The following is a 72,089-nucleotide window of genomic DNA, read 5'->3' as shown; positions in this document are numbered from 1 at the left end:
TCAGCCTGTTGAATATAAGACAGCTTCACTGAACGCAAGCGTTCCCTTACCTAGACTGTAAGCATGCTCATTCACTCAGTGCGTCAGACTCTTTGTGACCCTATGGTCTGTAGCCCACCAGGCTCCTCTGTCCACAGGATTTCTCAGGCAAGAATACTGGAGTGAGTTGCCATTTCCTCCTCCAGGGGATTTTCCGGACCCAGGGATCAAACCCCCATCTCCCGTGTCTCTTTACATTGGCAGGTGGATTCTTCACCACTGAGCCACCTGGGAAGCCCAACCAGATTGCAAGAGTCTTAGAGAAAATGCTCTGGGAAGAAAAAGTAAGACTGTGCAGTGGAGCTTTGGAGCTGAAAAATAAGAATGGAGGGCCAGGCTGGATGGGCAGGTGGGTCCAGGGAAGGAGGGAAGAGTCACAGGTTTACTGTGGCTGCACTTGAGGCTTCACCACGAAAGGGCCTAAAGGAAAATACTTGAAGAGACAATTGCTAAGAATTTTCAAAAGTGATGAAAGACTTCAAGGGAATATAAAAAACATTAAAACTTCAAGGAAGAGAAGGACAAAGAAAAACACAATTAGGGGTATCATATTAAAGCCACTATAACGATACCCCAATAAAAGACTACCAAATTAAATCCAGCAGTATATTAAAAGGATACTATATCATGACCAAGCGGGATTTATCTCAAGAATACAAGGTGTTTCAGCAATGAAAATCAATCCATGTAACACAGTATACTAATAAAATGAAGGAAAAATTCATTATCATCTCAGTTGATAGAGAAAAAGCATTATAAAAACACTCAGCAAACCAAGAATAGACATAAATTTCTTCAACCTGATAAAGGGCATCTATGACAAACTCACAGCTAACATCATACTTAAAAAAAGACTGAAAGCTTTTCCCCTAAAATCAGAAACAAGACAAGGAACTCTGCTCTCACTGCTTCTAGTCAGTATTGTACTAGAAGTTCTAACCAGCAAAAATAGGCAAGAAAAAAAGGCATCCAAATTGGAAAGGAAGACGTAAAACTATCTGTATTTGCAGATAATATTTTCTTATATACAGAAAACCCTAAAGAATACACACATACAATTATTAGAGCTAACAATTTCAGAAAAGATGCAGGATGTAAAATCAACATGAAAAAGTAATTGTACTCTTAAACACTACCAATGAATGAGCTGAAGATGAAATTAAGGAAACAATTCCATTCACAACATCACCAAAGATAAAGAGAAAATCTTAAAAGCCTGAAGAGCAAAAAAGGCACATTCCCACCAGAGAGCAATGGCAGTACGTATGACAGCTGACTTCTCCACTGAAAAGATGGAGTCCAAAAGGTTCTGTAATGGCACCATTAAAAAGCAGCAAGAAAATAATGACCAAACTGGAATTCGATCCTAAGCAAGAATATCCCTTTAGAATGAAAGGGAAAAACAGACATTTCCAGAAAAAATAAACTAAGAAAATCACCCCCACAGAACCACACTAAAATAATCATTCTAAGCAGTGCTTTAGGTGGAAGAAGTATGATCCTAGATGTAAAATCAGAAATGCATGAGGGAATGAAAAGCAGTGGAAAGTGTAAGGATATGGATAATTCTAAAATAATATTAACTGTATAAAATAACAATAATGGTGTGGGTCAATTAACATACATGGAAACCATGATACATCAGATGTGAGGGAATAAACAGCAGAGTACATCATGAGAAACGCTGGGCTGGAAGAAGCACAAGCTGGAATCAAGATTGCTGGGAAAAATGTCAATAATCTCAGATATGCAGATGACACCCCCCTTATGGCAGAAAGTGAAGAGGAACTAAAAAGCCTCTTGATGAAGGTGAAAGAGGAGAGTGAAAAAGTTGGCTTACAACTCAACACTCGGAAAACAAAGATCATGGCATCTGGTCCCATCACTTCATGGGAAATAGATGGGGGAATAGTGGAAACATGTCAGACTTTATTTTTGGGGGCTCCAAAATCACTGCAGATGGTGACTGCAGCCATGAAATTAAAAGACGCTTACTCCTTGGAAGGCAAGTTATGACCAACCTAGATAGCATATTCAAAAGCAGAGACATTATTTTGCCAACAAAGGTCTGTCTAGTCAAGGCTATGGTTTTTCCAGTGGTCATGTATGGATGTGAGAGTTGGACTGTGAAGAAAGCTGAACGCTGAAGAATTGATGCTTTTGAACTGTGGTGTTGGAGAAGACTCTTGAGAGTCCCTTGGAGATCCAACCAGTCCATTCTGAAGGAGTTCAGCCCTGGGATTTCTTTGGAAGGAATGATGCTAAAGCTGAAAGTCCGGTACTTTGGCCACCTCATGCGAAGAGTTGACTCACTGGAAAAGACTCTGATGCAGGGAGGGATTGGGGACAGGAGGAGAAGGGGACGACAGAAGATGAGATGGCTGGATGGCATCACTGACTCGATGGACGTGAGTCTGAGTGAACTCCGGGAGTTGGTGATAGACAGGGAGGCCTAGCGTGCTGCGATTCATGGGGTCACAAAGAGTCGGACACGACTGAGAGACTGAACTCAACTGAACTGAACTTAAAGTGCCCTAACTTAATCATGTTTTCTGAGAATTGGTAAAGGTACTTATTTATATTAGACTCTAATCAGTCAGTGATATTTGGTTTGATCTCTTGTGTGTCCAGTAAAGTAAAAAATTTTTAAAAAGAGTAATATAGTGCGGGAGACCTGGGTTCGAGCCCTGGGTTGGGAAGATCCCCTGGAGAAGGAAATGGCAATCCACTCTAGTACTATTGCCTGGAAAATCCTGTGGACAGAGGAGCCTGGTAGGCTGCAGTCTATGGGGTTGCAAAGAGTCAGACACGACTGAGCGACTTCACTTCACTTCTTCAATATATACCTGAAATCTTCTGGGAATGAACAATTGAGAAGTGCTTGAGGACTTCCCTGGGGTTACAGTGGGTAAGAATCTGCCTGCCAATGCAGGGGACATGGGTTTGATTCCTGGCCTGGGAAAATTCCACATGCTGTGGAGCATCTAAGCCCACACGCCACAACTACCGAGCCCGTGCGCTGCAATGACTGAAGCCTGTGCATTTAGAGTCTGTGCATCCCACTCACTGCAACTAGAGAAAGCCTGCCCAACAGCAGCGAAGACCCAGTACATCCAAGAATAAATAAATAAGAAATGCTTGATTAACCCAAAGTAAGTGAAGAAAGGGGGGAGGTGAAGAGCATAAACAGGTGGGAAGGACAGAACACCACTAGCAGAACAGCAGATTAAAACTCAAATATACATGCAATGAAATTACATGTCAGTGATTACAGTGGACAGCAAGGAGATCAAACCAGTCAATCTCAAAGGAAATCAACCCTGAATACTCGTTGGAAGGACTGATGCTGAAGCTGAACCTCTGGTACTTTGGCCACCTGATGCGAAGAGCTGACTCATTGGAAAAGACCCTGATGCTGGGAAAGATTGAGGGAAGGAGGAGAAGAGGGCGACAGAGCATGAGATGATTGGATGGCATCACTGATACAATGGACTTGAACTTGGGCAAACTCTAGGAGACGGTGAGGGACAGGGAAGCCTGGCGTGCTGCAGTCCATGGGGTCACAAAGAGTCAGACACAACTTGGTGACTGAACAACAACAAATTACATTCAATATAAATGGAGTAGATACTGAAGCATCTAATTTAAAATACAAAGGTTGATGACCTGAAAAATATTTTGTGCTACTTACAAGAGATGTATTTGCAATACGAAAAGTCATTAAACATTGAAAGCAAAAGGATGAAAATGATATTGGTAAGATATTAATTCTCCCCAAACTGATCTATAAATGCAATGTATTTCCAATCAAAATCCCAACAGGTTGTTTGTTGAGATTGACAAGCTGACTCTAAAATAAATATGGAAATGCAAAAGACCAAAAACAGCCAGGCCAATCCTGAGGAAAAACAAACTTGGATATCTACAAGATATCAAGACTTATCCTAAATGTATGATGGTTAAAGCAGTGTAGTTACTGATACAAGATGAAGAGATGAATCAGTGGCACATAGCAGAGAGCACAGCAACAGATCCACGTATATATGGTGAGATACTGTGCAAAACATCTAGGCCAGTACCTGGTTCATCCACGACTTCAAGACAGTTCCTAAAAGGGGATTAATTGGTTCATCCCGTTGCTGTAGAAGGTTTGCCAGGCCCATCAGCTCCAATGAAGGGCTGAGAGCGAGCAAAGGGGCACACTGCCTAGTGACTAAATAATGAACCAATAATGGGCAGGGGGAGAAAGGAACAGCCAGGAGTTGGCTAAGGAAAAAAAAATAGACACAATGACATATATTTACCTTTTCAGATAAGCATTCCCCACTTTCCAGATCAGCCCCGAAGCCTTTTTATTTGTTAATGGATCAACTCCAAAGCATGTGCCCTGGGAAATCACAAGCACCTAATCACTTTAGCAATAATCCCTGAAAAATTGGCCATTACTGGAAGTGACCAACCATTTGGTTGTAACAGCCTGAAGCAAGATTATTAACAGCAAATGTGAAGATGATTATTTTAGCAAATTGCCACTGATTGGTAAATTCAGAACACAAAGGCCTCATGCCTGGCTGAAGTCTCTAGGAAATCATTTTATGGTCATAATAAATGCCTACTGCTTAAGATAGAAAATGCCATTTGAGTCGGTTTTCTCTCTATTTGGAGCAGGGAAGGTGCCCAGTTATGGGCAGGGAAGGATAGGATTTGTGAGTGGGGTGAGATGAAGGAGGCTAAGAAAGTTACCAACTCTACTCACTCATTTTGGGAGCCCATTTTTCCTATTTGCTAAGTTGAAGAGAAGTCTAGTGCTTTAGAAGTGCTTTAGAAGTCTCAGTGAAATCCTTAAATCCATAAATTGAAAAGTGAAAGTATTAGTCGCTCCAGTCAGGTCTGACTGTTTGGGACCCCATGGACTGTAGCCCGCCAGGCTCCACTGTCCTTGGGATTCTCCAGGCAAGAATACTGGAGTGGGTTGCCATTTCCTTCTCCAGGGGATCTTCCATAAATTAGTTAGATAATTCTGGTTTGCAAGAAGATAGAAAGCCCAACCCAAACTTATTTAAACAAAAATGGAATATTTGGGCTCCTTTAAATGAAAATTCCTGGACGATGCCTAGTTTCAGCCCTGGCTTAACTGAGGCGACCACACAGTGACTCCCAGACTCAATTGTTCTTTGCCAGTTTCCTTACATCTCTTCCTCTGCTTCATTGCGCAGAGGGGAAGCTTTGCCCCTCTCCAGGCTCACTGCTCTTTCCCAGGACACCTGGCGAGGGTCCTGCTGTGATCTCGATCTGGTTCTCATCACCAAACCAGTCACAGTGACTGGAGAATGTCATAAGCTAACTGGCCAGAACCACAGGCCAGAAACCCTTCCTGGAACTAAAGATGTGTGCTGAGGGCAGGGGAGAAATCGGATCCCCTGGAAGATACGGAGGTGTGCTAACCAAGAGAAGGGGCCCAGGAGGAGGCCAGGTGCCCCCCACATTCTCCAACCCAGGACAGGGCACCCATCTGTGGCGAATGAGCAGCCAGTGGATTCTTCACTTCAAACACAAATGGATGAGGCTCTCCAGGCCAAAACCGGTGCACGGTGCTTTATTTATTTAATTGGGTTTAATCTTCATTCTGCTTAGTGAATACTAGAAGGAAACAATTAAGCAAAAGGGAGGAAGCGTTTATCAAACTGAAAGAACCAAGCTCAGGGCTGAAATGGATTCTGGAGGAGCAGTGAAGGGCAAAGTTGGGAGCCAGAGGAGGAGAAGAAGCACGTCTGTCCCCCTGGTTGTTGATCGCCGTGCAGCCTCTCCATCATCGGGGAAAGCTCAGACGTCTGCATCTGCACAGATTTCCTGCCTCCTTAACTTCTGCACAGTTCTTCCCTCTCGCCAGGATTCCTTCGTCTACTCTCCTATGCGCCAGACTTTACCTGGTCCTTCAAGACTCCAACTTCTCCTCCTGTAGGGACCTTTCTAGTCTCCTAGGCGTCCAGAGCCACAGTTCCCTCTCATATCACTGGAGAAAAGAAATCGACAGCCAACATGCTCTGTGATCACCCTGCTCCCCTCCTTCATATCTGTCATTAAGAGAAACAGGGGTTCATAGGGGTGGCACTGGTCAGTGAATAAAAGGCACAGGCTGAGGGCCCCCCTGTAAGGATGGGCTCTGGGGACCAGAGAGAGGCTGAGGTGTTGGCGAGTCCATGTTGCAGGGGACATTTCTGAGAGAAGAAATGTTGGGTGGGGAATGTGAGAAGTTCCCAGGGTGTAGAAAGACTGATGATCAAAGAGGGAGCGAGCTGAGAGCCAAGGGTGCGAGTTAAGCGGTGTGTGGGGGAAGCACTTCTAGAGTTGGGGAGCGTGCGGTGGGGAAGACAGAGCACAGCCGGTCAAGGGGTGAATCTGCAAGCTTCGTCCCTATGGGCAATGGGCAGCTGCCACAGCTCTCCAGGGGCCTGAGAAATAGGATTTTAGACTATTCGCCTGGCTAGGGTGTGCCCGGGTGACTGAGTGGAGCCTGAATGAGAGGAGCTCGAGTGCCACTGAGGCGACCCACCTGTGTGCTCTGAGAGTCACCCTCTGTGGTAGAAAGCACCCGGGCATTGAGTCATCAGAGTGGCTAGGGGCACCTAGGGACCTTCCCTCTGCTGGCACCATTCTATGTTCTGCTCCTGTTAGAACTCATTTCATCCTAAAACAGTAAATAGCATGATCATTCCCAGTTTTTCCACTGACGGTGAAAACTGAGGTCTTGAGTGGAGAAGTTCCTTGTTCAAGGTCATCCAGTTACAATGTGGTGGAATCAGATTGCTAAAGCGGGCAGTCTGACTGCTCCCCCCAACCCCCCAAACTCCCCCTCCCCACCTGAGCCCCGCCTTCACCAGCCAGAAGACCCCAGTTCAAACCCAGAGCTCCATCACACCCTGTTTGTGAGTCTGGATCTCAGTTTTCTTATCTGTCCGGTGGTGATAAGGGAACCCTCCTCATGCCTGAAGCATCCAAATGACAGAAATGCTGAGCTCAGAGCTAGGGCTCTGTGAAGGCTCTCATCAGTGCTAATTCTCCTTCTGTTTCAATGGGTCACTTCATCTTGTAATTAAAGTGTATCATTAAGAAAGCAGGAGTCACCTTACACCACCCCCCCTGCCATGGAGAGGGGGGAGTGTCAAGCTGGGGCAGGGCAGCCTTTCCTGTGTTTATTGTTCACCCCGAGGGGTGCCACCGTGCCCCCCTCCCCAAGCCCATCCACTCCCTAGATAGAGCGGATTCCTCCCTGCACTCGGTTCATTTAAGGTCTCCGCCCCACGGAAGAAACACAGGAATCTGTGGCAGTGAACTCAGCAACATTTGTTCCCCAGCCCAAGAATAAACAGAGAAAGCAAGCTCTCCGCGCGTCTTCAGAAGTGCATTTACTGTACTTGAAACAGATGAGTTCTCTCTGTTTGCATTAATCGCATGACTATTTGGTCCAATTATTCTTCCCACTTCAGCAATCATGGTGTGCTTGTTCAAGAAGAAAGAAATAACAACAGCTTATCTTGTTGAGAGCGAAGAACAAACAGTGAAAAATCAGGGTCCGCTCCTAAATGCTACACTTGCTGTCATTGTGCTAAAGAGATGATTCATGTTCTCATAGTAACTCGGGTTAAAAAAAAAAAGAAAGAAAAAGGAGGGTTCTGAAAAGGATTCAGTTGCAATGGTTAAAAACCTTTTCAAAATCAGTCCCAAGGGAGACAAAACTCCCTATTTTTATCACCCAGCTCAACTCTGCTGGCCCCCACTCCAATCACATCTTCTCACATTGACCAATTTTCATAGACTTAAATAATTCTTTCAAAGAACACATTTCATTAGAATAGGGTAATGGACAAGCATTCAGTGACGTTCAATCCTCCTTCTAAGGAGCCCTTAAGGGTGGCTGGTGTTTTCAATGAACAAACAGGTTGCTTCTCAAAGGCTCACAGAAAAGATATCGCAAGGCAGCCTGGACGGGAAAGTGAATAGCGGTGGAAATCCTGCCCTTCTCCTGACACCGGGCGATCAGAGACGCCTGTTTCATGGGCTGGCGTCACCCTAGTCCTCTGCCTTTTCCCCAAACAAACTTTCCCACAGTGAGATCCAGCAACCAAGAAGAACCTAAGGGAAAATATTATTATTTTTTGTTTGAGAGCTTGGTCCTGAACCAGCAGTCACTCCATTTCCTGACCTGTTACCGGAATCCTTGGCTTTTGACTTCCTGTGTCGCCTCTTGGTGAACCCTGGGACAGACAATGGGTATCTGTTTCGGTACCAGCTCTTGATCCTCTCCTCAACTGTGCCTACTACGTCACCTTAAGGAGCATTAGGCCTGATCCAGTCCGGCTGCTGAGAGAGTACCCTGGAACCAGCCAACAGAGTCTGCCCATGGTGCTTCACAGAACGGCCCTCAGTTGGGATTTCTCTGCCTTTTTATTCCTTCGTGATTGTCCCGGGATTATGGGAGTGGGGGAAGACTACCCCAGGGAAAGTGTCATTTTCAGCATGTGACATCAAGAATACCAGCTGTCAACAGGACATCGCTGTCGATATGGCCCTGGATCACCTGGCTCTCCGCCACCCCTCTGCCCATCCTCAACTCTTTGGAAGTCCCTACATACAGCCCATGCCAAAGTTCCTCTTTCATGGCACTCTTTAAGTTTCCTCATCTGTAAAACGGGGATAATAACAATAATTAATCCACAGTATTGGTGTAAGTGTCTTCTGTGTGACAGCGCCGCCAGCTACATCCCTAGTGGCTTGGTGGTGAAGAATCTGCCGTGGGTTTGGTCCTTGGGTCCTTGGGTCAGGGCCTTGGAGAAGGAATGGCAACCCACTCCAGTGTTATTGCCTGGAGAATCCCATGGACAGAGGAGCCCGGCGGGCTACAGCCCATGGGGTTGCAAAGAGTCAGACACGACTCAGCGACTAAAGAACAACCGGACACGACTTAGCGACCAAACACCAGCAATAGTGTTAAATGAGATGCTGTAAATAAGATGCCTAGCTCAGTACTTGACTCACAGAAGGTTCATGAGAAACAGTCATTTTTCCTGCCTTGCTTGGAGATAGATTTGATCCATAGCCCAAATTCAAGCCGTAATCCAGCTCTTCTTTGCGTTTAACTCGAGCCTCTCGAGTGTTACTTGTTCCCATGACTCCCGCACTGGAGAAATCCCCTCAATGGGCCAGACCAGACTGTGAGCCCAAGGCAGGTGGCTACAGTGATGTTCGTCATCATGTTCTGTGTTCAGCAAACGAGTGATGGAAAGATAAATGCGCAACTGGGCTCTAGATCCTGAGGCAGACCACCGCTGTCCCAGATGCTACTAGGGCTCCGTGAGTGACATCCAATGTCCAAACAATGTCTTCCTAAGTGAACCTTAAATATCAGCACTGGCTTCATTCAGTCGAGAAAGACTCCCCAGATACCAGCAGTCTGCTCCCACCTACTCCTCTCCCAGCCTCGGTCTCACTTCTAATCAATCAGTCCATCAAAGCTGCTGGAGATCTTTCTCTATAACTCAAACCTTAGAGTATTTCTCCCCTGATATAAATCAGTTGTAGGACAGAGCCACCGAATAGCTGCTTCTTTCTCAACTCTGTACTATCTTGGGGGGTATCAGTCTCTGAGAGTTAGCTGTTGATTTCTCTAACTCTCCCCCTTGACGTCAAGGACTCTGAGAAAAAAGAAAGGGAAGGAGGGATGGGGAGAAATGAGCTGAGAGACAGAGATGGAGAGAGAGACATCAGAAGGAGACAGAGGGGTGGAGAGGAAGGAGACATGGACAGACAGAGATGAAGATGGAGAGAAAGAAATGCAGAAACAGAGAAGCAGAAGAAAATAATTTTTAAAGAGAGAAAGGAAATGAAGGTGAGAAACAAAGATCGATGGAGGTAGAAGTTACAAAGAACCATCCAAGAAATGAAGAAATTGGAGAAAGAAGGGAAGAAAGAGAGGAAGAAAGTGGGGGGAAAAGCAGGTTGCTGAGGACTGGAGGGGACAGAGAAAGCCGCGGTGGGGGCAGCAGAAAAACCCGCCCCCTCCAGCAGGAAGTCCTTCTGGGCTTCACCCCGGTTCCTGCCACCTCCCATCCAGCCATCACGCCAGGGCCCTGAGGGCCGAATACCACAGTCTCAGGGAGAGGTTTCCCTTCCTAACGGAGCCGTGGCGTGGAGCCTCCATGAACACGCTGTGGATGGAGGCTCACAAACAACTCCCAGGTGGCAAGCTTAGGTCTGCCAAGAGGCTCGGGCTTCCTGGTCTGTGTGGCTTTGGTGTCCGTGGAGTCACTCCTGGGGCTTCACGGAGCATGTGCTGTTCGTGTCCCCTGAGCCCACCCACAGGCTCTGAATCCAGGCACTGCCTTGCTGACAGCAAGACCCCGAGCAGGACATCCCCCAGGGCTGGCGTGCACACTACCATTTGGCAGAGCCGAGAGGAGGCTTGGAGAAGACCAGGGGAACTGCTCACTCCTCCATAAAATACTTAGAGAGTGGGTCCAGTGTGGTGGATATCTAGGGGTGCCTGCATCTATTTATTTACTTATTTAAATTTTTTTATTGAAAGCTAGTTGATCTGCAATGTTGTATAGTTTCCGGCACACAACAAAGTGATTCAGTTATATGCACGCGTGCGTGTGTGTGTGTGTGTATCCATGAGTCTATTTCTGTTTTGTGAATAGGCTCATCTGTCTCACTTTTTTGGGATTCCACATATGAGCGATATCATACGGCGTTTGTCTTTCCCTGTCAAACTGACTTCGCTTAGTATGACAAGCTCAAGTTCCATCCACCTTGCTGCAAATCGAGGGGCCTGCTTTCACATGCTCACGCTGGTGTTTGTTAGCCAAGCACAGCTTTGCACTTGTTATTTAATCTGCCCATGCCTCAGTTTCCCCATCTGACAAATGGGGGATATATATGGTACTAACTGAACTGGGGTTCTTCAGAGGATTAAATGGAACTGGTCTCTCATTTAACAAGAATATATTATCTACTATGCCCTCCAAAAACTGCTCTTGGAGCTTGCATAGGGCAAGATTATAAAAAAGGTAATAAGAAAAACTACACACAAATTGTTGAGTACAGTGCCTGGCACATAATCAATCACCCGAGAGAAACGTTGCTGCTGCTGCTGCTGCGTCGCTTCAGTCGTGTCCGACTCTGTGTGACCCCGTAGACGGCAGCCCCCCAGGCTCCCCCATCCCTGGGATTCTCCAGGCAAGAACACTAGAGTGGGTTGCCATTTCCTTCTCCAATACATAAAAATGAAAAGTGAAAGTGAAGTCGTGTCCGACTCTTAGCGACCCCATGGACTGCAGCCTACCAGGCTCCTCTGTTCATGGGATTTTCCAGGCAGGAGTACCGGGGTGGGGTGCCATTGCCTTCTCCTCGAGAGAAACATTAGCTGTGATTAATTGCACATCTACGATATCGGAGGCACTCCCACAGAACTTGAACTCTATTCACCACTGCCTTGGATCTTCAGAATAATATTGTAAAGTGGTTAAATTCCTGCTCTTTTACAAATGAGGAAACAATTCAGGAGATTGAGGTGGGCTTCATGTGACGTAATTAGCAAATAGGGGACCCAAGTTCAGACACAGATCCATTGAACTAAAAGGCATGCTTTCAATAATAAGTCACTGTACAAAGACAATCCCGGCTTGGGTGGGACCAAGTGGGTACCTAGTCTGCAGCTTTTTTCCACATGCTCCATCGCCTGCCAGAATCGCTGGCTGGAATCTTAGTTCTCCCTTCCCTGCTACTCACAGTGCATCTTTTGCAGAGTAAAAAAACAAAACAAAAAAAAAAACAACGTTCTTTCTCTTTTGTGATCTGGAAGTATCCACAACCAAGATCTACCACAGGAAAGCAAAAGAGCAAAGAAAATCTGGACTCTGAGGACCAGAACTTCCATGTTAGGTATTCAACGTTTCCTTCACAGACGACTGAAGAAACTCGGTCCAGTGAATACTGCGGGGGTCAAGGTGCAGCAACGCACGTCAGGCCCCACCACGGGAGTCACCCTGAGCTAAGCCTGGACGAAGCTGATGAGAAGCAAGCACGCAGCAGGTCAGAGGTGGAGGTGGGGGAGGAGGAGGCAGAGGAGAGGGCAGGCAGGGGACATGGAGTGAACACACCAGTTAGTTGGCTTCTAGGTCAATGGCTAAAATCCCAAATCAGCTAATGTCGGATCTTGGCATAAACAACTCTCTGTAAAGTTGTTATCACTAAATTAGCATTTATTAAAAGCCTGTAATTATTATCCTTACTTGTGGGGTGTATGTGCGTGTGTGTGTGTGTGTGTGTATCCCTCCTTTCAACCCTGTTTATAAGCATCCTCCTAATTTATTTTTGATCAGACTGAACAGGGGCCAAACCTCTTTAGCTAATATTGACATTGGCTGGGTGTCAAATGTCCAGGATTCAGAGAAATTAGAAGGATTTGGTCTTGTTTTCCTTTTTGTTTTTTAACTTAATTATCTTGAATCACCTCGCAATTCAGACCTGACTTTTCCAAGCCCCACCCCACGTCCCAGTTCTCCTTTCTCTGATCTGATTACATTGGCCCACTGCGAGTTGCTTATTTCCTCAAATGATTTCACTGACACCAAATGTGCTCCTAGACTAGCTTGGAAGTTCTCAACAGAAACCAAAGTTCTGCCATCCCTCCCTTGTTTTCCTTGTTTCTGGCGGAGGATTTGAAGTAGTTGCCAAAAAAATGGATGAAACCCAAAATAATAAGATAAATAAAGAAATGGGGTAAAATGAGAAAATAAATGTAGAGAAATACTAAGATTGGTAATAATAACTTATAAACAGCTCACTTTATGATCCTGTCCAGTCACTCAGTCATGTCCTACTCTTTGCAACCCCATGGACTGCAGCACACCAGGCCTCCCCGTCCATCACCAACTCCCAGAGCTTGCTCAAACTCATGTCCATTGTGTCGGTGATGCCATCCAACCACCTCATCCTCTCTCATCCCCTTATCTTTCCAACTTCAATCTTTCCCAGCATCAGGGGCTTTTCCAATGAGTCAGTTATTTGCATCAGATGGCCAAAGTATTAGAGCTTTAGCTTCTGCATCAGTCCTTTCAATGAATATTCAGGACTGATTTCCTTTAGAATTGACCAGTTTGATCTCCTTGCAGTCCAAGGGACTCTCAAGAGTCTTCTCCAACACCGCAGTTCAAAAGCATCAATTCTTCGGCGCTCAGCTTTCTTCACAGTCCAACTCTCACATCCATACATGACCACTGGAAAAACCATAGTCTTGACTAGATGGACCTTTGTTGGCAAAGTAATGTCTCTGCTTTTTAATATGCTGTCTAGGTTGGTCATAACTTTTCTTTCAAGAAGCAAGCAACTTTTAACTTCATGGCTGTAGTCACCATCTGCAGTGAATTTGGAGCCCCCCAAAATAGTATTTCACCATTTCCATTGTTTCCCCATCTATTTCCCATGAAGTGATGGGACCAGATGCCATGATTTTAGTTTTTTGAACATTGAGTTTTAAGCCAACTTTTTCACTCTCCTCTTTCACTTTCATCAAGAGGCTCTTTAGTTCTTCTTTGCTTTCTGCCATAAGGATGGTGTCATTTGCATATCTGAGATTATTAATATTTCTCCCGGAAGTCTTGATTCCAGTTTGTGCTTCATCCAGTCTGGCATTTCACATGATATACTCTGCATATGAGTTAAATAAGCAGGGTGATTTCCAAAAGGGTCCATGGGGTCGCTAAGAGTCGGACATGACTGAGTGACTTCACTTTCACTTTTCACTTTCATGCATTGGAGAAGGAAATGGCAACCCACCAGTGTTCCTGCCTGGAGAATCCCAGGGATCGGGGAGCCTGGTGGCTGCCGTCTGTGGGATCACACAGAGTCGGACATGACTGAAGTGACTTAGCAGCAGCAGCAAGGTGCAAGTGTGACCATAGTTATTCAGCTCTCAAGGAAAACCCACATGTTCAGGGACAATGTTTGTACTGTCTGAAGATACACCAAACTAAGGAAAGTACAGAATTTTCTGATATGTAGGCCAAAGAGAAATCTCTGCTGTGGACCCACCTAAAAATAAACTGTGAAAGACTCAGAATCTTTAACAACATCATTGTGGTCAACACAAAGTTCTCAAGTGATCATCTTACTTGGCCTCCGTGTTGGGCCTCAGGCATCTCCCTGGGGTGATGCTATAAGAATACTGGTTTTCTGATGGTTTGGGCAGGGATTGAGTCACTTCACCCTGGGTCATTTGCTGGTGCTCAACAGCATGACTCTCTGCCCCTTACAAAACCACCTGGGGCACATTTCTTATTGCACATTTTCATCCCCATTTATCACTAGACTAGAAGGTCCGGGAGGGCAGGGACATGGCCTTCTTCCTCATGTGCTATGTCCAGGGTTTCCCATGGCCCCCAGCACCTACTCCAGCAATCACTCAATAAACAGCATGTTGAATGAGTTCATGAAGAAACAAATAGAAGAAAGAAACCAACGCAAGGGAACTGTGTTGGAGGAGAATGAGCCAATCTACGTTAATGACTAGCTTTCATTCAGCACGTATTTGTGGTGAGGATTATGCATCAAGCACAGGACTGGGCACTGTTACTGCTTCTGGTGTATCCTTCCCATCCCACCCCAATATAGCCTGACCAACTCAGCTTCTTTTTCATTCATTTCTCAAGCTCCATGCAGTATCTCCTTTTATCTACATTTTCCCATGGACTAAAAACTTGGGTAAATTTTTGCCACAGTGGCCACATCCTAGTTTATCAAGAAGTGCTGGACATCACAGAGAAAATCTTTTTTTTTTTTTCCTTATACATTGGATGTGAAAATATTACATTTAATTCTTTACATAGGAGATCTCAGGCCAACAATTGTTGGAAATGACTATCAAAGGCAACCTAGCTTCCCTCAAAAGCTTTGAGAGTTCCAGGAGGGACTCAGGGCTGCACAGAACTTGGGAGAATGAACTCAGCCTGCGTTTCTGGCCTGACTTCCAAGCTGCCAGCATTTTTAATGAGAAATGAGGCCAGTGTCAGACTAAGAAGAAGAGAAGGGGACATTTTGAAACTGAGAAGAGACACATATAAACCAGCAGGCTGACCACATTATCTAAACTGCTGTTTTATAGCTGTATTATGCACTCAATTAAAAAAAATGTTGAATGTAAAATATTTATAAAGATAAGGCACTGGCAAGCGGGGCAACTCTGGAGAGGTTTTTCTTTCCTCCTCCTATTAGATACTTTCCTTGATTCTAAGACTAAAAATGCTACAGTCAGCACCAACTTAATTCCACATTGCAATTAGGGTTATGCATTAAACCAGGCCTCTGAACACGACTACCCAAAAGGAGCTCAGAAACTAAATGAAAACCAGACGTGTGGCCGGAGCAGTTGGCACCAGCCAGGATCCCAATATATAGTCATGGTATAGATTTAAAATGAAAATTAAAAGCAGTCATTACAGTTAAATTGATGTCACGTTCGCCAGCTGTTTATTCGAAAGGAAAAGAAAGGGAGTGATCCGGGGATTCTGTAGGCAGCTTGACGTCTGTGCCTATACTTTCAAGAAGATATGTGAGCTCTTTGTCTCGTGGAGAGAAGGTTTGATGACATACCTTTTATTTTTGGTTAATGTCAGTGTTCTTCAAAGTCTAGATTGAGGCTTAGTCAGGGGTTTGCCTCAGAGTCGTCTGAGTTGCTTCTAACATCTACATCTAATATCCACACCTCACCCTGCTTTGATGAACCAGGTTGGAGGTGGACCTAGGAATCCAGATTTTTTAAAATTCTCTGCCAGTGTTTCTAAAACCTGCCCTGGGGTGAAAACATCTGAGGTCCCCACATGGGCCTTCTGGTAGCCAGAAAAAGTGCCCTTTCCTCTGCTTCTCCTGGGGCTGGCCCTGTTCTCCCAACTCCCCTCAGTGACTTCCTTGGCCACACCATGGACCTGTCAATGTGAACTGCTGCTGACAGCAGCACTGTGGTCTCAGAATCAAGGAAGGGCCTCTAATAGGACAGGGTAAAGGAGCCACCCCCTTGCCAAGGAGCCTGGTCGATCTTTACACAAACTTTTACATTCAACGTTTTGCTGAATTGAGCTCACCCCGGAGACCCCTCACCATCATGCTCCATCAGCGTCTCTCTAACAGCCCCCCCATTTTATTTCTCTCATGGCCCTTATCACCACCTGAAATTCTCTGTCTCTCTTCTTGGTCAGCCCTACATCAGCAATTTAACCCAGTCGAATGTAAACCTGGAGAAGGTTGGAACCTTGCCTGCTGCCTCCAGGTTGCACCCATGGCGAGGTCTGTGCTTTGCTGGCTGTTGGTCCACAATAGATGAATTCAAGAATGAAGGATGAGGTGATTTAATACACCTTGGTTTAGGTAATGAAAGGGTAAAGAAAAAGAAAAAAAAAACCCTCTAGGAAGCCAGTGTTCAGATTTGGGGTACTGAGGCAATTCCAAGGTGGGAGAAAATATCTAAGCTACATGCTCCCATGGTTCACAAATGCAGTCTCCTAACACAAGTTCAGTTCAGGACACACGGGGAAAAGCGAAGCTCACCAAACCTGGAGCCCCACTCACAGGAACTGCTTAAATTAATTAATGTAGGGTGCATCTCGGGCATGGGTTTTGCTCCAAAGCCCCCAACGAGGTTTTCATTTACAGCCCAGGTTGACAATCAGTCCTCTGTTCCCTGTGTAAAGCCCCATGGTTGAGGCGGTTTCGGGGAAAAGGAGAAGACAAGCATGGTAGAGCTTGCTACTCAACCTCCAGACCGACAGCCCGGACATCACGTAGGAACTCGGGGGAAAAGCAGGCGTCCAGCCCACTCCTCCAGGCCTCTGGCTGAAATCTGCGCTGTGACAGGGTCCTGAATGATGGGGGTGTGTGAAGGTCCCAGGAGAGCTGACCTCAGAGGAAGCGAGCTAGTACGACCTTGTGTCAGGTGTCCCCTGAGGCCCCAGCACAGGCGGCCTTGAGCTGGGTGTGCCGCGGTTCGCAGATAATGGAACGCACGTGTGTAAACATGGATTTCTTCTCTCTGGCTAAAGCAAAGTGTGTCTTTGGAGCAATCAACCTCCCAGCTGCATGGGTGTCCCCTTTCTTAGCAGGACGCACTCTGCTTTCTCCCATCAGTCACTCCTCTGAGTTTTATTTCATGCTAGAGAGCACATGGCTGCCAAAAGCAGAGGGCGTTTCCCCTGGTCACTGAGGGCTCCGGCCTTGGCCTCGCCGTGTACTGGTTATGAAAACTTGAACAACTTCCTGGAACCCTACCTGATCCTCAGGTTCCTGACCCATAAGAAAAGAACAATGGTCCTGTACAGCCCATCCTGCAGGGCTGCTTCGAGGATCAAATCAGACCATTTACATTAACGAAGGGAGGTGTAATTATCGTCAGTGTGTTGGTATGACTCACAGCATTCTAAGTGCACAAAAGCCTTGGCTAGGGAGGACGGAGAGGTACAGACATATCTGCAGCTTCAGGGCTGCACCGGGAATGGTCCTTGGAGAATTCCCTGCCTGGAGAAAGCCCTTCTTTTCAAAAGAACTTACGTGAATCCTTGACCATTTAAAAGGACCCACATAGCTGACCCACACTGGAAAAGATCCTGATGTTAGGAAAGATTGAAGGTGAAAGGAAAAGGAAAACAGAGGATGAGATGGCTGGATTGCATCACCGACTCCATGAATGTGAATTTGAGCAAACTCCAGGAGACAGTGGAGGACAGAGGAGCCTGGCGTGCTGCGGTCCATGGGGTGGCAAAGAGTTGGACTTGACTTAGCGACTGAACAACGGTTGCTCAGATGTCAATACTCTGCCTGCAGTGCAGGAGATCTGGGTTTGATCCCGGGGTTGGGAAGATCCCCTGGAGAAGGGAATGGCTCCTATATTCTTGCCAGATTCCATGGTGGGCTATTGTCCATGGGGTCACAAAGAGTCGGACACAACTGAGCAACTAACACTTTAACTTCCACGACAACAAAATAGGATCCAAATTTCTGCTCTTTTTTCCTTTTTTTGCCTTCACTACCAGGGAGCTTGGAGTTAAATGAGGTGGCCCACAGCAATCACTAACTCATCTCCATTTTTATCCAGCAAACGATTTAAAATATTTTTCCAAAGTATGCTAAGTATAAATCAATGATAACAGTAATATTAATACCAGGAACCATGAGTTGCAACTCAAAACACATAATAACATTTTGGTTTGAATTCATCTGTTTAGGCCAGTGCCACTCAATAAAATTATAATGTGAGCCTTTTGTAAAGTTTTAAATGTTCTAGTCACAATAAAAAAAGTGAAAAAAAAAAAAGGTGGAACTTATGTTAATATAAGCCAAGGTAGCCAAAATATTATCACTTCAAAATATAATCAAAATAAGCCATTATTGATGTATCCTATATCCTTTCCCATAATTAGTCTTTAAAAATTGGAGTGTAATTTGTACTTACAGCCTTTCTCACTTGGGCCAAGCCTGTTTCAAGAGCTCCATAGTCACACATGGCCAGTGACTGCCATATTGGACAGCCAAGACTCAGGCAATGATCTTTAGGAGAGAATTGTAATAACATCTAACTTTATCACTCCAGTCGGCTATTTGGTGCTTTATAAACATTGTTAATTTCCTTAAGAACACTTTAAGTTAAGGACTCCCATTTTATTTGTAGATGAGGAAGCAATTGTTCAGAGAGGTAAGACAATTTGTCCAAAATTGAAAAGCAGAGCTAGAATCCAAAGCCAGTTCCAAACACCTGGGCCCATAATTATACCATTCTGGAACATATACTGATGTACTGATTTGAGAGTATAATTGAGATCAAGGGACCTCCCTGTGTAGCCCCCACGGGGTCGTGCTCTCTGTCTGAACACCAGCTCCAGCCATACAATTCAGGGGCTCCCGGAGAAGAGGGGAGTAGGCATGACAGTAGGTATCTCTCCACCAAACCACCGACTTCAACCTGTACAGCTCAGCTGAGAAGTTTGGAAGAAGCAATTATGATTTTATTGCACCCACTGTGCTGACGATTAATGCTGAGTGAGGGTGGAAAATGCACCCTCTCATTTGCTAACATGCACTATAATTATGCATGCCTCTCCAGGTACTATAATTTAGGACTTAAAAAAGCCCCATTTCGAACACGTAGTGCTGCACTTGTAAAACATTACAGATGTGTTATCATATAAATGAGATAGCTGTGACATGATAGCACGATAATAAATCCCCAACTTAGATTTGGAGACAAGATATGTCAAAAACAAATCCACACTGCCACTTAATCTTCTCCATAAACTGTTTATTTTTTCTGAGTCCTACAATAATACATGTCAGACGGCTTTGATAGTTTCCAGATTAATGTGTTTTTCCCCTTCAGGTCATCACAAGACTACTCATTTCATTAAATTAACTCTGCTAGTTGCAAGGTGGAAACGGGCTGCAAAACATAACTGTTTGCACCAAATCGGGAGCCGGCAAGATGGAATTAATAAATAAAACTGATCTCCCTTCATTTCCGGGGGAGGTGGGGAACGCCGTGTTGCATCGCATCTTGATTTCCCGAGCTCCCACTGGGAGCAATGAGCCCCACGGTTATGTGTGTGCCAGAGGTGAGAAGCTCTCACCCAAAGCCACTTTGGTCTGCTATCTGATGGAGCCCACCCCCTTCCCATGATGCCTCTGGGGTGGAGCTGGCCTCACCGGCCCACACCCTAATTAAAAAAAAGGCAGCTGTGGAAGCAAAGGCTTCACCATGAAAGATTCATCCTCCCTCTCTGCGGTGAAAGCCACTGCCAACCAGGCAGGCTGTTTCACACCTGTTTGGGTCCCCAGGAGCTTCAGGCAAGACGTCACCTGACTCCACACCCTGCCTGAAGCCTAATTTTCAAACTGGAAAACCCTCTTGACTACCCCATGCCTCCCAATCATCGGAGGCCCTGTCTATCCAGGAAATCCATGTGGCAGCGTGGGAAAAAGTTATTACAAGCCTCCAGCTCCCCACTGTACAGACCGGAATTGGCTAACGTTTTCTGGGAAAGCCCAGACGGCAAACTTTGTGGGTCACGGGGGCCTCCATCTCAGAGCAGTCAGCCCCGTCACGGTGGTGCAAATGCGACCACAGAGGATATGTGAGCAAGTGTGCGGGGCGAGTCCCAGAAAAACTCATGTATGGACAACGAAATTTGAATTTCAGGTAACTTTTCACTATATGTGCCACTCAACATGTTTATGCATCACTGAATTTCCTTCTTTTGATTTTTCTTCTTTCACTTAAAAATATGAAACCCATTCTCAGCTTGTAAGCTGCACAAAAGTAGGTGTCGGGCCAGGCCTGGCCCACGGGCTATAGTTTGCTGACTCCTGGTACAGAGGGCGCTAGGGCGAATGGCCTCGGGTGCACCCAAGCCCCAGGATGCTCCGTGGAACCACAGCTGCTGTCTGTGAAGCCCAGGAGCTGGCGGGTGTCACTTCTCTCTTGTACCTTCTTCCCAAGACCCCCACCCTCTGAGAGACCATGGCAGAATTTCCACAGAAAACAGGGGCTCCTGGCTGGGATCCTGAAGAAGCCACGGAGACCCCTGGGGGCATTTTCACTCTGTAGACAGAGCAGAAAGTGCATGGGGTGTGAGGAGGAGGCTGGCAGAAATGCAGAGCAGGGCCTGAACCAGGGCAGAGCTGGTGACAGGTAGCAATGAGAAGCGATTAGCAGACTGACTCGCGCCGTCTCCCGCTGTTCCAGCAAAGCCTCAGAGTCTTTCGCAACCCAGTGACCTAGGCAGACAGTGTGATGCAAGTGCACACGTGAGACCAGACTGCCATCAAATTCACTTCTCTCCTTTTCTACTCCCCACCCCCATTTTTTCTAGATAGAAGAACACAGGATCCTTGGCTGGCAGCACCTGGCTAGCTCTGATGCCAGTGTTTGGTCTTTGGCACAGTATGGTTAAAGGGGTCTTGGGTGGTGAATGGGAAATGAGAATGTAAAAAGGGAGATTTTTTTTGCCCCATTTTTTATTCTCCAGGCCTTCTTCCCAATGAAGAAAGCTCTATGGTCCCTTCTCAATCTGAAGAAGGTCAGGCTGGAACAAGGAAGGAAGAAATTGGTCTTTAAAAGTGTTTCATCAGTGACCAAGATGATGACTGACCCGTGCCGGGCCTGTACCCCTCCCCCCACACATGTAGGAGGGCTACGACACTGTCCAAGCCCGATACCCCTGTGGCCACCTGGAAGCTGCACACCTGAGCGCTGATTATTAAAACAGACTTCTCCCAAAGCCGGGGTGGCAAATGTCTGCTAGGAGAAGCCCTGAGTAGAAGTCTCGACCCTCATTTAAATGTGCCGTGTATCGGTCATTGAAGACCAGGCTACGTGCTGTAACAAACAGCAATGATCTCACTGGCCTTGCCAGGGAAGTGTTCCGTTTCCCCTTGCATAAGCTCCAGTGCGGGTAATCCTGGTGAGCTGGTTCTCCTGAGTGGTGCTCCTCCGAATAGTGACCAGGAATCCCAATTCCTCACATCTGGAAACTCGGATGGAATCTTGGACATCAGCGCCTCTCAGATTTTAGTGTGTGACATCCTCTCTCGGAGGGTGACCCACCGCCAGAGATTGTGACTCAGCAGGTCTGAGCTGAGACCGGGAATCTGCATTTTGGACGAGGTCCCAGGCGATGCTGATGCTGCCAGTCCCTGGACCATACTTTGAGCAGAACCTTTCTACATGTTCATCTGCACCCAGCTTGGAGGCTACAGAAAAAAAAAAAAAAAAAAAAAAAAAAACCTCTTTGGGGCTGCGAGCCTGTGAATATTACCTCTGAAAGCGGTCCTGAGTCTCCCCATTTATTCTTGTACCACTTTGTGTTCAGCCTTTCTTCTGCAAGATGGCCAGAAGCATCTTGTTGAAATGCAAACTTTACCTTCAACTTTAGACCTTTCCTTAGGCCCTGCTGGATACATGTTCACTGGCAACAGGAGGAGAGGCTGATCCCTTAGTGCGGTCCGGAACCCCACACCTCCAGTCCCCGGATACCGACCAGCCGTGTCCACACCCCCCTGCCTTGGCACCTAATATGTCACCCACAACACAGTCCCCTGTGTTGTGGACCTGGGGACCTCTGATAATGCTTGTCACCTGTGGCCTGACTGCTTTCTCTTCCAGGGTAAACATACTTGTCCGGTAGAGCCTTAATCATCTTCTAAATCCAAACCCAAAGAAACACAAATGGCTGGTGTGCTTTTAAAACAATGCTCAGGGGAAGATCAACTCAAATGTGATACCCATACATCCTGTTGGAAAATGATTAATGTTTTCATCCTTAAGATAACAGCAGGGGAAAAGATTGATAGTATCATACAGATGGCAGAGGTGGAGAAAGCTGGTATTTCTATAGCCAGCTGGTGGGGAGATGCTTGTGGTTGTATAGCCACTTGGGCTGTGGGTGGGTGGGGGGACAATCGCTATATAGTCAATGACTTAACAAATGCATATTTCTATATCTTTCCCATCAAACATTCATAGTTATTAACAAGAAGACTGGAGCAGGACATTTAGTGTAATACTGGTTACAATATGAAAAATCAAAAATTACACAAATACCCGTCAACAGGAGAACAACGCTACCAATTATGAACATGCTGTCAATGTCAGATCAGCTGGTTCTCCGAGCACTCACGGGACAGCCCTCTGGGTGTATTGGTGAGAAATAAAATGCAAGTAGAAAATTGATATGTATAACCTGACATAATGCATGTAAACATCTACTGATACACACAAACATACAGACACACTGCCGCTATCTCCCAGAGCAACAGACTCAGAGATTCACATCTAATTAATAACCGTGGTTACCTGTGGGCTTAGGGACGGACGGGCACTTGTCCTGAAAGTTAGCCCTGAACTTTCAGTGTTTTACAGGTGATATCTTACAGGTGATACATGTATTATCTGAACAACTAAAATTTAATAATTTTCCTAAAAGCCCAAAAGGTTTTGAAGCTTTCCCAGTCTCTCTGGCAGAATCTGTTCTTTTGGTGTCTGTGTGCTGTTGAATTATTTGAATGCTACGTCTGCATGCTTTTGAGTTACTTGAGTGTTCTTGCGATCACCTGTTCACGCACGTCTCCTTCATTTGTCCACGTGCTCCCTGAGGATGGAGGCATTTCCGGTCTGCCTGTGTCACTCGGAGTTAAACAGGTGCTTTGTACACAGAAGGTGCTCAGCACACAGGAGTTGGCCGGGGGTCTCACCAGGCCCCTCTGCATCATGAGCCCCCGGGTTTACAACCCCCTCCGTGGGGTCATTTTGCCCAGCCTGCGCAGGGGGCTGGCAGGAAGCTCCATGAGTACCTGCAGTGCCAAGGTGTTTGGACTAATACAGCTAAGCTCAGTTGTTGGAACACTGGAATACTCCTGCGAGGGCTAAGCGTCCCCCAACATCCTCCAACACGGCTATCCTAACTTTCTCCACACTCCAGCAACTAAAGGGTTAAGGCCTGGCCCAGTGGGGGCATCCAGAACCGGCGCCAGAGCTCCGTGCCAGTGACGACGGGTCTCACACATCATGAGGGTCACCCCTCAGCAGTGACAGGAGGCAACAGTGCGGAGTCCTTCTCACCAAGGTGTTAACAGCATCCTCAGGACTTAGGCTGAGACCCAGAGGCTGGTCTGAACCAAGGGACTTGAGGACAGAGCCAGGACTCAGTCCCAGTTCTGTCTCACCTGGAGCCCCCATCCTTCTCCCCACGACTGCCGCCACTGGGAAAAGCTCTGGGTTCTGGGGACCGGCTGGACTGGAACCATGGATGAATGCGCCACGTGAGCTGGAAACTGCAGCCCCTGCAGGAAAAGCACCTGCCGCTGGGTCATGTCCATGGCCCCTGCCCCCTCGGCCATGTGCTCTCCTCCCCACACCTTTGAGCCCAGCCCGCCCCACTTGGCGCCACGGGGCCCTGCACTTTCTGCCGAGCTGGCTCCTTCTTCTTCCGAGAACTCGCCCGCGGCCCTGAGTGCATAGGAGGCTTTGGCTGAAAGGGTCAAGGTATCAGGTTAAACGAAAACCTCCCTAGGATTGTGAAAGAGCCTTGGAGGACAGACAGATCTGTCTGCCCCGGGCACCTGAAAGTTCAGGTGTTTCTGCTGTTTGGTGACACAACATGGGAATGAAAGGGAAGTAGATAAATGTGTTTTTTTTTTTTTTCTATCCACAAGATGCTTTAATCAAATTCTCCAAAGAGGGGGAAAAATAGTTTATTAACGTGGTTGGCATCCCAGACACGACAAGTGACGTTTGTAACTGCAGCTAAATGTCCCGGGTTCCCGGGCGTGCTGGAGGGGGCGGCTGGGAGTTGATGGCCGTTGATTATGACAATGTGGCATGTGGGGCTGGGAGAAGGGATGTCTGCTTCTGTAGCAGCCCAGACGGGAGGAGCCTCCCGCTCCCCTTAATCACAAATCGAGCTGAATGACATTGGAAATGGTAATAATATTCGTATTGATTAGTGACTTCTGTAACCCGAGTTATAAGCATTCTCGAACCTTCAGAGTAATGGTGGCTACAGATTCAAATGTGCCCCTTTAACAAATGAGGAAATGGAGGCTCAGAGCGGCTAAGTGACCTCAGCAGGGTCACACACGGAGTAAGTAGCAGACTGGGGTCTGAATCAGGTGACCTACTGTCTTTCTACCAGTGCCCTTTCCACCACATCCATCAACCCTCTGTCACTGAGAAAATAAAAATCAGCCTTCAGAATACACAAAAAGACAGTGTTACTTTAGAGGCAAGGAAAGCATGTAAATGTTAATAAGACCTTTATCCTCTTTGTTAATGGATTATTAAACGAGGTTAATATTACTGTGATGGAGGGGAGAAAAGCATCCATCAAAATGCCCCCAGGGGCCGTGTGCACACAGTGCCAAAGCATCGATGAAAAGGGAGAAAGCTGCTTGGCACCCGCCTGCTCTGCTTAACCGGTGCCAAGCACACGGATGGAGCAATGGGTGTGCGGATGCTGGCCGAGTGGGAAGTCGTCCCTGAGGCCCAGAACGTGGAGGGTTTCCTAGCACAATGCGGTACTGCTGAGTCACCGCCGCAGAGCACTGGGGCCCGGTTCATTGGTGGTATACTGGACACCATCACTTGTGATGACATCCAAATTGTCTTCTGTGTAGCCCACTGCCTATCAAAGGCTGTCATGGGAAGCTGAGCAGAAGGAAAACAGAGCAAGGGATTAAAGAGCTCTGTCATGTACCAGCCAGCAGGTAACCAGTCGGGAAGTGAAGCAGCTTCTGTCTTAGGGAAAGAGTCAGGAGACCTCGATTCCCAACCCACCTACCACTCACTTGCTCTGACTTCTCTAAGTTTTAATATATTGCTTTGCATGCCTAGAGTCAAGAGGTTTTGGTTTACATTTTCATTTGCTTTGCTTTGTTTGATGGCAGGGCTGACTGAGTCATTACTTCTCCAGGCCTCAGTTTCTACATCTATAAAATGGAGATAATATTTCCTACCTTTTAACGCTCTTTCTTATGAGCACTAAAGAGAGGAAAAGTGATTGGCACTGAGTGAGGTGCAAAAAACAGGATCCAAACTAGAGAGCCGTCAGTATTATTGCACTATTTTTAAGTAAAAAAACAACGCCAACCATAGTAATGGTACTTAACGCCAAACTTGAAGAATTTATAACTTAAGGGACAGCAATAGCCACGTGCAAGGCACTGATGCTATTTAATGAGAGATGCAGAAATGGAAGGTGATGGTCTTTTCATTGTTATTAGTTGACAGCCCCTCCCTAGTACTTTGTGCGTCTGTGAAGGCACTTCAAACAGAAGCTAAGCTAGTATGATTCCAGTACGAGGCTTTGCTCGAATCTACCCAAATAAGGAAGCAGGGCCCCGCGTGTTGAGGAGGACAGAGTCTGTGACCCACAGAGAGCAGAACAACTGCAGTGCTTGGGGGCAGATTCACACATCCTAATGAGTCACCCTGTTAGGAGCCTGGAAATCTACATTCTAAGAAGCCATCCAGATGGTTTCTCAGCACCCTGAAGTCTGGCAAATACTGATCTACCTTAGGGTCTCTGAAAAGAAAGTGACCCAATAGAGTATACAAAAAACCCACAAAGTTTCTGTCCTTAAAATTATTCTTATTTCTTCTATGTTTAAAATCAGTTTTCACACATTGTATACTGCGTGTGTGCTCAGTCGTGTCCAACTCTTCGGGACCCCATGGACTGTAGACCACCAGGCTCCTCTGTCCACAGAATTCTCCAAGCAAGAATGCTGGAGTGGGTTGCCAATTTCCTAGTCCAGGGGATCTTCCCCACCCAGGGATCGAACCCGTGTCTCCTGTGATGCTTGCCTTGCAGGCAAATTCTTTACCACTTCACCATCTGGGAAGTCCCATACTACAACACTCTAAAACACAAAAAAATACTTAAAAAAATCAGTATGTATGTTCACCATGTCTACACATCTGTGCACACCCACATGTACATTCAGAAGAGCCCGAGGACTCTCATCTGGAATACCGATTCCCTGGGGAGCACACCCCTTCGCCTGCCTCTCTGGAGTTTGGCTGTCTGCACTCTTGGCAGGAGGACAATGCAAACCCCTCCAGCAAGTGCCTGAAGTCCAGGTTTTCTGTGTCGTTGCTCAAAGGGGAGCCACGTGCTAGAGGTGCCAGCAGCAGGGGGCCCCGCGGAAGGCTCCGATGGAGACTTCGTTTCTAAAGGCTGACGTATATTCTTGTTCACACAGAATCACTTCAGCCCTCTGCCTAACGATGAGCTATGTCGAGTGAGGGCTAGCCTTTTCCAGCACCTCCTGTTCTGTGTAGATTCATATGTTTAAGCAAGCTAATAAATTCATCAATTCCTTTATCCAATGAACATTTATTGAGTGTCTAATAGATCTGTTATTGTTCTTGGCACTGAGACTCAGCAGTGAGCGAAACAGATGAAGTCCCACTACTCATGACCTTACTTTCTTACGGGGGATGCCAAAAACTAATGTAAGCCAGTGAGTAAGAATGAAGACTGTCGACTGTCGGTTCACATAAAGACTATGCAGAGCACTAAGATAAGCTGAGGTTCTAGAGAGAAACAGGGGTAGTGCTGGGAGAGAAGATTTCCCTAACAGGCAAGTTCCTGGAGTTTAAATCCCATGCTTTCCATCTTTGAAAGTTACAAGAAGATATGCTCTGCAAAACAGGGCTTCCCTGGGGGGGAGCTCAGCATTAAAGAATCCGCCTGCAGTGCAGGTGATACAGGAGATGCAGGTTCTATTCCTGGGTTGGGAAGATCTCCTGGAGGAGGGCATGGCAACCCATTCCAGTATTCTTGCCAGGAGAATCCCATGGACAGAGGAGTCGCGGACTACAGTTCACAAGGTCACAAAGAGTCAGATAGGACTGAAGTGACTTAGCACTCAGGCACGCATGCTCTACAAAACATGGGGAGCAATCAGGAGGAGGGCACAGGCCTAGGAAACAGAGACACAGAATGAGAGGCAGAAAGGACGCTTAGAACAGTGGAGAAAGGAGATCCCAAGACCACAGCGGGGAGCCGTCACGCGAGCCACCAACCCAGGCTGGACCAGGTCAGAAAGCTTAGAGAGCATTTTCCAAGAAAATGATATCGATAGAGTATCCTAGTTTGAGAGGATTTACACCAGTGGTGAGAAGGATGGGGGAAGACTAATTATGTCATGAACTGTGCAAACTAATAATAGCAGCACCAACAATGATGACGAGCACTGTCAGCTTCCAAAGAAACAAAGCCCTGAGCGAAAAAGGCAGCATACTGAACATCAGGCCCCAGCTCTGAGACGAGTTTGCACAGTCATTACCCCGTAAATGTCAAATATCTGGCTGAGCAGAGGTACACATAAGCCTCTTGGGAGGACGGGTCTGGGAAATAAGAATACATGTAGTAGGCCCTGGAAGTTGGGCAGGGTTGTGTGATTGCTATGAATGAAAACTCGATTCTCATCTTACTTAACTGGAAGAAAACAGAAAATGGACTAGTCTTAAAACCGAACATATGGTGCCCAGAACTGAGCTCCCCAAATGACATGGCTGTGGAACCAAGACCCTTCTGTTCTGAACACAAGTCATTAAAGCAGTTGTAAGTGGATGAAGGTTGAGTCCTGGTTTTATTTCAATAACCCCTATTTGCCACGCTTGCATTGATGGCTTCTTCTTGCTTGAGCTGTGCTAAGAAAAATACGTAAGATCATGATAGCTCCAAGAAGAAGCTTGGAGACACGGTGACACAGCCATATTTTGGCAAAGAAAATGAAATTCCCCATTTCGCTTCCCACAATCCACCCCTAGCACCTAATAAAAGGGGGCAATTCACACAAGAACACATCGTGACTTAAAAAATAAGTAAACACTAGGATCACAAATGTTTTCTTGTAGTGCAAGCAATAACATTAGCTGGGCCCATCTTTTAATTACATGGTTTGGTCATGCAAATATTCACAGACATTTTTAGTAAGGCAATGGACTTTTATTTAAATGTGTAATATAAAGAGCTCTCCTACAACTGCTGATCAGAGCTTCTTTCATATTTATTGCCGTCCCTTCTCTCATGCTCCGGCCTTGCCCCAACAATAAAATCCCACTTAGCACTTGCTTTTTCCAAAAAAACATCATTTTTCACCATCGTAGGAATGAAGAGAAGAGGACATGGAAGGAGACTTCTTTCTTTCTCTTTTTTAAGAGACTAACATTCTCCTCCCAAATATTTAATCATAATTATATTAAGAAACATTTATAAAAAGTTAAGTAATAAAATTAAATAGGTTGGAGAAAAACAGAGAAGCAGACAGCAAGGATTAAGTGTAGTAATATAAAGAATAGATTATATTTAATGAAAATTTCCTCAGTGTTCAACATTTTTATTATACTTAATAGTGCTGGGCTTCATTTTTGTCTCCAGTAATTGTGTGTCCATAATGAATGGCCATTCTTATTCCCCCATTGAGCCCTGACAGAAATTAATAAACCTAATTCTGTAGGTTTAAGTTTAATTTTGTTGAAATATATAAAGTAGTTACATATTCACTTAGCAGCCAACCGGAATGCCGCAGCCCTAAGCTTCTCAGCAACTTTATAATGAGTCAATTGTTTCCTGGGTCTTCCTCCCCACCTTCTTGCTCCTGACTTGTTTGCGATGCTTCCAGCTCCAGAGGACATGCATGGCCACGGAGGTGGAACAGCGATCAGGGTGCATGTTGTAAAAGGTACAATTATGTGATCTAGTCCTTTTCCAAGAACAGCTGTTAATGATTGCTAAGCATTCTCTGCTGGTTTACAGTTTGATCCAGAAAGTATGTCATAAAAGAGTGGGGGGGTGAGCGCTGAACAAGCCCTCAGTCCTAAGCAATAAATAATGTACATGGTCTGGTGGCCAGAGCTCGGAAAGTAAGGAATCTTCTTTTGGGATTCAAGTACCAGAATGGGGCTTCCATGAGGATTCGGCCTTGGGGAACTGGAAGGGCTTCAGAGGAGCCACACTGCCTTGGGCTCACACCTGACCCGCCCACCGACTAGTAACTGACTACAGAGGCCTTTTCAGAGAAAAGTCGGCTGCGTCCAGGATCGCCACGCCCCCCTTCAATCCCTCTCTCTCTCAATCCCTCCCTTCATCGGTCCCGTCCTTCATCCAAGTGTTTGCCTTTATCACACACTCTCAGTTTAGGAATAAAATGACCACCACAACCCAACATGATCCTAGACCTCATGGAGTTCATCATTCATCTTTTCTTAAAGGCTAATTCACAAACAAACACAAAAGTGTGATTATAAGAGTGGTGTGGCGAAGAAGACATGCCCAGAAGGGGACAGGCCCACGAAGGCCACTAGAGCTGTCCCCAGGAAAGGACCGCAGGGATGAGATCGGGGGAGAGGAGGGCCTGGCAGGCAAAGTGGGCCTGGGTGTCACCCCAGGGATGGCGGCCCCGTGACAAACGGGGCCCCGAGGACAGCAGCAGCAGCAGAAGGAGGGGGATGAGAGTTCCCAGAAGAGGCCCCACGGGCTAATCTGAAGTCCGGGGCTTTATCACCAGAATGATGAGGCCCACCCAAAGGCCCTGAAGGCACAAGACACTTGCTCAGAGCTGCTGCTGTGAGCCCTGGGTGAAATAAGGCTAGAGAAAAGCTTGTTCATATCATCTCCACCTGTTTCTAAAAATGAAGAGATTGACACCAGGAAGTTTAGTCAACGCTTGAGCACGAGCCAGGAGTTCTGACTCCAGGTGTCTTGTCCCTTCGCCCTATCGGCCTCCACTCCTGGAATCTCTATCAGACCCATTGACCAACCTCAATAAACAGAGTGCAAAGTACCACACCCGTGAACTTGCTTCTGGAGCAACAGGTCACTGCATACCGTTGGTATCTTCAGAATGCTTTCTAGCAATATCTTCAAAGTCTCCACCAATAGACACTAAAAGGACGAGGTAACCAAGACAGTTCTGGACACACCATCCCATAGTAACCCCATTACATAGATAAGCTATGTGAAGCCAGAGATTTATAGCCTCATAGCCTCCATCTCATTTTCCTACATTATTTCTGCTCTCAGTTGTGACTTTACACACAAATAACGGAATATCAACGCACAGGGACTTTGGAGTGGACCCAAAACAACCACGCTGGGACTCAGGAGACTACAGATGTAGTCGCAGCTCCTGCCTCCATGTCCTGTGGGTCCCTAGACGAGACTTTCCCTTCTGTCTGGGCCTCCGTCTCCAGGCAGTGGGTTCTAAGATTGGACAGTTGCAGCTCCTGAGTTGGAGAAGGAGAAGTTGGCCCAGGAAGGAGGCTCTGGTCACCCCTTAACAGTAAGGTCCTGACCCTGCAGACCAGGTGAACCTCACTGGGCCATGCTTGACACACCTAATCATAGCAGGAGGGGAAGACAGAAGGCAGCCTGCGAGAGTTAGATTTCCAGGTTGCAGTTCCAATTGCTGTGTGACCTTATGTACATTAATGAGCTTTGCTGGGCCTCGGTTTCCTCATCTGTTAACTCTAAGTCAGCAAATCTGCCCGGCCAGATATCCCACCTTTGCTGTGGATATTAGTGAAGATATCCGTGTGGCTCAGTCCCTGACTGAACCAGATGCTCCATAAACATTCTGCACCATTCTACTCTTACTTCCCACCCATTCTTTCAGATACCCTTCTTTTCCTTTCTCCTTGGCTCCTCTTCCCTTCCATCCACTTTTATCCTGTTTCTCCCTCCTCCGGGGAGAATGGCAGTAGCTCTTGACAGCTCACCTCCATGCCTTCCTTTCTTGGGGACTCTAGTATTCTTTGATGTGAACTTCATTTCTTCAGTCAAATGCAAATGGGAGCTTCGGACTATACCAACTGGAAATGGTGTAATTCCCACCACTGGTAGAGCTGAGAGCTTTCTCTGTCCTTGATGCCTCCATGGGTCTACGTGGACCTGATTCTACTGTGAGAGGCTGTTTTGGAGGGGTATGGGGGGCATGAAGAGAACCCTCAAATGATGTGTCAGAGGAAGAAGGACGAGTGCCATGGAGGAGTAAAGAGACACGGGAGGGAGATAGCCTGGTCTCTAAGACCCACCCCAGGATGGATCTCCAGTCAGGCCTTCTCCAGAATCAGAACGAGAATCTGCTCCTCTGGGGGCTCAACAGACTGAAGCTGCTCTTCTGCCTTCCGAGGTTATAAGTTCACGTACATTGAGTGTGTGTGTTGGGGGAACGTGCTGTCGATAAGAACAGGAGATTATCCTGAGACTGTTCCCCTGGCCCTGCTCTCCCTCACTTCTCTCTGAACCCTGATCTCTCCGCCGGGAGCCCATCACTGCCAAGCCGCAGACTCCAGCATCATTTTGCCTTTTGAATCACACACACACACACACACACACAGAGCAAGGAAAGGCCATCTTCTGATAAGCGGATCAATTAGCAGCCTGGTTATCGGTGGTTATCAGTCCCCTTCTTCCTATCAACACCATAAAAAGGGGGGTTTAAGATTCCAGAAATCATAAGCAGCCCCTTTTCCTAAGTGGAGGACAGGCCGTGGCAATGAGTGATAGTGTTTGGCACCTACTCTTGCCAAATAGAATTAAAAAAAATTTTTTTTTCCCTGGAGCTTGTGAAGAAGGAGAAGGCTTAGGAAATGCTTTTGTTTGTTTGTGAGTGTTGGGCTGGACACCAGCCCTTATCTACTTGGGCAGGGCCAGCCTTAGGTATTGCTTTTATCTATCTATTGTAAAAGCCAAAAAGTTAATAGTAAACAGGACAATGTTCCTGAAAGTAGCAGTGCACACACGCGAGATAGAATGCTATAAATGAAGATATTTAAGCTATCTATCAAATGGTTCATCCGACTCACCCTTTGGTCCGTCCACCTCACACCTAACATCCATCCACCCACATCTTCCTTCCATCTATACATCCATTCACCCCTCTACCCGTCAGTCCATCTTTTCATCCATCCATCCATCACGCATCCATCAACAGATACCTTCTGACCAGCTAACATTTTAGGTTCTTGGACAGTACCTTGATTTTCCTCAGTGAACCAGGTAGACACATTTCCTGCCACGTTAAGTCCTCAGTTGAGGATGGCATGTGGATAATTAAACAGTCTACAGGACAGTGTGATAAGTACTGAGATAAGGAGGAGTTCAAGGTGCAGGGAGAGGACACCGACCTGACGCGTAACTGGGGTTTGGAGCCGCAGCCTGTCTGCGGAGATGCGTCCCGGGCGGACGACTGGCTCTGAGAGCGCCACGTGCAGCTGGGCAGACAGAGGGAGCGGCACGCACTTAAACAGGTTCCACCACTCACTGAGCACAGTGCTTGCCAGACTCCAGGCTTGGCAGGCCACAGATTTTCCTCTGGTTTGTTTTCCCAGCAACCAGAGAAAATGGAGGTTCGAGGCAGCGGAGCTGAAGTGCCCTGAATGATGGCTGGCTTCACCGGTCGCCTGGCTTTCTCCTGCTCCCCCGCCCTCATTCTAGGACTTCACGAGTTCCCCTCCTCCGTGCCTCTCTCAGGGACTTGGGGAACCTGGTGCTTCTGACACATTCTCCAAACAAGATGGCTTAAGTGAGGCTCTGGATTCAAACACTGCTGCTGCTGCTAAGCCACATCAGTCATGTCCTACTCTGTGCAACCCCATAGACGGCAGCACACCAGGCTCCCCTGTCCCTGGGATTCTCCAGGCAAGAACACTGGAGTGGGTTGCCATTTCCTTCTCCAATGCATGAAAATGAAAAGTGAAAGTGAAGTCACTCAGTCGTGTCCAACTCTTCAGGACCCCATGGACTCAAACGAGCCTACCCTTAAATTCCTCTGTTATATCTCCTAGCAGTATGACTCTGGGTAATTTCCTAACCCCTCTCAACCTCAATGTCCTAGGCTGTAAAATGGGAATAATAACAGTATCTAGTTAAACAGGCAAAGTGCTAAGTTCAGTGTATGTTGCTATGTTATAATTTTATACAGAAATAACACAGAAGTAGTCTCTACAGAAGTAGCTCTGAGTTGCAGGAGGGGAGACACAATACGCAGAGCAAAGATGTCTCTAAGCTTTTGGTGGAGGCCAAACAAAGGGGCCTTTGTGTGCTCTTGTCCTTCAGCCAGAGGGCCACCTGGGAGGCACCCTGGGAGGCTGGGAGGTGGTCGAGCAGTGTCAGAGGACCCACGCCGGAAGCCACCCTCCCTGTGACCAACAGCTTTCCCCAGCTGTCCAGCCTCGACGCCCCCCAGCTCAGATACCTGGCACTTTAGGGCAGCCTCTGGGCTGAGTCTGGGTTCTAAGCCTCTTCCAGCCCCGTGGGCCCCTCGGACCAGGGAAGTGGTGACCGAGAGTCGTCCCTCACCCTCCAGAAACACCCGGAGACCAGAGTCAAAGTCCTTGCGGAAGAAGAGCCCCCGGCCACCATTTCTGAGCCCCGCTTTGGGAACGTGTTTGGAAGGAGGTTTGTGGTGGAGGCCCCTTCAGCCTGAAGGGCTGGCCCCCGGCTCGGGGTCCCCGAGGCACTGTCCCCGAGGGGCCCCGTCTCTGGCCTGCTTTCCCACTATTTTTACCCATGTTAATGTGCTTCTCAGATTCCTGCCAACACACTTGGTTTTGTAATGTTTGATAACTTGAACCACCTTAATGAAATATTCATTCTCCTTTCTCTGTTGGAGCAGTCCACCCTGGTTCTCAGAAATTCTCTCTTGTTTTCGAAGCCTGCTCCACAGGAAGAGGATCTCCCCGGTGTGAGGCCTGGGACCCCCTCCCCCGCAGCTTAGGCCAGTGGAGGGGCTGTGGGAGCACCCCTCCAAACAGGAGGGGACTGGGGCACCCGTGTCAGACTCCTCTCAGGGAAACCGGGGGCCCCAGGAGATGGGCAGGAGCAGAGTATTTGAGTGGGGAGCCCTGGCACAAGACCCCCGTGCCGGGGAATAGAGAGACCGCCCCGCCCCGCCCCGGAGATGAGCATCTTGGTTAACCCTGTGCCGGGTAGACACAGCCCCCCGCTGGCACCCGCAGCGCCTGCGGAGGCTGAGGGAAGACTGCCACCTGTTGAGGGCCGGAGAGAGCGTGCTCGCTGCAAGGGCTCTGGGCTCAGGGCGTGCGGCTTGGGGGAGCGAGGCAGTGCCTGCAGCATCACCCGGTGGTCAAGGGATGCTGTGGTCCCCAGTGACCCCGGCTACTCAGGGGGGACCTGCTCTCATCACAAAGCCAGCTCGGAACCCCTGCCCGCCCCCTGACGCCCGTCAGGAACACTTCCCACTCACCACTCTCTCTGGATGCTGCATGCATTTTTTTTTTTTAACTGAAGTTTTTCTTTAAAACCATAAAGAGCCCAGATTCCTGAGTGGACAGGTTGACAAGGCATCACCAAGCGCCCACGTCTGGAGCAGAACCCACTCTCCTGGAAGCAGCCCCGTCTCTCCCGTCACAGGTCCCTCCCAGGGTGACTGGTGTCCTGATTCTGTGATAGCTCTGCAGGTAAGCCCGGCCTGTGCTGGCCTGCGCGCAGAGTAAGCCGAGCCTGTGGCCACGCTTCTCTCATCCCGTGTGTCATTTGTGTGACTCGCCCGCCCCTGTGCTAGGAGCAGCTGCGCCTTTCTGAGGTGGGGTGCGGGCTCATATGTGAGAACTGCTGAGAACCGGGGTGGGCTGCTCCAACAGAGAAAGGAGCTGAAACCACCCAGAGGTCCTGACTCTGGAGATCGATGACTCCAGTCCCGTCATTTCTTTGAGAGGGAAGGAGGTGCAGAGACCAGCCGGCGGTAGGTCTGCGGTCACACTGCCTGCACCGAGGTCGCTCCCCTCTATGATAAGGCTCCTGTGCTAACAGTGACAGCTAACACAGGGCTTCAGGAGCAAGGCACCGGTCTCCCCTCACAGGCCCCAGGGCGTGGGGCTTCGTAATTAGGTCTGCTCTAAGAGCTCCCCAGGGTGTTGGCGTCACCTCACCCCACTCAGCGTTGTGCACACCGTATTTATTTCAAGTGAAAGTGTGTCCGACTCTTTGCGACCCCACAGACTGTAGCCTGTCAGGCTCCTCTGTCCATGGAATTCTCCAGGCCAGTATATTCAAGTGGGTAGCCATTCTCTTCTCCAGGGGATCTTCCCAACCCAAGGATCGAACCCAGGTCTCCTGCATTGCAGGCAGATTCTTTACCAGCTAAGCCACCAGAGAAGCCCAAGAATACTGCAGTGTGTAGCCTATCTCCTCTCCAGTTGATCTGCCTGATCCAGGAATCGAACCAGGGTCTCCTGCCTTGCAGGCAGATCCTCTACCAGCTTGCTGACTGAATGAACGGATCCAGTACCTCGCTGCTCTCAGCCAGATAATGCACCCTGAACGTCACGGGTCCTGATTCTTCCACCAGGTGTGACGAGGACAGATGAGACAGTGAGTGGGTAAGGGCAAGGAAGATAGTTACAAAGGAAAATTCATGCAATGGACAGCCTCCTCTGCTTCCCCTCAGAGGGTTTGGCCTGGACTGCATTTATACCTCCAGCATTTATGCACTGTCCTGGGGGATCCTTCAAAGCCTCAGTTTTCCGATCTGTACAAATAGCAGTTTATAACAGCACGCCCGTGAGTTATTAGTAAAGAAGCCAGGCAGGGAAAGTGTGTCACGGGCGCTCAGCAGTCGGTCGCTACTGTCACCACTTATACGATTACTAGCATGGATCCAACCAGCCGTCGGCTCCGTTAAGCACACTTCTTACCGAGAGCCATCCTAGATAGGGCACCAGCTGGGGTCAGATCTTCAAGAGTGGGGGTTAAGCTTCTCATTAAAGAGCTAGAAAGGGCTAGAGACTTTGGGTCAAGTTTCCTTCCTTCTACTCATCTGAGCCGCCTTACCCTTTAAGACGCCTCCCCTGCCCCCGGGCCCACCCTGCTCTCTCCCCTTGAGCACTCGGGTAGCCTCTGTTGGAGATGGCTTGGCTTTATTGTCACCGCCACGCAGCTGTGGGGGATGGCACCCGGCTCACAGGCTCACTGAGCCTTGTCTTTGAGCTCTGCTGTCAGCTCCAAGGACCAGAACAGTGCCCCGGAGACTCGAAGGTGAGTCACCAACCAGGCAGCTTTGGAGAGGTGCTAACCTGCAGGGTGATTACCCAGGTTCTCCACTGGGACACAAGACACCATCCCCGTTTCCCCCTTGATTGGAATAAATACTTTAAACTAAAAGGAAAGAAAATTCTCCCATGACCCCGCCCTCCACAGACAATGACTTTAACCTTTCAGGACACTGCCTTCCTGTCGTCGAGCTAAGCACTTTGGGAATAGGGTTAACATTCTCTCTTTGCAGTCAGTTTTATTTGTAGACTTTTTCTCTTGAAGCTACACTGTTTGCATTTCCCCAAGCTATTTAATACTGTTCTTTAATAACAATAGTGACCTGATGGAATCACGGGGACATATTCAAACGTATTCCACAATTCCTCTTTGCTCACATTTCTTCTTATGTTTTGACATAGACAATTCTGCTTCATGAGGATAGACTTCCTAAATCGGGGTCAAAGAGGTTTTTTTTTTTTTAATTATTTTAATTTACATTTCTTAAAAAAAAGAGAGAGAGAGAGAGTCATGTTCCTATTGCAAGCAGGCTTAATCCCAAGCTGGACAACAGGAAATGTGAGCACCTTCTCAAGCTGACTTTTATCCGTTCACCCTCCCGTTGTGTCTCTTGCTACACTGACACGCAGACACGCACACACACACACATGCCTCTTGTCTGAGCCGTGCTGGAATACTTGCTGTTATCGCAACAGGCCTGGATATACATGTTTACAGGTCAGGTTTTATGCACATGTCTCTTTTACTAGAGGGATACACCTTCCCTCTCCTGAACTTGGCCACATTCTCATCTTTTCATGACTCAACTGTTATCTTCTCTCTTGGTGAGGTTTCTCTGAGCTCCCAGGCAAAATGCGGCACCTCTGCCTCCTGGGCCCCTGCCTCCCACTCCTTGATGTTCCCTGCAACCTGCCTGCTTAATAATAATAATTATATTGATCATAACAGTAATCAAGATGTATTGAGCCCTTATCATGAGCTCAGACAGTATTTTAAGCACCTTTCCTAGATTCTCCCGGCACTCACTGCTTTGTGGCGTAATGATCAGTTGGTATGCACATGTGCTCCCCCGCACCAGCCCGTGAGTGATTTCTGGGAGGGGGTCACCCTGTTTTCATCTTAGCAATCCCAACAGCTAGCACAGGGCCTGGTGCAGCCAATGTTCCAGAAATGAATATAGGAAACTCATCCAACGCTGAGTTGCGTTCAAAATGATCTGAGAGCTGAGAAGACTCCCTTGATGCAAATCCCATGGTGTACCCGCCCCCCACACACAGTGGTGGGGGGAAACTTTACCCCTGGAGAAACACAGAGAAAACCACCCAAGAGGTCCTGAATACCATCACAAGGCAAACAGTGTCCCCGCCCCCAGAGCCTTGCTGTTTGCACAAGGTTTGCACAAACAATTCATTTTATCCTCTCAGGTTGGATCTTGGAGCCTCCAGAAGACACAACATTCTCCTTACAGACTGCTTGAAAGGAAAGATGCTCAGTGATGGATATGGTCTTCAACAAAACCAGGAGGCTGACCCTGTGTGCACGTTCGTTATCTACCCCCTATTCGATTTTATGAGCCCCTGAACTCCTGTCACTGACAAAGTTAAGTTCTTCTTGAGGAAGATGGGGCTCAAAATGATGAAAATGATCAACTCGAGTTTGAGCCCAAGAAAGTAGGAGAGTCAGAAGTCAAGGCCAGGTTGATGGACTCTGAAAACTTGTCTCCATCTTCTCACTCCCTCAGTGTAGACGGGTAACCTTGCAGAGAGCAAGTAACCCAGCTGACTCCCCTGTGAGGTCAGCCCTGCTTTCAGAACCACCTTGCCTCCCCGCTGGAGAGTTCAGGCCGCCGCGTGAGGGTCTGCGAGGTGTCTGGGGCTCCCTCCGTCTCTAGACCGAGCCTGTCTCCAGAATTCGGGTCTGAGAATATCTGGCCGGAGTCCACGCCCTTTCTGCCATACTACATCTTAAACTGATTTTCAGTGGGACATGGTACTTCAGAAAGTGTACGTCAAGATGCTAAAATGTGTTCTGTGCTTGGTGAAGCAGTCCTAAATGCCTTAATTAACTATAAGATCTGTCAAAGCTTTAAACAGACCGCACCCACTGTGCATTTCCATGAGGCGTACGTAGAGTATACAGCCATTACTACTACTACTAAGTCGCTTCAGTCATGTCCGACTCTGTGCGACCCCAGAGACGGCAGCCCACCAGGCTCCCCCATCCCTGGGATTCTCCAGGCAAGAACACTGGAGTGGGTTGCCATTTCCTTCTCCAATGCATGAAAGTGAAAAGTGAAAGCGAAGTCGCTCAGTCACGTCTGACTCTTTGTGACCGCATGGACTGCAGCCCACCAGGCTTCTCCGTCCATGGGATTTTCCAGGCAAGAGTACTGGAGTGGGGTGCCATTGCCTTCTCCAATACAGCCATTAAGTTGCTAAATTATTTTACTACAGAACCTTGATTTTTGGAAATCATCACGTGGAATGAGAGAACGGAGGAAAACACTTGTGAAAAGGCTTTCTCACACTCAGACCCTTATGCCTCAGAAGTTAACTCCAGTCTTGCCTATTTATTTCCTTTCCTAGTTCCTCTGGATTGTGGTTTCGATCCTGATTGGAAGTTATCGAGGCTCCCTCAGGAGAACAGCGAGGCGTGGGCCCCACCCTCTCTAAACCTGGTCCTCCCCTGATCACATTGCAATGCCCCCTTCCTCCTCCAGCTCCCCCCAGGCCCCCAGGCACTTGGAAGAGGAGCCCAGACCATCCTGCAGATGCCGACTGATGCCACGTCCACTCTTAAACCACCTTTCTGAACATGACACTCAGTGCAATTGTCTTAGATTAAGGGCCACCGTCAACAGAAGCCCTTTCCTGCTTCCAGAGAAAAATTTTCCCCTCACGTGTATGCTGTTTTTCCATAACATACACCCTAATGGAAACACCTCAAAATCCTCATAGAAACATCTCAAGATCCTGATCCAAAATATTCACTTGATTTACAATCACCAATACCATTCTAGCTGCAAACTGATAGACCAGACCCAATAATACACTCGGAGGAGTTTGGGTTAAATAAGGAAAGAGAAAGAAAGAGCAAATTTAATCTAAGCTACTGCTTATTTAAAAATTGATAGGAACTAATTAAATTAATAAAATTTTATTGAACTTTAAAACAAAAATCAATTTTTAAAAAAATCCCCCTTTCACTGAATCCAAAAAGCAATGAAATTCCTTTTTTTAATTAAATTGGATGGTGGTCATTCTACTCCTTTGGAACTCAGCATGTAAGTTCTAAACTGAGATTTTTTTTTTCTCTAACTTCAAGTACATGTTTCCCAATTTAAAACAAAAACAAAGATTTTACTATGTAATATAAAGAGTTTCTTAGCCTTTGAATGAAGCTTTTAGAATGTTGTTTCACTTCATTATCTGTCTGTCTGTCCAGTGGTATGCTAGTAAATGTTTAGTGACCACCCTTGGTTGGGGAGGAGTAAGTATGACCTGCAGCTCCTGCCGATTTCCGTGATGTAAACAGTCCCAGCACAGCTCAAGATTTCAAGCTACTAAAGTGATTGATGACAATTAACCTGGAGTTAAAAAGAAATGTGATCAATCTGCTTTGATGAGCTGGTAAAAGCTGACTCAGGCATATCTCCGTGTCTTACTTTTTAAGTCTGCATCTGCAATTACCGTCCACCTAGAATACGATCAACGAGAGGACAACAGCAAGAACCTGCTCTCAACCGTGCCTCACCTGCACGGAGACATGTGACAGGTGCTTCTTGACAACGGCAGTAGTTACCACGCTCACCTAGACAACGTTCTTAGGTATTGAATACCATCAGGTTAAAATGATCCCTGCTGCTGCTGCTGCTGCTGCTAAGTCGCCCCAGTCGTGTCCGACTCTGTGCGATCCCATAGACGGCAGCCCATCAGGCTTCCCCGTCCCTGGGATTCTCCAGGCAAGAACACTGGAGTGGGTTGCCATTTCCTTCTCCAATGCATGAAAGTGAAAAGTGAAAGCGAAGTCGCTCGGTCGTTCCCGACTCTTAGCGACCCCATGGGCTGCAGCCCACCAGGCTCCTCCGTCCATGGATTTTCCAGGCAAGATCCCTACTTTCCACTTTATCAGGGGTCCATTAAAATATATATGTGTTTGGCTTTGTGTGTAATCAATCCATTCGCATTCCCCTTACGTTTTTTTGTTTTTTAAGATCAAAAGAGTGTTTACAATCACTACAATTCAAAAAAAAATATTAAATTCATTTCCCTTCATTCTACTATCCCCTGCCCTACTAGACTCATAATTACTAAATAACTCAAAAATACCTCCCAAGTTTGTTTAATTCCACACACACAAATGTTAGAACTTCAATGAGTCTTCTTTCATGGATTTTATGCCCCATTTCTAAACAAAATTACCAAAATACTGACCAAAACTATAAGATTTTAGCTATGTGAAGCCAGGGAATGGAAATGAAAGGATGAATATAGGGAATTTACAGAGAGGAAGGTACTTTACAGAGTGTTTATAACTGTGACTGTTCTAGGGGTATTGCAAATATTATTTCATTTAATCCTCAAAAAGTTCTTGGTGGCTATCATTAATTGTTAATTTTTTAATGATATACAATTCCATTACATATCTACAGCCACATAACTAATGAGTCATGGAAATAGGAATCAAATCCAGTGCTTCTGGACTCAGGTCAGTTCAGTTCAGTAGCTCAGTCGTGTCTGACTCTTTGCAACCCCATGGACTGCAGCACGCCACGCCTCCCTGTCCATTACCAACTCCCAGAGTTAACTCAAACTCATGTCCATGGAGTCAGTGATGCCATTAAACCATCTCATCCTCTGTCATCCCCTTCTCCTCCTGCCTTCAATCTTTCCTAGCATCAGGGTCTTTTCCAATGAGTCAGTTCTTCACATCAGGTGGCCAAAGAATTGGAGTTTCAGCTTCAGCATCAGTCCTTTCAATGAATATTTAGGGCTGATTTCCTTTAGGATGGACTGGTTGGATCTCCTCACAGTCCAAGGGACTCTCAAGGGTCTTCTCCAACACCACAGTTCAAAAGCACCAATTCTTTAGCACTCAGCTTTATAGTCCAACTCTCACATCCATACATGACCACTGGAAAAACCATAGCTTTGACTAGACAGACCTTTGTTGGCAAAGTAATGTCTCTGCTTTTTAATATGCTATCTAGGTTGGTCATAACTTTTCTTCTAAGGAGCAAACATCTTTTAATTTCATGGCTATAGTCACCATCTGCAGTGATTTTGGAGCCCCCAAAAATAAAGTCTGTCGCTGTTTCCACTGTTTCCCCATCTATTTGTCATGAAGTGATAAGACCAGTAATGAGAACCCCATGAACAGTTTCTGACTGCCAAAACCATTATTTCTTATGGTGCCATGCTGCTGCTGCTGCTGCTGCTAAGTTGCGTGAGTCGTGTCCGACTCTGTGTGACCCCAGAGACAGCAGCCCACCAGGCTCCCCTGTTCCGGGGATTCTCCAGGCAAGAACACTGGAGTGGGTTGCCATTTCCTTCTCCAATGCATGAAAGCGAAAAGTGAAAATGAAGTCACTCAGTCGTGTCCGACTCCTAGCGACCCCATGGACCGCAGCCTACCAGGCTCCTCCATCCAAGGGATTTGCCAGGCAAGAGAACTGGAGTGGGGTGCCATTGCCTTCTCCATATAGTGCCATACTGTCCTTTAAAAGCAGTCTAAAGAATATTTCATCCAAGTTGGTGAGTCTTCACCTAGAAATTCCATCTCCAGTGCTTCTCTCTTCTCTCACCTTGTGATCTGTTTCTCTTCCTTGCCTTTTCTCCAGTGTCAGGAGAGAAAACAGGTACACTGTCCCCCTTTATTCACCTCATCCAAAGACTTTTCTGCCTCGTGTAAGTATTAGGAAACCGAGAAGGGAAGAACTTCCTTTCCCATAGAGTCAAGACACATTCCAGTGTTTGCTCTCTTGGGAAGTCTGGTCTTCACCTAGGAAGCCAGCGACCTGGCCTGAGAACCTGGTCTCTTCAGCTCCCTTCCCTGGCACAAGTAAACGCCTGTGTGTACAAAACTGCTAAGGCATGGAGACAAATCTGCCCACAGCTCCTGGGTTTGCTCGGGTCTGGCAGCAGGGTATGGCCACACAGAAATCTAAAGGAACCTAGCATCTGATGATCTCCTATACTATGCCGGGGACTTGACTTCCCTAGGGTCACAGCCGTATATGCAATTAGCCGTGTGTTTTAGTCCTAGCACAAGATCGGTACTTTGGCAAACACGGAAAGGACGTGGCCACAGCCTTACTTCTTTTCGGTGATGTTTAAGTTTTCTGGATAGAAGTCTTGCACATCTTTCATTAGACTTTTTCCTAAGTATATAATGTACAGGACACTATTGCTATTGCATCTTAATTACCTTCATTTTATTTTCTAATTATTTGTTGCACATACGTAGAAATAAAACTGGTTTTTGCATATTGACTTTAAATTAAGCAACCTCGATAAATTCACTTATTAGTTCTTACAGTTTATTTACAAACTCTTTAAGATTTCTATTTTCCAATGATATTATCTCCTAAAGATAGCTATATTTCTTTCTGCCTCATTTTAATATTTAAAACTTTTTTTTTTCCTTCCCTTGCTGAACTGGCTGGGGCATACAATGTGACATTAATCAGAAGTGGTAACAGTGGGCATGCTTGTTTGGGCCCCCATCACAAGGGAAAGCTTTAAGTACGTGACCACTAATTATAATATTTGTTATAGATTTTTTGGTAGATATTCTTCAGAATAAGGAAGGTTCTCCCTCAAGCCAACTCAGCTAGCCTTTTCTGATCACCCATAGTCCTAGTCACTATTCCAGGAAAGAGAGAATTTAAAAATAAATGAAACTATTCCTGCTCCGATAAATTCACCATGCAAGGTGGCAGAGGGAACTGGAAAAACAACTCACTCTACGCGGAGGGGTTAGTGAAGGTTCTCCAAGCACAAAGTACTATAGGAGGGGTTCAACGTGGCAATAAATGATGCCCTGGTTAATAAGAATCATATACAAGTGCTGCTGCTGCTGAGTCACTTCAGTCGTGTCTGACTCTGTGCGACCCCAGAGACGGAAGCGCACCAGGCTCCCCCGGCCCTGGGGTTCTCCAGGCAGGAACACTGGAGTGGGGTGCCATTTCCTTCTCCAATGCATGGAGGTGAAAAGTGAAAGTGAAGTCGCTCAGTCGTGTCCGACCCTCCGCGACCCCGTGGACTGCAGCCCTCCAGGCTCCTCCGTCCCCACTCCCTTTAAAATTCTTCTGCACGTGTGGACTTCAGTTTATACAGCCAAAGGATTACCCTGAATCACATCACATTTGGATAAGTCTAATATTATTAAGTATTCTTAAAGGTTGTAATTGAGAGAATAAAGAATTTCAGAATTCTTTATGTAAATAATTATAGTGATAATTCCTGAGTTCTGTGTACTCAGGTTTTCAAAGAATGTTACTTGAGCCAAAATTCTGAGAAAGAAATTAGCTTTTCATCCCAAAGACCCATTGTTAGCTCTCTTTCTGTTTCTTTACTGCCTGTATTTGCAAATAATACCACAGGAAAAGAGGAAAAGCTGATTTAGAGCAAGTGACACAGCATGTGGTTTAGAAGTATTTACCTTAGGAAATCATAATACACATTAACTGTTAAACAAATACTTGTTGATTTGGCTCACCCTGGCTATGTTTGCAGTGTACCAAAGAAAACAGTCTGGGCAGATTTATACGACCTCACGGCAAAGACTGCAGAAAGGTATACAATTCAGAATGTATATCAGGTACAGTGGGGTCTTTCCATTTCAAAGGTTTTTTATTTTTATTTTTAATTTTTAATTTTAATTTAATTTTATTTTATTTTTTTTTTTTTTTTTTATTCAAGAGTAAAAACAGCTAACATTTCAGATTTCAAATTATTTTTTATTTTTATTTTTATTTTATTTTATTTTATTTTTTATTCAAGAGTAAAACCAGCTAACATTTCAGATTTCAAATAGGCTAAAAACTTATGTACAGTGCCAGTGACATACCGTCTCCAGGATGATCACTGTCAAGTTCACGTCCAGACGTGTAGACTTTTTTCTGAGAGCAGAGAATGGAAGTAAGGTGGATTCAGATCTGGAATGACAAAAATTGAGGTCTTTTGGCTTGAGGAAGTCTGGAGGTAGAGTTGGTGCCCCATCCATTCCCTCTGGGATTCATCTCAACAGCCCCTGCCAGCCAGACCTCCCAGGCCAGCATTTGCTTTCTTTGCCTTAGAGCGATCCCCAAACTTTCTGGCACCAGGAAGACCATTGGAAGACAATTTTTCCATGGATCTGGGTGTGGGGAGGGATGGTTTCAGGATGATTCAAGTGCATTATCATGCACTTTATTTCTATTATTAGAAATAAAAATAATAATAATAATTATCAACTCTACCTCAGATCATCAGGCATTAAATCCCAAAGGTTGGGGACCTCTGCCTTAGGGCTGTCCCTGCAGGACAGAGACAATTCTGTCCCAAGTGCCAAAGAATTAAGGCCCTCAGTGTAGACCCTCTACAATGACCATTGGGAGTCAGTATGGCCCCTCAGGTGGGCGTCTAAGCAGAGTTCTACGCTGCTTCCCAGGTCTCCCCCATAAGACTGAGCTCATTATTTGCTTACTCTTACTTTGCGGTCTTCCTTTCCCATCCCTCTACCAATGTTTCCTGGAATCACTTCCAGAATAAACCATTTCATTTGGGTTTTTGTCAAAGGGTCAGCTTCTGGGGGATCCCAAACTAACACAGTTGTATTTGACTTGGACAAAGGATATCAGTATTCATCCCCCGTCTCTTTCTAAGAAGGTGATGGCACTCCCCCTCAAATACACCTTCTCTTAAGGAACTGTACATTCTGTAGGAGGGTCATGGAGGACTTGAAGCAATTATCTGGACAAGTCAAGTCACAGCCACTGTCAGCTGAAACCGTGGCTCATTGGGGCACAAGCATCGTGTTTTGCTTGACTTCAGTGCATAATAGCCTTGGTTCTCAGCTGAGTGTGTGCAGACCTGTGTTTGTGTGTGTGTGTCTGTAGAAGAACAAATTAATGATCTAACACGAGGGGGACCCTCTTCTGTGGCTTCTGGCCAAGAGCGAGACGTATCAGTGTCAGAAACAGCTATCGAGGGAGACTCTCTCAGGGGGAGAATTTCCCTTTCTATTAAGACCACCTAAAAACCATGGTGAAATTGCTTTTTATGAAATCAAGTCATGGAAATTAAACTTTGGGGAAAAGAGTTAAATTGTAGCCTTGGAGCCCTCTGTCTGCTCTATTGGAGAATTTTCCAAGGCATGTGAAACACAGCTACAGGACTTGATAAAAGTCTTGTTTTGGACATTTCAGTAAATTCAGTGAACATTTCTGGGTGTGAGCAAGTAGCGTGGCTTTTAGAAGAGAACTGTATTTAAATCCCATGTTCATTCCTGCTATAAAGGAATCATTGCAATAAATGAGACTCTAGTCTTAAGTTTTACTTCAAATGAGAATGCTATGCAGAATGGTTCCCAAATAATTAGCTAGTACAAGTTTTAGGACAGTGACTCAGTCAGGAGCAGAGTGGTTTGGTCCTAAGAAAGATTCGATGTATTACATGAGAGCAAAAGTTAAACAAATAGCTCCAAAGAGGAAGCCGCTGCTCAATTTGTTGTTTAAATCAATTGCTAGTTCTCCTTGACAACTTGAGTAAATTTAGCAGCTTTATTTTTTCTACTTTCAAGCTTATCTAATTGGACTTAATAGAAAAAAAACAAATAAATAACACCTTCCTCTTTTTGTCATCATTATTCTACTTAAATATGACTGAGATCAGTCAATATGTCATTGATGATGACTATGGTTTAACTGTAATGATCCCAATATTATTTCTACTATATTCACCTCACTGACAAACATAGGCAAGAATAGTCTCCCTCATAGGCAGAACCTGAGTTCAGCAGGTGGTTAGCACCAGGAATTTCTGTTTTATTGTTTTTATTTTATTTTAAGCCTGGCAAAACAATGGATGAGCACCTTTTTCCTATGTGTGGAAGGTTTTGGTTCAAAAAAATGCTTATGTGCAAAAACCCCCATTAAATAGTTTAACTTGGGGATGACCCGGGAGGTAGTCGTACCCCAGGGTGAGGTCAGGTTCAGAAAATGTTCAAATTGGACAATCCACATTGAGTTCCTTAATTGCTTCATGCACTCCCCTCCTTGGAGATTTGTATCTGACTCCAGGTAAGTCAGGGGGAGACTTCTAACAGGCTTCCTGGTGATGGGTGCTGGTGGTCCACAGACCACATTTTGAGTTGTAGGGCTTCAGGGGACTTCTGCTCTGAGCACTTGTCCTTCTCGTTAGCACCTCATGAGGATTTGGGATGTAGCATTGCAGACATCCCCACTCCAGTACTCTTGCCTGGAAAATCCCATGGACAGAGGAGCCTGGCGTGCTGCAGTCCACGGGGTCGCAAAGAATCAGACACGACTGAGCGACTTCACCTTCACTTTTCACTTTCATGCATTGGAGAAGGAAATGGCAGCCCACTCCAGTGTTCTTGCCTGGAGAATCCCAGGGACGGGGGAGCCTGGTGGGCTGCCGTCTATGGGGTTGCACAGAGTCGGACATGACTGAAGTGACTTAGTAGCAGCAGCAGCAGCAGCATTGCAGACATCCTGCCCTGGCTGGTTTATTTTGACTTTCTTTATAAAACCTGAAACTGGCTATTTAAGTTTTTCTGCCTGTGGTAAACAGATTAAAGATATTTGTAAGCCCAAGAGCAGGAGTTACTTTCCATGTTGGAAGGATATTGGCCCCTCTCCAGGTATATCTTGTTAATTACAGGCAGCAAAGAAGTAAAAGGGAAGGGAAAGTGGTCAGAGCATGCGCAGGTTTCATCTCTACTCCAAAAGGATCTCTGGACACTGCTGGGGACAAGGAGGAATGGATGGACAGATGGCTCATCATGGCACAAAGGGATGATGCCCTCTCATGTCTGATGATCCAGGAAAAGACGCAAGCCTTGTGCAAGGATTATATTAGAAAGAAATGCTTCTTCTCAACTCCTGCTATTTCCTTCCAATTGGGATGAATCTGGTTAGTGGGTCACTTTCTCCTCTTTCTTCCCTTTACTCACAGTGCCCTAACAAAGGAAGTGACTCATTGGATGGCTGAAGCTGGGAAGAAAACTGCATTTGACTTAGCTCCTCCCTCTCTCCCCCTGGAGTAAGATTCCTGCTGGATCTTCCCTTGTGGGTCCCATAAAAGTCTGTCTCACTCAGAACTGCCTATAACTGAGTGAATGTCTCTGAACTTCTTTACTCTGTGTTTGCTTCCTTCCCAGGCAGAGACATCACTTTGCTGACAAAGGTGCATCTAGTCAAAGCTATGGTTTTTCCAGCAGTCGTGTACAGATGTCAGAGTTGGACTATAAAGAAGACTGAGCACTAAAGAATTGATGCTTTTGAACTGTGGTGCTGGAGAAGACTCTGGAGAGTCCCTTGGACAGCAAGTAGATCAAACCAGTCAGTCCTAAAGGAGATCAACCCTGAATATTCACTGGAAGGACTGATGGTAAAGCTCCAATACTTTGGCCACCTGATGCAAAGAGCTGACTCATTAGAAAAGACCCTGAGGCTGAGAAAGATTGAAGGCAAAAGGAGAAGAGGGTGGCAGAAGATGAGATGAGTAGATAGCATTACGGACCGAATTGGCATGAATCTGAGCAAACTCTGAGAAACAGTGAAGCCTGGCACACTGCAGTCCCTGGGGTCGCAAAGAGTTGGGCACGACTTGGTGACTGAATAACAACAACAATAGGCTGACTTCCTCGAGCTGCCAGGAAAGAGGCTCACATACTCTTTACGGCTCAAGAGCTCAAGGAGACTGTCTTTACAGTAAGTCACGTTTGCCTTCCTTGTGTTACAGACTTACCCCTGATCCTACCAGTGTGGCCAGGAGGTAGGACGCCCATCGTGAGCAGGGCCTGAGTCTGGCATCAACTCCTGGGGCTGAGTAGGGGCATAAAGTAAATTTTCAAGGAACCATATAGTCGAGCCAGGATTATTATGAGAGGGGAAGTGCTAGTTCACCAAAGGGATGGACGCTGCATTAAACACTGTCTCATGTGCCTGTAACACTCCTCGTTAAACCCTTAGCCATCTTGATACTTCCCTTATTATGTTAGTTTCCTACAGCTCTGTAACCAGTGATCACAAACTTAGGATCATCAACAAAATACGCTGAGTAGCTCAATGCTCTGAAGATCAGAAATCCAGCCTGGTGTGACTAGCTCTCTACCCAAGATGTGATCTCACAGACCGGAATCAAAGTGTCAGCCAGGCAGAAATCTTATCTGAAGGCCCCGGGGAAGAAAATGCTTCCAGGCTCATTCAAGTTGTTCGCAGATTTCAGTCCCTTGCAGGCCTTTCCTTATAGTTCTGGCATCTACCTACTGACTCCATGCCCCTGGGACCCAACACCCTCAAGAGGTACCTGCCCTGACACCCTCCCTGTGGTTCCTGACGTTCTGTTCCCTTCTTCAGGCCTCATTTATGAAAAAGAAAGAGCTGGTGGAACTGGAAAGGTAACACAGATGCCCATTTCTACTTTCAGGGCACTGTCCAAAGGTCAAGATGTAATCATCTGAGTCTTTTCTTCCAAAAACCACCTCCGTGTGTCCCAGGGAAAGGGACCTCAAAACCTTTTAGGAATCCTTTTTAAAAAGTCAGTAGGTTTGTGGTAAGGACCTGGATTATCAGGGAAGATTTATTTCCTAGCCAAAAAAAAGTCTAATTTCCTTTTGAAACCAATGGTCAAGATTTAATGCAATCGCCTTTGTAAAACTAAAATCAAGATTTCTGAAGACCATTCTCATCCTCTGCTGCTTTTTCTCTTGAAGGTACTGTCCAAAGCAGCAGCCCCACTATGACCTCTTGGGTTTCAAGGCTGCTTCCTAGAAAGGGCCATTCCTTGGCTGCAGCATCAGAGAACCAGCGAGCTGAGGATCGCCGTCGGCCCCAGGAGGCCTATGGGTACTTCTTGCCCACCCAGACGAGGTGGCAGGACAATGACCAGCACGGCCACGTGAACAATGTTGTGCACTACAGCTACTTTGACACGATTATCAAGCAGGATTTGACCAGGTAGGTGCGGGCTCTGCATCCCCCATTCTAATGTCTCCTTTCTGGCATGCTCTGGTGGGGGCAAGGGAAAGGAAGGATGTCTCCCTTACTGTAACATTTCCGGGTTCTCTCTGGACCTTAGGGGGAAATTTTACTGGCTGGGACTTCTCAATACCACCATGACCTTTTTCCTTCAGGTCTGATTAATCTTCAAGGCATCCCAGTCTAATCTGAGCTTCAATAATGCCTCAGAAAAATGAACCACAAATCAGAGTTTTCTTGGAGAAACCTTAGATGAGGCAAGAGTGAAAACCCCCAGGATAGGAAACCAGTCTAACCTGTTTTGCCATCAGCGGTGACTTGGGTTTCACACACCATTGCTCCTGGAGAGAGAAGCAGTGTCTCAGTGGAGCCAAGGAGGCTCCCCGCCCTCCACGCCTGAGTGGAGGACACTTTCACAGAGGCTGAGAGACAGCTCGGTTCAGACAGTCTGGGCGACAGTGCCGCCAGAACACAGAAGACCGGGGTGCTGACCAAACTGAAATCAGGCAGACAGAAAAAGACAGCCTTCAGGACAGGCATTTCATCCAGGGGAAATACCTATAAATCAACTTATAAAGAAGGGGTGGGTTGGAAGAGGGTTCTATGATCAAATATGTTTGGGGGAAAATGGGTTGAAGAAAATACATTTTCTGACAGCAGAATTGTTCAGACTTTTAAATTTCTCACAGGCATTCAGACTCTCCAATTATGGGATAGAGCAGGGGTCAGCAAACATTTTCTGTCAAGGGCCAGATGGTAAATATTTTAGGCCCTGTAAGTCAAATGGTCTCCACTACAACAAATTAATTTTGCTGTTGTGGCAGCAAAGCTGCTACAAAACCATGGACAATATGCAATGTGTGTGGCTATGTTCCAATAAAACTTTATTTATAAAAACAAGCAAAGGGCAGGATTCGGCCTTCAGGCCATAATGTTCCAACCCCTGGAGTAGGATTAATAAAATGTATTGGACCACAGAACCCTTCATTCATTCATCCATGCATGTGTGAGCTATTTTTTATGGAACAAAACTAAACGTCTCACAGTCAGGACGCTCTCTGGCTCATGACTGTTTCCCCGATATCTGCAAGGGAACATGCAACACAGAAAACTCTCAGCCAAAACTCACCGAATTAAACAGCAAACAATTCTTCCAGGAGAAAGAGGGCCTCTAAGGGAACACACTGATGACAGCTGAACCATTTAAAACCATGTTTCAGAGCAGCAAGAAGTGACTGTGTTTTTGGATTAAAGTAAAGAAAAAGGAGAAGAAGGAGAGGGCGTAGAATGAAAACAAATGAATTGTAATAAGAAAGCAAAGGAGAAGAAAAGGAAGACGTGGGGATCAAAAGATGCGTTTCCACCCACAAGAAAATGACTCTCTGCCCCGGCTGTGCACGAGAACTCGGTGTCCTGAAAGGGAAAACCTCTAATGAGGTGCTGAAAACCTTCTTTGGCATTAATTAACAAGATCACTAGACTGTTGTAATTGCAGGGGAAAAAAATAAATCACCAAGAGATACTTCCTAACAGAAATGCAGGTCATTACAAAATATTATTTAAAGTCACATTTACATATAAAAAGGATCAAATGGATGCTGTCCCACTTGGCACCCAGCTTCCCTCCCGTCTCCCTCGTGCACAGGAATTAGTACACGGCTCCCCGGTAAGCAGGGGCTTTGGAATCTTTGCAGAGCTTCCTCCCAGTGGGGCTTGATGAATAAAGAGATGTGAGAACGGAGGAACATTTTGCAGGTGAAATCTCAGGACTGCAACACCCCAGCCCCGCCTGGGTAATGACCACTTATGGTACTAAGCACCTGAAGCCCCACTTAACTGGGGTCTCCATGAGACCAGTGACCTTATCTGGGTGTTCCCCCTCCGTTGTACCCTCAACTCCCAGCCTATATTAGGATGCTCAGCAGATACATATTGAAAGCAATCATCAGTTCTTGAGGACTCAGCTGAAGAGTCACCTCCTCTGAGAAGCTTTCCTGAATGTTCTGGACTATGTGGGGGTGCTTTCCACTAGAGGCCCTGTGGCCTTCCATGCTTCCTTGCATGGTGGCACTTAGATAAGTAAACTGACAAGAGCAAGATAGCAACAAGGGTCCGTCCCCAGTTAAAAACAAAGCTACTGGAGACAGGACTGTTATATTAATATCCATACCCTTAAATTTAGCATCTTTACAGATCTGGGTATGGAGTATGTGTTCTCAGCAAATGCTCCTTGAATGCATGCCGATAACTACTATTGCCCAGAAAGGCAGTGGCAGCTGTTACAGACCTTGGGCAAACTTTGGGGTGGTGTGGCCAGTGGAAGCTGAGCCATGACCTGGAAGGATAAGCCACAACAAGGAGAAGTGGCCCAGGGCACTCACTGTGTCTCTAGGGTAGTGACCAGATACTTTCAAGCCAGAGTATCTCAAAGTGTGTTGCAGTCAACAGACATGGCTTTGGTTGTAAATGGACTTTACAGAAAAAGGCAGGTTGCTGAGGCTGAACAAATAAATGATTGGCAGATGATGAAAGCCGGGCTTCTCACTGTTGCTGTGGGTGGTTATAGAGAAACAAGAGCAGGGGGCTAGAATGACCAAGGTGGTAACGGATTAGAGCTGGCGTGACCTCATGGATAGTTTAATATAGATATAAATAGATAAATGAACGAATGCTGGATACAGACAGATGTTACATAGGTATAGAGATATAATGTATATACACATATATGTTAATACACACATTTCTTAGTTCTGTCCTTGTTTTGGGAGGGTTTAGAAGCAACAACATCCCAATAATAATAAACACAGGCAACACCTAGATTTTGGCTTCTAAATACCGTTCTCCAATAAAAGAAACCAAGGCTCCTTGAAGAAATGGCTGATTCTAGGGCTAGATCAGGGCGATCTTCTAGTGCCAGGAATTAAGAAGTTCTCAAAAGACAAAACTGTGTGAGCACGTCAGAGGAAGACAGGATCAGGAGAAAGAGCTTCCAGTGACTACAGCTGGAACAATTCTCAGCGAGAAAAACTAAGAACAAACCATTGTGCTAAAATACAAAGTATCACATCAATATCCATTAAGCTTATACTGATTTAACAAATCGCTGGGTAAATAAACAAAGGAGAATATACAAATCTCCCATAGGGAAGAGTTCCAAATAATTTACTCCATGTCCAAGGAAGCGACTCAGCAGCAGCAGCAGCGGCAAGGAGGTGGGACACATTTTCCCCCATTTAAGTCTGGGCTGCACATAGAAAGTTCCTTCTAAGGAGTACAGTACCAGGAGGGAGAGGAACGGTAACTGTACAGTGGGGGAGTGTGACATACTCGGCCAGGTGATTAAGGTCAACATCAACAGTAATAAGTCATGTTGATCGCAAATACTTCTGATGCGATGTGATGAAAATTGCACCTTACCTCTCGGCTCGTCCTCCCCCCAAACCCATAACCCCTCTCTAATTATGAGGGGGAAAAATCAACCAAGTGCCAACTGAAGGTCATACCACAAAATACCTGAACGGTACAGCTCGGAACAGTCAAGGTCATTGAAAACTTGGAGAGTCTGAGAAACTGTCACAGCCAAGAAGAGCCTAAGGAGACATGACGATTAGATGTACCATGGCATCCTAGATGAGAAAAGGATGTTAGGTTCAAAACTAAGGAAATTAAAGTATGGAGGTCAGTGAATAACAGCACGTCAATACTCATTCATGAATGGTGACAAGCGCGCCACACGAGCATCAGATGCTAATGATGGGGGGAAGTGGGTGTGAGTACATGGATACTCTACTATCCTTGTGACTTTTCTGTAACTTGCAACTCTCAAGTTTAAAAAGTTTAATAAGGTAAACAAAGCTACCAAGTAAAACAAAACAAAAAAAAAAACCAAAACACAAGGTCTATGAACACCATGGGTAAGACAGCCATTGTTTAAAATAACAGAGGTGACCTTGGACTTGTGCAAACTGCCTCTTCATGCTGAACCTTCCCCGCTTCTTTATGCTGGACCCTGGGTACGTTCCCACTAGTACTTCCTGGGTTACTTATTTGTATATTGATGCTGGGATTCTTTTATGGTTACGCATTGTTGCCTGATGCTTTCAAGTTAAGTCTTCCATCTGGAAAGCTCAAAGCCAGCACTCTCAGACTTCAGTGTGTTTAAGAATTGCCAGGGAAAGCACATTAGAATGCAGATTCCCGGGCTTTACTTCACGGATTCTGATTTATTCTGTGTCAGGTGAGGCCAATTAATCTGCATTTTTAATAAACCTCTGAGATTTTTCTGATTCATACATTCTGATCAACCCTGAAGTAAAGGGCAGGGACTAGGCATCATTTTCAACTAAATGTCATTCGTTGGCTTCTCATTCCACATCTAGCACCATGATGCTTCCCAGGGACCATGAGCTTGGCAGATAGTTGACACTCGATAAATATTTGATAAAAGAACGAATGCATGCATGCATGAACTGTCAAGATCAACATTTAATTTTTTTTTCTGTTTAAGAACTTTGACATTGGGTGTCATGCCCAGGGATTCATCACTATTAGGGGACCCAAGCTATAGGAAATTAGTTTAAAAAAAAAAAGACTACTAATACCCAAGGCCATTCATTCTGCAGATCCAGACTGAGGTTCAATGTAGTGGGAAAGATTTTCTTCTCAAATGTGAGAGAGATTCTTGCTATTTGTTGTTCTGAAGCTAATACCATTTTTAGGTCTTTTTTTTTTTTCCCCTGTTTTATAGGCTCAATTAGATGGGTCTGCCTTCTGAATCAGCAGCTCAATAATTAGTTTGGTTGCATTTGCAGGTAGAAAACTGGAGGTACTTTTCCCCCCACAGGCAGAAAGGTACATGTGCAATTAACTAATTGCAGGCTGATGCTCATTTGGTATAAATGCTAGAAACACACGCACCTTGACATCCAAAACTCCATCTCTGACCTGGGGGTGTGAGAGAGACACACAGAGAGTGATGATCCAAACAGGTGAGCTGTTTGGGAGGAGGAGGAAAACCTCCCCTTTCTGCGGGGATCCCTGCAGAGGTCACTCCCCTGGTGCCCCCAGGAGCAGAAGGACACGTGGGGAGGTGCAATGCTCCCTGTTCCCAGAATTCTTTTAGAATGGCTGTCAGTGTTTAAGTTAGAATATTGCCGGTTAATTGTTGGCTCTGAAAGAAAAATTATGAGCAGGGGAACGGTTCTGCATGGATTTAGTGTATTTGAATAATTTAGACCCCTGCCGTTAATTTGACAGGATTGTTTTTCTCTCGCAGTAGCCTGCTGCTACAAGAATTAAAACTGTCGGGAGTACCAGGGGCTGTGCTGGAGCTTAGTAATGAGGTTTATCAGTCAATAAATGATTTTATACAGGAAATTAAACTGTAAATTTCGTTTGGGTGGTAAATATTTAGAGAATAAAGATATCTGGTTAATGAGGAGAGTTGGGTGTTTTAAAAAAAGGGAGAGAGAAGGAAAAAAGGAAATGTCAACCTTTTAAATCTTGAATGTGGTGGGACTGGATGACAATTTGCTCGCTGACAGTCTCTCTCTCCCTCTCTGTAAATAACAGAGGAGGGTTCCATTGTACATTTAAGGGTGCAACAGAAAATCCTCCCATCTTTGACCTGTGTCTACCACCAGAATGAGGGAGTACATCCCTCACAGGGTCCTTCAGAATACATAAGGAAGAGATGTAAATCGCTTCTACAGTATCTGGCACAAGGTTCTTCCCTTCTGCTATGAGTTATTTTTAACTGTAGATACCCCAGAGCTGTGCTGTCCAGTATGGAAGCCAAGGACCACATGTGGCTCTTCAAATTTAAACTTAACATTAATTAAAATTCAGTTCAGTTCAGTCACTCAGTCGTGTCCAACTCTTTGCGACCCCATGGACTACAGCACGCCAGGCCTCCCTGTCCATCACCAACTCCCGGAGTTTACTCAAACTCATGCCCGTTGAGTTGGTGATGCCACCCAACCATCTCATCCTCTGTCGTCCCCATCTCCTCCCACCTTCAATCTTTCCCAGAATCAGGGTCTTTTCAAATGAGTCAGCTCTTTGCATCAAGTTGCCAAAGTATTAGAGGTTCAGCTTCAATATCAGTCCTTCCAAGGAATATTCAGGTCTGATTTTCTTTAGGATGGACTGGTTGGATCTCCTTGCAGTCCAAGGAATATTTACATTAAACTAAATTAAATAATATTTACATTAAACTAAATATTTGGTTTCACAGTTGAACTTGCCATGTCTCAGGTACTCAACAGCGGCACATGGCTAGCAGCTGTGTACAGGACCGGGCAGACACAGACATTTCCATCACTGCACAGGGTTCTGCTAGAGAGCGCTATTTCAGAATCTGTCTGACAATTTCACTTTTCTTGTACTGGGGCACCCGTAGATCAAGTGGTACCTGGATGGCTTAGTTGGCACGTGAATTTTCGTATTACTATTATTATGTATCTGTATGTGTATGTAAAAAGAATATTATAACTCAGTTACCAAATATGTGGTTTCACACATATCAATACTTAAGGTAAAGTAAAGTTAAAAAAAAAAGTGAGTCAAATCAGTTTAGGGCATTTTAAATAAATCAATATTGGTTATAATAATTTGGCAAAGTCTTTGAATACTTTATAAAGGAATGACTGATTTTTAAAAGAAAAATAAAATAAAAAGCAGAGACAAAAAAAATAAATAAAATAAATTTTTTTAACTGAAAAAAAAAAATTGAGCCAATGAACCCTAAGGATCAGGAAACTTAACAAGGGAAAGAAGGAAGAAAAATAGCAGAGTTGATAGGGAGAGAGGTAGGAATGTCTAAAACAAATTTCTTTAGCCTTCAGGTTTTGCCTGAGGTAGAACTAGAACATGTTGCTTGGCCACCCCCCCACGTCGCAGATAGTACATGCTTCATAACTCCATAAACTCCTTCAGTATGAAGTCCCCATACATGCAGGGTCTTTGGAGCGGGGCTCTAGATTCTCTCTGCAGTACCATGAAGATCCCAAACAAGGGTGTGATTTGCAGCTTTGTAGGTCAGAAGTCGGAGAAGGCGATGGCACCCCACTCCAGTACTCTTGCCTGGAAAATCCCATGGACGGAGGAGCCTGGTGGGCTGCAGTCCATGGGGTCGCTAAGAGTCCAGCACTACTGACCGACTTCACTTTCACTTTTCACTTTCATGCATTGGAGAAGGAAATGGCAACCCACTCCAGTGTTCTTGCCTGGAGGATCCCAGGGATGGGGGGAGCCTGGTGGGCTGCCATCTCTGGGGTCGCACAACTGAAGTGCTAAACCCTACTAAGACACAACCGAAGTGACTTAGCAGCAGCAGCAGCAGGTCACAAGTCAAGAGTGAAGACCAAGACACGCTGCCCTGCACTCCCTAGCTTTCCATGCGGACCTTCCGAAACCAAGTCGCCATCACCTGGGAGGGTCCATCGCCCTCCCCCCTACATGTGGTCCATTCCTTGAGCCCGCTCCCTTCACCTTCCTGTCCTAATGCACCTGTACCATCCCCACTCCCTGACCATAGGACACCCTCCATATTGAAACGTGCACGCCGGTGGCCTTGGTAACCTTGCCCCACAACCTGGTCAAAGGAACCCCACAGGAGAGTTGGAGGCACCATTGTATCAGAGTCGTTAAAGAGAGAGAGATAATAGTGGGTGCGGATCACTATAAGAGAGTCTAGTAGGAAGGCGTGGGCAGGCTCTAGGCAATCCACAAGGTTTAGGAGCTTGGGGCCATCAGCAAGATGGCACGTGACGACTGCTGGACCTGACGGGACGAGGGCGGAGGGGAGGGACGTGGCACCTGGATCAAGAGGCCCAGGAGCTGGGGTCTGCAGCTGGGGGTGCTGCCAGCTCACAACAGCCTTCAGGGAGGGGGCCAGGAGAGCGAGGACCCCGATCACGGCCTCCTCCGTCTTCCTCCTCTCTTGCTGGTGCTCCCCATGGGCTAAACCCTACTGAGACAAACAGTCAAGGATTTTGTCGTAAATCCCGCTCTCCAGGGCAGGGGGCCGGGGATAGGAGAGTGGAGAGCCCTTTGGAGAGGCACAAGGCCACTCCTGGCCCAGTCAGCCTGCTGCTCGTGTTGAGGGAGCTCCGTCCTCTCCTTCCAGCACTGGTGCGGAGGGGCCCGTCGGTGTGGTTGTCGGGGGGCCAGAAGGCCCAGGCTCTGCGTTTCCCCCACAGTCTCCTTTCAGGACCTTATCTTCACAGGTGGGCTCCCAGCTGCAAAGCATCATGAATAGTTCAGCCTTCTGGAATCCCATCTTTGAGAGAGGCTCAATCCATGCTGCCAGACCAGGTCCTTCAGATGCTGGCCACAAGATCCAAAGCTTGGAAGATCCCAAGCTTTGCTTTGGCCACGTGCAGTTGATATACTTTCCACAGCAAGGGAGGGTAAGCCCTAACTCAAAGTCTTGTGAACTGAACCAATACCCGCTGGATGGCATAACTGGAAGTGCAGAGGTCCTTTGAACGTCATGTCCTGGCCCTGGCCCCTCACTCTGCCCCTCTCTCCGGTCGGCTTTGCCCACAGGCTGCAGCAGTTCCCGGCCTCTATCTGCACACAACCACATTCCGACTTTCAAATAGCTCTGCTCAGGAGAATGCAACCGCCTACTGGAGCGAGACAACACCTCGCTAATGGGTAGTCCTCTGGCAATTAATACTAATGTTTCATTGTATTAATACTAATGTTTCGTTGTTTAGTGCTCACATTTTAAAAAGTGAAAAGAAGCAGGTGTAATTAAATTTACTAAAATAGATTTTCTTAACCCAGTGTATGCAAAAGACTGGGATTTTAACATGAAATCAATGGTAAAAAGTATTAATGAAAGATTCTACCTTCTTTTTTCACACTAAGTCTTTGAGATCTGAGGTCTATCTGGACTCACCCCACGTCAAGTACTCAGTGGCCACGTGTGGTTAGACCATATTCTTGTACAGAACGGGTCAAGAAAGTCCCCCCCGAAGAGTGAGGGAGCCCCCAGAACACTGCTTGATGTACCCCGTTGGCTCAGTGGGTTACTCTGCTCTTCATGGAATGACCCCTGGTAGGAGAGGCAATTTCCTTAGATGAACCCAGTTTACCTTTGATGCTGCAGATGGAGTACCTTTCCCCTGAGGTGCGTGCATCCCCAAGACGATGGAAATATGACGATAAATAGAAAACCTAATGAAATGAGTTTTCTCTTAGGAGGGGGTGCATTGCATACACATCTGCAGACAACTTGCACCCTGACTCCTCTGTTGGGGAGCTTCCCTGACTCCCGGCTTGAGAGCCCATCCTGGCCTGGATTTAAAGCCCTTTCCTCTGAAAGGAGAGCCCTCGGAGAGTGTGGGAGGGGTGGATTTCCCCTCTGTGGATCCAAGAAAGCTGACGTTGATGTAACAGACCCTGCCATCCACTCCACAGGGATCGATTCAACTTGAGGGCTTTGGCCTCATGGGGCCGACTGGGCCTTTTTGGGGAGAAAACTGCTTTGTCAAATAAACCTTATCCGCTATTGAGGCAACTTCTGTGCCCTTAGCATCTAAAGGAACAAGAACAGAAGTGCAAATGCTTTCTTTTGGGGATGAGGGAGGCCAAAATGTGTCAAGAGTCTGAGCACAAGGTCACGATAATACTGGTTACCAGTATTATACTTAGTATTATACTAAGATCATGCAGTACTGTATGCATTTATTGAAAATAGTCTAAGAGGACCTTCACAAACCCATGTTGTTCAACATATTTAAGGTATACCAAGTGATGACTCTCTGTATCACACACTGTGAAATGGTTACCACAGTCAAGCTAATTAATATACCTATCACCTTACCTCCCATAGTTACCATTTCCTATTTATGATGAGAATACTTAAGACGTATTCTATTGGCAAATTCCAAGTAGACAACACACTTCAGTTCAGTTCAGTTCAGTCACTCAGTCGTGTCAAACTCTTTGTGACCCCATGGACTGCTGCATACCAGGCCTCCCTGTCCATCACCCACTCCCGGAGTTTACTCAAATTCATGTCCATCGAGTTGGTGATGCCATCCAACCATCTCATCCTCTGTTGTCCCCTTCTCCTCCTGCCTTCAATCTTTTCCAGCATCAGGGTCTTTTCCAATGAGTCAGTTCTTCGCATCAGGTGGCCAAAGTATTGGTGTTTCAACTTCAGCATCAGTCCTTCCAATGAATATTCAGGACTGATTTCCTTTAGGATGGACTGGTTGTATCTCCTTGAAATATACCCTTGTTGTATACAAGGTTGTATACCCTTGAGTCCAAGGGACTCTCAAGGGTCTTCTCTAACACTACAGTTCAAAAGCATCAATTCTTCGGTGCTCTTTTTGCAGTATGAAAAGACAACATACTAATAAAGTACAATAGTATAGTCACCATGCTGTACATGAGATCCCCAGAACTTATCCACCTTATGACCAAAGGCTTGAGCTCTTTGACCAACATGACGCCCCTGTTTTCTCCCACCCCCCAGCCCAAGGCAGCCACCCTCCTGCTCTCTGATGCTATGGGTGTGACTTTTTTAGATTCCACAGATAAGTGAGGTCATACAATATTTGTCTTTCTGTGTCTGGCTTAATTCACTTAGATGTCCTCTAGGTTTATCCATGCAGTTGCAAACTGAAGAATGTCTTTTTTTTTTTTTTTAAAGGCAGCATCATAGTTTGCTGTATATAAATTTATTTACAAAACAGGTGGCAGGGCAACTGTGGCCCATGGGCCTTACTCTGCTGATCTCTCCATGGCTGTGCCATCGCCAGGGCCCTTACCAGCAATTCCACAGCCTTCACTCAAGCATCAACAGGAGAATCACTTGCAAAACTGTTTTCTAGGCCACCTGGTATGCGTCTCACCTGCTTCATTTAAGGTCAGAAATCAGGAAAGGAGAAACTTCAGACTGGGGGAAGATCTGGTCCTCTGGGTGTTCAGTCTCCTCCGAGGTGACTTAATGACTGAAGTTAAAAGGAGACCGAATCTCGAGCTGAGCAAGCATTCTCCGATGGTTCAGGGGGAGAGGCAGGCTTTCCCTGGAGGGAACCATGTTGGCAGCCCACAAACTTAAGCCAGGCCTTGGGCAAGTGACTCTTAGGGCCCTGGTGCCCTGCCCTGCCCAGCCCCACCCAGCCCAGCCCAGCCCTTTCTTCAGAACCAGCATGTGAACTCTGAACCATTCCTTTGTTGAATGTGACATCTGTTAAACAGCTTTGAATAATTTCTTGAAAAATCTTATTTTGTCTGAGAACATCTGTGTCCATCTGGACACTCTCCCCCTCAGCATCTCACTCTGAAGTTTGATAGAACCATCAGATGTTCCCGCACAGCTTCTGGGACAGATCTGGGTATTACTGAACAGACATCAGTTATCCTGATGGCGTGAGGCACGTCAATCTCAGCAGGGAAGGTGACAGCTTCCTTATCATCAAAGCTGCGAGCTTCCCGATTCATTTGCTGGTATTGTCAATAACGCTCCATGGCAGAGCTGGGTAGGAGCCCATTTCTGCCCTCCTCTTTCTTCCCTGTTGCTTCTCTTCTCCCCCCAAAAGGACTGGATCTCTACTTTCTATGATAATTCCCCACATCCTATTGCTAAGAGCCTCTAGCAAATAAATTCCTCCTTGAAGCATGATGCTGGTGCTGGATAGAACACTGCCTCTTTTCTCGAGCTTGTGCCATTTAATTTTTTGTTTTTTTTTTTTTAAACTCAGGAAGCATCTAACTCAGAATGTCCGCCCTTCTTGGCAGGTACCGAGAAGCTGACTTAGGGATAACGTGGATAATATTAGATAAATATTCCAACTAGGCTTTCTGTAGGTAGTTGATGAGCAATCACCTACATTAACTTGCTTCCTGGAAGCAACACATGCCTGCTAAGTCACTTCAGTCATGTCCGACTCTTTGCTGCCCTGTGGACTGTAGCCCTCCAGGCTCTTTTATCCATGGGGTTCTCCAGGCAAGAATCCTGGAGTGGGTTGCCATTTCCTCCTCCAGGGGATCTTCCTGACCCAGGGATCAAACCCATGTGTCTCTTTCATCTGCTGCATTGGCAGGCGGGTTCTTTACCACTAGCGCCACCTGGGAAACCCTCTAGAAGCAATAGTACATTTTTCTGTCCCTTCTAAACAGTTTGGTTACAGCTTTCCAAAGAGTGCCGTCTTCTCTGTGTTTGGGTGAGTCCTCTTACATATTTCTTGGGAAAATGAGTTAGAGCCACATGACAAATCCCTACAAATTCCCATTCCATGCTTTGACAATGTTAGAATGTTGATTTTGCTTTGTTTTTTGTTTTTTTCATTTTTTCTTCTTTACAACAGAGACTACTTAAGTTTCTCAATGATGCCTTAAAAGGTATTTGACAGATGGAGGTGAACTAGAATGGGTTCTGTCAGACTTTTCTAAATGCAGTAAAACTCGGAAAACCGCCCTGTGACACATTATTACTTAAGCTTAAGAATGACTCCTTTGGATCTTGATAGCCCTCCTTTGCCAGTAATTTCAGTCTATTAATCACCTATTTGAAAAAATATCATTTTTTTCTAGTGACTTCTATCCTTATGAATTCCTGATTGTGAAACCACAGGTTAGTGATGTCCCCTCCAGGAGTTTTAAGGAGTGTCTTTATGTTCTATACTGGGCATGCTGCTGATTTCGTCGACCCAAACGTAAATGGTCTGTGTCATAATGATGGTCCACCGTGTGAGTCAACAAAAAGAAAGAACAAAAAGCCTGGTATTTGTAAATAGTGACTAGATCGTGTAGAAGTTGGACTGAGGTAGATACTGAGGTGTGGCCTATTCAGGCAGCCTGGTTGGGAGGGGAGTTTGGGGGAGAATGGATACATGTGTATGTATGGCTGAGTCCCTTTGCTGCTTACCTGAAACTATCACAACATTGTTAATCGGCTATGCTGCTGCTGCTGCTAAGTCGCTTCAGTCGTGTCCGACTCTATGCGACCCCATAGACGGCAGCCCACCAGGCTCCACCGTCCCTCTACCCCAATACAAAATAAAAAGTTTAAAATTAAAAAAAAAATTTTAAGAAAGGGAAAACAATACAACAACAAAAGACAGCCTCTATGTTAAATGTAAAGTCTGACAAAGAGTGTTTCTCCAAAAGCAAAGTCTCAAAATGCCGTTTTCTTGTCTATAAAATAAGAATGACAAGTAAGCATCTTCAGACCTCCTCCCAGCCACCCCATGACCCTTCATCTGAGAACGTCCTCTCTCATGACACATTAACATGAACACAACATGGTGAATTAACTTCAATCTTAAAGAAGCCACGTGCACTAAGAGACACGCAATCATGTACATACATTCATTGAACGCGTGTATATATATTTAAGAAAAGAAAACCATAGAAACCCTGAGTCTTAAGTTGAGGCACTGGAGAATATCAAGTTTTCCATGGCATAAGCCACGTTCGGACCACATGCAGTGAGCTGAAGAAACCTGGTTTGCAACAAATGAAAGGCAGAGAGGGAGAGAGAAAGAGGGGAGACATCTGTATGGAATTAGGCACAGAAGCTGATACAACCCCAGGAGAGGGGACCTCTTGCTTCCATGACAATATTCTGGTCCCAGTCCCTGTGCCCAGCGAGGCGTGCTTACTCTTCCTCTCCTCGGCTTCTGTCAAACCTCTTTGTATGTTTCTTCTTATCACGCTTTCACTTTTGCTTAAGCTATTCTTTGCCACTGAAGACTGTAAGATGTAAAGATAAAGGGAGACAGATGTCCAACTTGCCTGGTACAATGACCGACTTAGATGTGACCAAGCTTTAGCTTCCTCTCCATGTGCAAGGTGACACGTGACACGCATGCGACACACGGGTTTTGTGGTCTGGGAAATGCCGGCATAAATTTAAATGAGGTGATGTCATCAGTAGGTTTCCAGATCTGTGTAGTTTATACATATGAAGAAAAACTTCCTTCCAGAATAAGGTCTGATTCAGCTTCTGTCCTTTGAACTTCAGTGTCCGTGTGTGTTTTGTGTGTGCGTGCGTGTGTACACATTGGAAAAGATAAGTTTTTAGAATATGTTCATCTAATCATTAAATTATAGGGCCTTCCCCCTTGCCCACAATTCACGCAAATAACTTCCTCTGTCCCCCTTTTCTCTTCTCTTCCCTTCCACAATCCCATAAGAGCCCAAGGGAGGGAATAAGTCATTCTGCCTCTGCTAGGGGCAGAAAGTAGGAGTTATCAGAACTGGCTCTTAAAGAATAAGTAGGTGACCACATGGGGTGAGCGAAGATTAGGAACTGGAGGAAAGTAAGTGCTTCAAAGACATACTTTCATACGTTGAAAGAGCATGGCTTGACCCTGGGCAAATGGGGGCTAGACGGGGAGACGTTTTGATAGTAATGCTAAAGAGTCTGGGTTTCAACACAAAGGCCAAAAGGTCACCTTTGAACTGATCTAATAGGAAATCCTTCCATATGAGTCAAGTGTCATAATCCAGATTGGTGAGTGGTCTTGTAGCAGCCAGATTCCAAAGACAGCCTCCAACGCTCCTTCCCCACCAGCGTGTGTGTGTGTGTGTGTATGTGCGCGCGCATGTGTGTGTGTGTGTGCATGCGCGCGCGTGTGTGTGTGTGTGTGTGTGTGTGTGTGTGTGTGTGTGTGTGTGTGTGTGCGTGTGTGTGCGTGTGCTGCGATTGCAGTCACCTCCCATGTGGAACCTGGGCCACTCTTGCACCTCCCTTTCACCAACAGAATGCGGTAGGAGTGACTCTCTGCTTAGCAGCTTTCACTTGGAGTTTTTGAAAACTCTAAGCCGCTATGTAGGATCAGGATATGAAAGGACTTTGTGAACTGAAATACTGTTAAAACGTGATTAGGTTGAGGCTGTGATCTGCAACATTTAAGCGGCAGTGCTGCCTGAGTCCTGAGGTGGCTTGAGACACACGTGCCTGGATTGGTCCCCCTGGGTCCTGCAGAGGGAACCAGTGGGGCCAAGATGATTGGCTGTGACTGACTAGAGAGCTGGGCTGCAAGGGAATCTGAGGAGACAGCTGGTTGAGCGTTAAAGTGCTGACATTGATTAGTGATGTCTGCCTTGGGCAAGGAGAAATTACTGCTCCTCTGTGATTTGAGATCACAGAGATGAATGTACTACCCTTGGACCTAGTCGACTTGAAAAAGGTCAGACTCCATGGACTGGGGTTGAGGGTGGGGGAGAAGAGTTCTGGTCAACCAGCTGACTCTCCCTCAGCAGAGCAAAGAGCGCTACATGAGGAGGCGTGGCCATTCTGAAAGACGCAGTCACCATCCGAAAGAAAGCAAGGATTCTCCCTTCATTTCAACACGAGCAAGCCCAGAGCCCCTGGCCGCAGTCAGGCTCTGGGTCCAACAGGCGTGACAGACGTGCATTGGGCACATCGCCCCCAAACATCCCTGTCAAGTGCAGTAATGAAGGGCTGACACCGAGCCGGACCAGAAACTCATCAGCTCCGCGCTCAGAAAGCTCCACGGGCTGTCTTGGCCCCTTCGGAGACCCTGAGCTGCAGCAGCTAACAAGCCTTGACACAAAGCAGCCTGTGCAGTGTGCACAGCAAACGCTCCTTCCTAGGGCAGGCTGGCCTTGTCTGTTCACTGTTTGCTTCCCAAACGCCTGAGATGAAAGGGCGTACACACGACTCCAGGTGCAGAACCCTGAGCTCTCTCCATCACGCGCACTAAACACGTTGGTCTGAGCCCGTCTGTTATTTGGTTTGGTTGTGTTGTTTTGCATTTCCTTCATCAAACCTTTGACAAGGTGTAAAACAAGACGTTTGTAAAACAACCAAACCCGAGTGGCGCGGCTGTCTGCCTTCGTTATTTCAATCCTGAGATTGACAGTGAAAGACAAAATATTTCAATAAAATAAAAGTATTGTCAGCAAAAAAAAAAAAAAGATATGATGATGACATACCAAGAACATAGCACTATGAACTAGTAAAAAAAATTTTTTGACGAAAAGCAGAAACACATAAAACTGCAATTTAATCTTTTTATTTGAAATATAAATATTGTTACTATCAAGCTTGACAGTATAGAAAATGTGTGCCCTGCAGCCTTCTGACAAAACAAAATTTATATTTAAAACTTCCTGAAATAATACCTTTCATCCATAGGGTTCTGTCACATTGCGATGGCCCTGAGCCTGCTGTATGGCCCTGCACCTTTAATTATTTTATGCCTAGAAGACACATTTTAAATAGAAGAGGCGGGTTACAAGAGTTTTGACAGCTGAAGCTGATTAAAATACTGACAACATGCACTCCATAGAATTCCCTGAGGTTTTTGTCAAAGACGCACAGGAAAGTTAAAGATGAGCATCCCCCCACCCCTCCAAAGTATTTCTACCCACTGGCGTGAAACATTCGGGCCAGGCCAGTGGCATTTGTCGCCTGGCCCTTGCTAGAGAAACTTTTAACAAAAAATTCCCTTTTTCAAAAGTTGCAAGGCCGCGAGACTGAAAAAAAACCGGTCAGCCGATTGAGTTTGCTAATCTGTTTCCAGTTAACAAAGCACGGGGCCTCTTTCCAAGGCCAGCTGTTCCATCTCATTTGCTGAGGAGAAGAAAAGCTGGATGGCCTGCTTATTCATTTATCAGTCTCTTCTACAAGGGTGTTACCAATGGGGCTGGTTTTCTGGATCTAGTCCCTGGTTGCTTCTCATTAGGGAGTGTGGCTTTTACAACCCCCGGTGAAAACCTGCTCTCTACCAATCCTGTCACTCCCAGTGCCTGGGGGAGTGAGTCAGAAGCCACTGACTTTACGCTAGCAAAGGAGCCATCAGTCTGGGGATGGCCTCTGAAAGCCTCCTGATACCTGAGGCATGAATTTTAGGGCTGGACCTTCACAAGTTGGTTGAGTCCCATATGTGTTCATTCCTTTACTGCGCTGATGCAAACGGAGGATCTATTCTGGCCAAGCTCCCCAGGGTCTTTGTCCTTCATGTGGGCACTCATCTAGAATCCATGGCCAAGTAATACTATACCTGGCAAAACCGTCCTACAGAAGTGATGGGGAGATAAAAGACATTCCCCAGCAAACAAAAATTAAGGGGATTTGTCTCCACTAGGCCTCTCTTATAACAAATGCTAAAGGGAGCTCTTCAGGTTGAAACTAAAGGATACCAAGTAACATGAAAACATATGAGCATATAAAACTCACTGGCAAAGTTAAATATACAGTCAAATTCAGGATACCCAAATATAGTACTGGTTTTATTTCTTATATAAAAGTTAAAAAAGCAATGATACTGAAAACAACTAGTGCTATAATTTTTTAATGGATAAGTAACATAAAAAGATGTCAAGTGTGACAATAATACCATAAAGTGTGAGGAGAAGTAAAATTGTAGTTTTTGTATACAATTGAAGTTGTGATCAGCTTAAAATAGACCATTATATCAATAAGATGTTTTATGTAAGCCTCATAGTAACCACAAAGAAAAAACCTTTAGTAGATACAAAAATTCAAAGAAAAGGGAATTAAAATATACAACTACAAAAAAAATAAATCACAAAGAAAAGAAGTGGGGAAAAAAGAGTCATGAAACAATGAACTAAATGGCTTTACCTATCAATAAGTACTTTAAGCATAAGTAGACTAAATTCTTCAAAAGAAGTGACTGACCATATTAAAAAAAACCAAGATTCAACACCAAAATACACATTCTTCTCAAGCATGTATGGAACATTCCCCGGGAAATTTAAGAAAACTGAAATCATATCAAGTTTCTTTTCAGACTATAATGGATGAAACTAAACTAAAAGTCAAGAACAGGAGGGAAATGATCAAATCCACAAATCCATAAATACATTAAGCAACACAGTCCTGAAAATCACTGGGTCAAAGAAGAAATCAAAAGAGGAATCAGAAAGTATTTGAGACAAGTGAAACTGAAAACACAATATATGGAAACTGACGGGATGTGGCAAGAACAGTTCTTAAGGAAAAAGTTTACAGTGATAAATGCTTACATCAAGAGAAAAGAAAGATCTCAAATAAACAACTTAATGTTATACCTCAAGGAACTGGAAAAACAAGGACAAGCTAGACCCAAATGTAACAGAATGAAAATAATAACGATTAGACTGACAGGAAATCAAACCAGTCAATCCTAAAGGAAATAAACCCTGAATATTCTTTGGAATGATTGATACTGAAGCTGAAGCTCCAATACTTTGGCCACCTGATGCGAAGAGCTGACTCACTGGAAAAGACCCTGATGCTGGGAAAGATTGAAAGCAAAAGGAGAAGAGGTTGGCAGAGGATGAGATGGCTAGATAGCGTTTCCAACTCAATGGGCATGAAGCTGAGCAAACTCCGGGAGATTTGAAGGACAGGGAAGCCTGGCATGCTGAAGTTCATGGGGTCACAATGAGTCATACTTGACTTGGTGACTGAACAACAGCAACAAAATCCTAAAATTTGTATGGAACCACAAAGACACAGAATAGCCAAAGCAATCTGGAGAAAAAAGAACAAAGCTGAAGGCATCACATTCACTGATTTCAAACGATATTACAAAGCTATAGTAACTAAAATGGCATGGTACTGGCATAAAAAACAGACACAGAGACTAATAAACAGAATCAAGAGCCTAGACATAGACCCATGCACATACAGTCAACTAATATTTACCAAGAGAGAGAAGATTATACAGTGGGGATAGTACAGTCTTTTCAATAACTAGTCTTGAGAAAACTGGGTATTCACACACAAAAGAAGAAAACTGTAACCTATCTTACACCTGGCATGAAAATTGACTTGAAATGGATTAAAGACTAAAATGAAAGGCCCGAAACTGCAAACCTTTTAAAAGAAAACATAGGGGGGAACCTCCTTGACACTGGTCTTGAAAATGATTTTTGTTGATATGACACTAAAAGCACAAGCAATAAAAGCAAAAATAAACTAGTGGGACTCCAACAGACTTATAAGCTTCTGCACAGGAAAAGAAATGATCGGCAAAATGAAGCGGCCACCTATGGAAACGGAGAAAATATACGCATGCCATGTATCGGATAAGGAGTTAAGCCAAAATGCGTAAGGGATTCATATAACTCAACTCCGTCAGTTCAATCACTCAGTCATGTCCAACTGTGCGACCCCATGGACTGCAGCACGCCAGGCTTCCCTGTCCATCACCAACTCCTGGAGCTTGCTCAAACTCATGTTCATCAAGTCAGTGATACCATCCAACCATCTCATCCTCTGTCATCCCCTTCTCCTCCTGCCCTCAATCTTTCCCAGCATCAGGGTCTTTTCAAATGAGTCAGTTTTTCACAACAGGTGGCCAAAGTATTGGAGTTTCAGCCTCAGCATCAGTCCTTCCAATGAATATTCAGGACTGATTTCCTTTAGGAGGGACTGGTTGGATCTCCTTGCAGTCCAAGGGACTCTCAAGAGTCTTCTCCAACACCATAGTTCAAAGGCATCAATTCTTCGACACTCAGCTTTCTTTATCTGGAGAAGGAAATGGCAATCCACTCCAGTACTCTTGCCTGGAAAATTTCACGGACTGAGGAGCCTGGTAGGCTACAGTCTATGGGGTCACAAAGAGTCGGACCTGACTGAGTGACTTCACTTTACTTCAGCTCTCTTTATAGTCCAACTCTCACATGACTACTGAAAAATCACAGCTTTGACTAGATGGACCTTTGTTGGCAAAGCAATGTCTCTGCTTTTTAATATGCTGTCTAGGTTGGTCATGGCTTTTCTTCCGAGGAGCAAGTTTCTTTCATTTTCATGGCTGAAGTCACCATCTGCAGTGATTTTGGAGCCCACAGAAGTAAAGTCAGCCACTGTTTCCACTGTTTCCCCATCTATTTGCCATGAAGTGATGGGACCGGATGCCATGATCTTAGTTTTTTGAATGTTGAATTTTAAGCCAACTTTTTCACTCTCCTCTTTCACTTTCATCAAAAGGCTCTTTAGTTCTTCTTCACTTTCTGCCATAAGGGTGGTGTCATATGCATATCTGAGGATAAAACAAATAATCTGATTTTAAATGATCAGAACATATGAATAGGCATTTTTCCAAAGAAGACACACAAATGTCCACCCTGTAGATGAAAAATGTTCAAAATTACTAATCTTCATGGAAATTCAAATCAAAACCACAAAGATATGTCACTTCATACCTGTTAGAATGGCTATTGTCAAAAAGAAAAGAGATAACAAGTATTGATGAGAATGTGGGCAAGAGGAAACTATTGTGCATTGTTGGTCTGGATAGAAACTGATACAGCCATTATGGAAACCAGTAGGCAAGCTTCTCAACAAATTTAAAGTATGACTGGATTATAATTTAGCAATCCCATATCTGGGAATACATCCAAAGGACATGAAATCAGTATCTCAACATTATCTATTATTAACAGTATCTATACCCATTCACTGCAGCATTATTTATAACAACCAAAGTGTGTATGCAAACAACCTAAGCGTCCAACAATGCAAAAAGGAACAGAGACAATGTGACACACACACACACACACGCACACACACACACACACTGCAGAATATTATTCAGACATAAAAAAGGAAATCCTGACATTTGTAACAACATAATCAGAACTTGAGGGCATTATGCTAAGTGCAATAAGCCCTATAGGTAAAAACAAATTCTTTACTTATATGTAAGTGATGTCATATCAGTATGGTATCACTTGATATCATGGATTATGGTTTAGTCGCTAAGTCGTGTCCAACTCTTGCAACCCCATGGACTGTAGCCTACCAGGTTCCTCTGCCCATGGGATTCTCCAGGAAAGAATACTGGAGTAGGTTGCCATTTCCTTGATATCACTTACATATGGAAGCTAAAACTGCTGAACTTACAGAAACAGAAAGTACAGGGGTGGTTGCCAGGAGTAGAAGAAATGAGAAGACATAGGTAAAAGGGTATAAATTTTCCAGTCATGAGTAAGTTGTGGGGATCTAACATAAAGCATAGTGACTATAGCTAACAACACTGCATTTTATTACCACACACCAAAAAAAAAAAAATACATTATATATAGTTATGTGAGGTGATATGTTAACTAACCTTATTGTGGTTATCACTTTGCAATATACAAAAGTATCAAATTGTCACGAGTGCATCTTAAACTTATACAATGTCATATGTCAATTATATCTCAGAAAGTCTGCGGGGAAAAAAAATGAATAAGTTTTTGAAAGAAAGGCACAGCTGAAAGGTAACTCTGGGTAGAAGGAACCACATGAGGGAAAAGCTGGGGGCAGGAAAGAAATCACTGATCTAGGAGGAGAGCCTCTTTGGGGTGAGACCTGGAGGGACGATGAGGCTAAAAAGGGGTGGGCAAACATTTTTTGTGAAGGACCAAAGGACTCAAGGGATTGTTGGCCACACCGCCTCTGTCATAACTACACCGTTGCTCTTAAAGCACAAAAGCAGCCACAGACAGTGTGTAAACAAATGGACACTGCTGTGTTCCAATAAAACTCTCATTTACAAAAGTCAGGTGGTGGGCCAGATTTGACCCCTAGGCCACAGTCTGCAGTGTCTGATTGGTGGGGTGGGGTGGGGAGGGGTTTGGGTTTAAATGACTTACTGAAATGCTTATTCTGTGTTAGGGAGCCATTGAAGACAGGAAGGGAATAGATTTTTTTTTCCTTGAACTTTTGAGGAAATATCAAGAAGTAGGATGTTTTCATTACATGCTGTTCCTCTCTTTTACAAAGTAAAAGTAGTTTACCAATATGTACAAGTACTCAAAGTATGGTCAAAGTAGTTACCAGTATGTATCAAGTGGTTACCCGGTTCCAAGGGCCTTGTATGGTCTCATTTAATACAGTAGACCCAGAGCAGTATATAATGTTCCCCCTTCCTTTAACTCCCCGAGGCCTTAGAGTGGGAAAAGCAGTCTCTGATACTTCATCTGCAGCCAGAGTTGGTTTCTGCATTTCACCCAGTGAAACGGACGACCAAGGGCTCAGAGATAGCATGCTTCTTGATTTACACAGGCCGGCTGGGTGGGGCAAGGAGCACCCATGAGCACCGTAGGGATGCATACACTCTGAAAGGACCTGGTACTCATTTTGGAATCAGCTAAACTCAGCAGACGTCAAGGAGGAGAGGCGAGAGAGGCATGGCACACGGGGCGCCTGCAGGGAGTCCACCAGCGTGCGTTCCCCTGCTGGTGGCACTTAGGTGGTGTCCTCGTCTGGGCTGCCGCGAGTGCCCCTGTGAGCA

Source organism: Bos mutus, chromosome 18 (genome assembly GCF_027580195.1).
Source record: "Bos mutus isolate GX-2022 chromosome 18, NWIPB_WYAK_1.1, whole genome shotgun sequence".
NCBI lineage: Eukaryota > Metazoa > Chordata > Mammalia > Artiodactyla > Bovidae > Bos > Bos mutus.
This window is presented reverse-complemented; position numbering follows the sequence as displayed.